A 64,186-nucleotide genomic window follows, 5' to 3' on the forward strand; every position below is an offset into this window, starting at 1 on the left:
GGAGAATGTCAGATATATAACCTTTTTGAAAGTTTTTTTTTTTTTTTTACATATTTTATTAAATAGTCCATTCTGAATAAAGTATTGGTATCGTTATAAGTAAATAAATTTCCTATTAAATGATAATAAAAGTTGAAAATCTACAGTTATCTTGTTTTTCAAACAACTGAGATGTTAGTAGGCCATTATCGAATACCGAATAATTTTTGTTAGTTAAAAAAATACTCGATATATCTGAACGTCGAATCGAAAGACAGAGGTGTTTTCCTCTATGAGAAAATTTGAATAAATTTTGCTTCATAGGAATATATGAAAGGTCAGCTACAATATGAGCACAATTAGTGCTCATCGGATTTCTACCAGTGTTGAAAAAATTGCTCTCCTGTAAAAATATTGCCGACGAGGAACCCCAGCATCCTTATAACATAAACATAAGAGTACATTTATATACAATCAGCGTGTTTTTTCAAGAAGGAAAGAACTGCGAACGATAGTATTGTTCTCCCGCCTACCCTCCACGTCAATTTTCAAAAGTTAACATATTCGATGAATTTTTTATATTTTTTATGGATAATTACACGGATTTTCATAAAACATTACGTATTTGGGAAAACAAAGAGAGATAACTTTAAAATTTTTGTAAAACTTGTGTTTATCAATATAGAAATCAACGGTACAGGGAAAATATTTTAAAACATGGCCCCCTCCCCCGTGTCACAAAAATTCCCTTTTACAGGTAATATGGACTGTTATTTCACAAATTCATACCAAAAGTTTTTGTGTGACACGGGGGGAACATATGTTTATTGACAAAAATGCTTATTTTCCACCAACTCCAAAGCGATTTTCAACTGAAATAACATTATATTTTATTGATATATTCTTGTATTTATTTGCCTAAAACAAAAAAAGATATAAGGAACATTTAATCATATCCAAGACTAATTCAAAATATGGTGATGCTTGAAACTCCGATTTCAGTGGAAGATATCGCTACCCCCCTTTTTCAAGAGCTGGAATTATGAATAATTTACTGTTTAGCGCTGGTATTAAGACAATTTATCAATTACCATTGAACTGTTCTTTGTATTAAACAAAGATTGTATGGCCAAATTGCTATTTATATTTGATTAAATTGTTTCAAAATGTAGGCGGGAATCGAGAGTTAACGTGCGTATTTCTTTTGTTTATGAACGGCCATAAAATATGAAAAATTCCGAGTTCCGTATTATTTTTTTTATGGAAGAAGCAGTTCTCGTATATGCTAACAAAACGTCTTAATTACAATTAATAGTGAGGTATTGTTGCATATAGTGTAGAATAGTTTCATTATTACAGATTATCGGAAAATTTGAAGTTTTTTTAGGATCCACATCTGATTAACAGCGTTTCTAGAATTAAAAAAAAACTTACCTTGGTTGATATATAGGGCCTCAGAGACGAATATGAAGAAAACGGATAAAACTCTCCTTTTATACAACTTCTGCTAAACCCTCTTAAATGCTATATGTCCACGTTTGAAATTGTTTTTATCAAGAAAATTAATTATACAAATATGTTTTGGTTGATAGTTCAAGGATATATCCGTGTCTTTATCATAATTGGTCGTTAATACCAAAGTCCGCATTTATTTATTTGACCATCAAAATATACATCCGGTTTATCCAACTACTGTCACCTAAGGAATAAATATTTGAACAACTATGAAGAAAAGGAAGATCAAATAACAAAGGAATTATCTGCAACTTTTTAATTTTCTCTTTGCACATAATTTTAAGGGTCATTTTTCCAGTATTACATTCAGTTTTGACATCAAATTGAACACAATGAAACTATTCTATTATCATTATGATGATGATGATGATTATTATTATTATTATTATAGTCTATTTGTCGATCCTATATAATTTGTACAAGCGCAAACAGTAATAGCAGTGCTTTTTCACTGGATTTGAGGCCGTATTCACCGGAGGGCCAGCGAGCGTGTAGCTGTATTGTTACGTCACAATGAACACCTCAATCAACGTTGTAAACAATAATTGCAATGACCGCAGCCAGTTATGTATCAGCACAGAAAAAAAACTAGTGCAGGAAAATTTGCGGACGTCTTACACATAGCAAAATTCGGAATGGAAAAACAGTGGTTACAACCCATAATCATACCTTTTTTATTTTTAACGAGAGAAGTTTGTAAATGAGAATGGTGTTGTCATGCAGCCTTCAGTGTCTTATTTAATCAAATCTTGACTATATAATAAAGCAATTATGGAATCTTATATTGTTGAATATGATTTGTTATTCACCAAAAAAATTAAAGAGTCCTTAATCGTTTATATAATAATAATAATAATGATAATAATAATTATTATTATTATTATTTTTATTATTATTTTTATTATTATTAGTAGTAGTATTATTATTCTTGTTGTTGTTGTTGTTGTTGTAGTTCTTGTTTTCTTTGTTGTTGTTGCTAAAGTTTTAGCTTTTTAATTACTTATTAATTGTATATCGTTTCTTTTTCATCCAGAGTACCCCTACTTAACTGCTTTTTAATGATGATTATTCTACAAGTTGTGTACTTTATTCTTATTAAGATATTTTAATTTTTCAAGAGTCTTTTTTTTATAAAATAAAGTTTAAATACATTATTATATGTTTAACGATAATTAATTATCGTTGCATTTTAATATTATCAAAAGTGTGAAATTGTTGTAGAAATTGTCCCAAAATAAATAAATTAACAAATGATGAATGCAGTGATATTTATACTGCTTTGAATACTGGCATGTACAATGTTTATATTAGTTTCATTTTTCAATGTCTCCACGGTTAATTAATGAAAGGACGGAATAGTTTCATTTTGAATTTTAAAAACTAGCTAGCGCGCATCATAGAATAAACCATCCGAGCAATTATATATCTGTATATACAATACAGGGTTTTGAATCCCTGATATGAACACAGGCACGCACCCTTTATTACAAACCCTGTATCAGCACCTTTATTTCACCCTTTATCACACCCTTTATTACACCTTTCCGGAACATCTCTGTACTTTTCATACGGAGTACCTCGGATCTTTTTACTATTATATTCATTTGATCACACAAGAAGCCTTATAACTGACGTCACATAAGCATTAACCAACGTCACAATGTAAACTATTTTCAAATATATAATAAAAACAGCAATACATGGCAAAATCTGCATCACACCCAATATCAACCCCCGACCAATATTAGTCTTCTGGTCTCTGGCCATCGGGCTGATATTCGAGTCTTGGGTTGATATGGGGTATGATACAGATTTTGCCATGAATTATTCTCTATTTATTTCTTAAATAAAGATTATAAAACCATTCATTTTTTTTATCAGCAAAAATATATTTATGGAGATTTAAACAAAGTACATTAGCAAAATCGTTTCTTTGATTATTTAATTAGCCTATATAAGCTTTTGTAGCAAAATAAAGATAACGAAATAATCTACTCTTTAAGAATTGAATAGAAGGAAAATGCTCGGAAAATCTTTGTCAGAGTGCTTTAAAGAACAAAAACATACACTTAAATGTCAGAGTTTCATTGAAAGTTTATGAAAAAATGTCATTTGTGACACATGACAGAATTTGTGGGGAAAATTGTCGACCTTTTATGGCTTTTATATCAAAGATAAAAACTCTGTATATTTGTTTTACAGGGAATTACAATCAAATGAGGATGTATTGCAGTGACATCAAAATGTAGGGTTTGGTCAACATTCGCTCATTTGTTATCTGACATCCTGACTGCTTAAGATATTTGAACCCCTGTCCTCTCCTGTGAAGGAAAACTATACTTTGATATTGTTATTTTTTTTTATTGTTATGTCAAAACCTTGTGTTTGAGCTTATTTTTTAAAATATATATATACTCAAAAGGTTTTTTATGAATGCTATGTCACTTTAAAAAATGCATTATTAAAAAATGTTAAAGACTACCTTTAATTATTATAATCCTTTCCTTGAAATACTAGTCTTGAATACTAGTAATATTTATCTGAGTTCAATAGGCATAAATGTAGTTGGAATCAACTGCCCATTTTTGTTGACAGTATATTTAGATAATATGTGTTATAGCTTAAAAAGAATAATTAAAAAAACATTGATGTGCTACAATGATTTGCATTAATGAGGAATTTAAACGTAATCATTGAGCGTTTTGAAAGTGAAAATAACGATTTTGCAGTGAATGTTTTTCCGATAACAGGAAAATGTGTGCTTTCAATGGCACTAAGCAATAGAAAATAACAAACCATGATCAATTCTCATAACTGCAAACAATATGAATTTTGAGAAAAGAGAAAAATACACGTTTTCCAAGAAATTTAAGGGGTTGGGAGCAGGCACCTTGAAGGAATTAATATATATTCTCCTGTGAGCCCTTTCACACCTGTTTTTATTTGGATGTTTTACTTTAGACGATTAGGACCATATAACAACGAAATTGTACGTTAAACAATTTGACTTCAGCTTTTGTTATCGTTAACATTCCTTATGTATGTAGTGATGTTGGTTATGCAGGTTGTAGTAATGTTTGCTACTAATTATAACTGTATATTTAGTATACTTCTCTAAATTTGTGCAGTTATCAAAAGCACGTTCTGAGTAAAATCTGACTGGGTCAGATAAGTTAACATTAAATAATTTCAACAATTGGTTTAAAGTTAGCGTTCGGTTATTTCTTTAGTCATTATAATTGCCTTCATAAGAAAGATAAAAAAAATCCTAGTGACGTTTTATTTTTGTCTGACCTTTTCGTAGCAAGTGTTTACTTTCCTTTCATACTAGACTACGGAATATTCCATATATCTGATAAAAAAACAAGTGCTCATGACGAGTTTGACCGGTGACAGGGATGCTTGAACTACCTTGGCACCTTATTCCACAACTGAAAATGTTTGAGGTGTGTATTTTATGTCCCGTTCACAAATTTGTATTTAATATTAGTAGAATATTTGATGAACCCTGCAACCTTTTATTAACCCCCCCCCACACACACACACACACAAACACACACACCCCTTAACTTGTGAAGCTTTATAATTCGAGATGATAATCTTGTCAAGAGAGAAGGATACAGGAAACTGAGAGTGAACCCGTAATCAAAACAAGGAAACATGGTATGAACACTGCCTGACCAAAAAAAGGTTTTGATTTTTATCAATAAACAGTAGAACTTTTAGTTTTTGAAGCATAATCTTTCGTAAATAACAGGTCTACCTACGAAAAGAACGTTTTAATTATACTTTTTTTTCCTAGTTTCGGTCTTATCAATCGGTTTTGTTGTCGTCAACAAAGTCTGTTGTGAAAGTTGATATTTATGCGCATTGATGTGTACGTTTGAATTTTTTATTCAGTGTAAATTTTTTATGAAATCCTTTGGGAATCTTCGATTTTCAGACCCTAATAGCACACACGAAACCCTGTCACTACGCGGTAGAATACACAATAAAGTACTCTAGGAACACCAAAATGTTTATTTTTTACAACATTTATTACCAAAAATTTATTAACCTGATGTAAAAAACGTAATGTAGAAAAACAACAGCTGTGCGCTTACGAGAGCTGTTCAATAAATATGTCCTGAGCTCTATGACATACAACATAGAAAACATTTGACATAAAGCTTGACTTCCTCTCATGATTAAATCTTAAATTGATTACAGTTTATGTGACCACTTTTCATCACATAGTTTCATTGTGAGAAGCTGGGAAACAATGGCTATACGAGACGCTGCATTAATAATGAATGATAAAGCGTCAGTAAACTAGAGTGAAAATAAACACTTCATTAAAGCTGCTGTAAAACTTGTTAAGAATCCCAAAGAAATATTCACTGAAATATGTGTAAAGCAGCCAATGTCTGTTTTACAGACACATGAGCAGGTGGATTTCAATGAACAAAAATGATATAATGGACATAAAAATGGGTACTGTCCTTAGCAACAAGGGCTTACAACAACCAATGTACTGTTTGCTGAAATTCAACAGATTATCACTGACGCTGTTTGATTGACTTTAAGACACGTAGCAAAATTGATAGGCATCATTTTGGGGGTACTTTACACTGTTTCACAGAAACATTTGAGAGTAAAAAAAGCTTAGTACTCAATGGTCACCCTATGAGTGATGACTTTTGTAAATTGTAGTCATCAACATTTGTCTGAAAACCAAACAAATAATGAAACTTGAATTCATTACTTGAAACCCTCAGAACAAATTAACAATAAGATGCACTTGACAAAAACAGCCAAGGTCTGAGAATTGCAAGAGCACAGAAACAGTTTTATATGCCGTTTTTTCAAATATAAGTTGTCTTTTTGTCCAAATTCTTATTCGGGAGGGGGAGGGGAGTTCAATTTCTTGAGAAGTCTAGAAAGCAAATTTTTTTGCAAAAAATCGAAAGGCTTAAGAGAGGATGGAACCAGAATCAGGAATCCACCACATTAAATTTCTTCAAGACAGCGTCTAAACTTACACGCCATGGGGATAAAGAGATATTTATTATTTTGTCACACGATATTTACCAGATCTTTCATCCTTTGACTTGTTTCATTTTCCAAACTTGAAAAAAATCCTTTCAGAAAGAAGAAACAAGTTCAGGAAACCATAGGATCTGCCAGATTCCAGTATACGATTGGCCCTATTCAAAAATGTGTTCTAAAAGTAACAAGAAATTGGATAAAAAAAAGTTTCGAACAAGTGTTTTAATCAAAAAAAAGGTATTTAAGTGAAATCATTAAGACTTTATCATTGAAAAGCGGTTTTAGTTCTATTCTGAGCACCGAAGACATTATTTTTTTAACAGACCTCGTAAAATTAATTTGTCATCTTTTCCTGCCCATTTTTATCAATGTTCATTTGGGTTACTTCTCTTTTCATTTCACAATTGCTCTTCTTTGATTAAGCACACCAGTGATGAAAGTCGCTAAATTCATAATTAAAATGTACGAGGGCCGTTCAAAAATTACGCGGACTTGTTGCACAGAAGAAATATTTGACGACATAATCGGGCAAAATTTCACAAATAATATAAAAGAGTCTTTACTTATATGGTCTTCAAATTTCATATCAAAATGTTGTAAATTGGTATTAATTTTGAGTGATTTTTCAGGACATACCATTAAGTCACGGCGCAGCAATCTTTGACGTCACAAGCATTATAAAAAATATGTGATTGAGCTTTCATTTTCTCAATATTTTCCCTTGAGTACCTGTATAGTTTGAGTTACCCTATCTACTCAACATCCAAACACCATTTCTTGTCAAGCTTAAAATCTATTAAACTAGTGAAGAATATTCTTCTTTTTTTGTTTTAAAACTAAAAACTTCTTATGAGATATAGTGTGATATTGGTGACTCTCAATCACGTTCTTTACAGTCCGGATAAAGTTAACTTTTCGTCTATAATCTTCTTCCCGTCCTCCCGCAAGGCCGTAACTACCATTGAGGCAAGTGAGGCAAATGCCTCACTAAATTTTTTAGAGTTTTCTGAAAAGTGAAAAAAATTCACATTGAACATATGAATTATATGTTTGTCTCCGTGCTAAATTAATATTTTCAACTTTTGTTTCAATTTTTGTTTTTTGTTAGAACTTATCCCTTCTAAGAATTTCTCATTCATATTGAGACACAACTACAGTCCGGCAAAAGCTTTTACTGAAGATATTAGTGTGCATATTGTGACATACATGTAGGACCTCGGTTTTTACGGTATCAACGGAAGGACTGGTTCTCTACATCCTGCAATGGGATTCGAACCCGTGATGTAAGGATCAACTCCTTAGAGCATACGCTCTAATCACTGTGCCATGTGGGCTACAATTCAAAACGTAGAACTTTCTAGGATTAAATCTTTCAATTTCTAATATACCCAGGTCTCAGGACCCCCCTCCCCCTGTAAACCCCCATGACTGGCCATCAGGTACTACCCTTGGCCCGTTTGGGACTAGGAATGCCCAGCACCTTTGCCTCACTAAAAATTTGAGCCTAGTTACGGCCTTGTCCCGTATAGCCTTTTTACAGAGGTCTGACTGTCTAAAATATCAATTTGCTATTTGTGGGCGAATGTCACGAGTAGCCTAGTTTACTACATGTTTTATTATGCATATTTTGGATCTATGTTGCCGATATCTCGAGCATTACGCATATTTTAACAAAAGTGTGGTGCGCCGTCAATTCAGGAGACGTCATTTTCACAGTCGTTTCCACGGGAATCGCATCAGAGAAAAATCACTATGTTTCTGTTAATACTTCAAATATTACGTCCGAAATCTAAATACATAATAATAGAACAATTTAAAGGTACATTTGAGAAAATTGTTGAAAAATATCGCGAATTTTAGAAAATCAATGAGTTAAATTTTTTAATCCGCGTGCTTCAATTTTTTTGTCGTGCGCCGTACCTCACCATCAACGATATCAACATACCGATAATTTTAGTAGAATTTTTTTAAAATACAGAAATTTTGCCAAAAATTTAGTGGAATCTTTAAGATACATATTTCTGTGAAATTTTATAACTATATGACGTCTGTAAGAGTAAATAATAGCACAGTCCGCATAATTTTTGAACGGCCCTCGTATAAAGTTGTTTTATGGAAAAAGGCAATGGGTTATAAACTAAATGTAAAATATCTTTTGACAATGTGTAAATGCTAATTTTAATGTTATCTTATCTTAACTTATACATTTGGTCCGTAACTCGGAATCTTTCTCTAAGGTAGGAGGACACAAAAATATGATGCTATCTAGACAATATATAGGTCGAATTTAAAGAATTGGATTCAATTAATATTGCTACAGAATCGAAATCTTGCGTTCTTAAATGAAACATACGGAGATAACAAACAGTATTCAAGATCAAAGTCCTTAAAACAACACAAAATAGGAGCAGAGCAAATACGTGCCTCCAAAAATCTGAGATGGGATCAGGTGCCATGGAAAAGTGAGCATCTCCTGCAGACAGGTCACACCCGCTGTCATGACTGGGAAATAACGGAAAATCTATCCTCAATTCAGTGTATAAATGATGGACTAACAATCAGCACGAAAAACGTCAGTCAGCATTTGACTCAATGATAAATTGTATTTGCTAACAATGTCATTGTATCGACCGTAAAACTCGACTTTAAACGAGACTGCTGATATTCTTGCTTTATAAACTGGTTTGTCAATAATTTACCTCGTTTTAGAAGATGTTCGTACGTAGAGCATGCTCTTGAGTATCAAGTAAACTGAGATATACAAACTCTGTATGCAGGTGATGAAAGTATATTGCTACATAAGTGAGGGAAGTTGACGAATAAAAAGTTAAAGTCATCACGTTTATCATAGAGCTTAGTTGTAAGATTACCATTAACGTCTTTTTCAAGTAAAATATCCAAACTTGAAACAGATGTGTCAGACTCTGTGTTATTATTTATCTCAAGTTCACCAGGATATAAAGTATCGGCATAAGAATGGATATTACCATTCTTGATTGACAATACGTCGTCTATATATCTAAATGTCGTGTTGAAGGCCACAGCAAGTGTTTTCTTCATTTCACACATAAGATTTTAGACACATTCTGCTTCATATGCATACATAATTAGGTCTGCTAATAACGGGGTGAAATTGGTACTCATGGGAATTCCAATTGATTGCTGGAAGACCTGGTCTCCAAAAACCACATAGATATTGTCAATCAGAAACTAAAGCATTTTTTGATGTCAACTTCAGAGTGCTTGTGTGTACAATCAGAAAGTGATTTAACAAAATAATTTTGCAGATGACCAATGACCGGATAAGTAAATTTAAGAGTTCCATTTTTATTGAAAAAGCAGCTGTCAATGATATCAAAAAGCTTGGACTTTAATTTATCGTGGGGAATGGTTGTGTATAAAGTTGTAAAGTCGTAAGTTTTTAATCTGTTGATTTTGGTAAAATCTTGCGATTTCTAATTGTCCAAAACGTCCTTGGTATTTTTAGGTATCTGATTTACACCACTTCTTGAATATACTGTTGCACAGTACTTTTGAAGTTTTTCCTTCACTACTGTCAACATCTTAGTGAGGAATAAAGAAAGACGCTTGGTTGAACATTTACTGTAACCCTCTCTATATCTTTGTAGTGAATCTATGAAGTTTCGGAATCCAATATATATGTAAGTTCAAATCCATTTTGGTTCTTTGGGATATTGAAAATATTCCAAACTGACATATGATTTTGAATAATTTCTTCCTTAGAAAGGGAACTATGAGTATAAGTTGGATTACCATGTAGAATTGAATCCAAGTTCTTCTAAAATACAATTTGTATATGCAGCTTTAAAAACGAAGACAATGTTGTTACCTGCTTTGTCAGCAGGGACCAGTGCGTACTGATCATCTATTTCTTTTATCACTTCTGGCTGGCTTATTGAATACAATAGTTTTCATATTGCCCCTCAATCTTTTAACATAGATCTGATACATTTAATCCATTCTGTCAAAGTGTCAACGTCTTCTTTTTCATGTCAGGGTGAAGAAGAACAAGAACACGATGAAGGATTATGTTTCAGATACTCGATAATTGGCCATGTAAAGTTTTTGCAATTAAAAAGTTTGGAAGCAATAGTCGATGTATACTTGTATGAAATACAAAGTATTGTATGGTGGAATACAAGTCTGGACCCTTTTGTGATTAAGAATATTACTTATATTAACCGAGTCAATTCCTTTATTAGCATATTGAATTTAAATGATAAACGGATTGTTTTAGTTGAATTTTCTTCAGGAAAACGTGGGGTTTAAAAAGCCTTTGATTTGCTGTAGCCATAATCACAGATTCTAGCCTATATTCTGGTGCCAAGGAATCAAAAAAGGGCTTTCCTTGATCTTTTCAAGAAGACTATTTGAAAGATTCAAAGGGACAGAGTTAAGATTTGTGCGAATATAATGTAGACCTAGTTTATTTTGTGTACATAAGGTAGTTTCACCGATATATGGCTGAAATATTGCCGATTCGGCGTAAAACATTAATCAACCAATTAATCAATAACCTAAGGTAGAAATGAATCAAAAGAGACATCCTGTACTAAAAGTTTATTGTAAGACCGATCGATGCCAATGGTTTTTTCTGTAACCTTCTGTGGCAGCACTGGATTTAATAAACAATTAAAATTATCACTTGGATTTGATATGGCTGATGTCGTGACTTTACAATGAACACAGAAAAAGTAATTCATATTGCAAGTATATGAAAAAAATATCTCCCCGTCGTCATTTTTTTCTGTTCACCTTTATTTGCATGATTTCTTCATGACTTCAAACCGAAAATGATTTTCATTATATCTGTAGAAGAATATATCAACAAAAGTTATTTTTATTTATAGTTTATTTTATCATCAAGATATAACAATTCTTTGGAAACACAGATTTTCATACGATGTTAATAATAGCCCTGAAATAAAGAAGAGAAATCTTAAATGACATTCAATAAAATAGAAGATAATGAAGATAAATGAAGCTTATGAGTTTATCAAAACAATACAATCTTGTGTTGAGTAAACACCTCTTAGACATAAAAGTTGGGATCTAATGTAGGAGTAAGCATCCCCTGTCGACCACTTATACCCGCCGTGTGTTCATTTTCATAATAAGATACACAAGCCATTCGTAGACCACTAAGTGTGAAACCAAGCTTTTGTTTCAAATACGTCAGTAAACATTTGACTTTATCATAGTTTGTATTTGCTAATAACAATGTCATTGCACCAACCAATGAATTTGTAAAAAGTTGATTTTAAACGAGATTTCTGTTACCCTTGTCTTATCATATATGATAAACGCTTATCTTACAAACATGTAGAACATAATTTTGCATTTCGAAAAAAAATGGAAATATAACTCTTTATGCATGTGATATGGCTCAGGCCCTTAAGATGCACATCTATAAATTCCGTATTTTAGTTTCAGTTTCGTTTTCCATATTTCGTAATTTCTTTTTTCTTTATATAATATTTTCGTTTTTCTTTATATACATGTAATGATTTCGTTTTTCTTTATATAATTATTTCGTTTTCTTTATTCAATAATTTCGTTTTTCTTTATTTTATAATTTTGTTTTCTTTATTTCATAATTTCGTTTTCCTTTATCTAATAATTTTGTTATCTTTATTTTTTTTTAAATTCAATAATTTCGTTTTTCTTTATTCAATAAATTCTTTTTTCTTTATTTTTGGTCTGCATTATTAGGCTTCCGTAGATATCTGTATATATGACTACATCAATAAAATTAACGATGGGAAAGTTGAATTCAACACGTTTATCATAAAATTCAAGTAAGCATGAACAATAACAAGAATGAACACATACTCCGTATTTTTTGCCACCATATCCATATCCTTTGCCGCCAAAGAAACCTCTACCAATTCCTCTGCCGCCAAAATAGCCTCTAAATTTTCCACCATAATAGCCTCTAAATCCTGGACCACCATAATAGCCTCTCCCAAATCCTATTCCACCATAATAGCCTCTTCTAAATCCTCGGCCACCAAAATTACCCCCGAATCCTCCATAGAAATTACGAAAATATCCTGGACCCCCATAGTAAGATCCTAAAAAGCCGCCTTGGTAGTATGGCTGGTAGCCATAACCATAGCTTTTGCCGTAGTACGAGCCATAGTCGTCATCACTTACGGCTAAAGAGAGCAGTGCAAGGCAACACAGCAGCTTGAACATCTATTTAAAACAGTATTTGTGAAGGAATCATTTTTCGGTTTTTGCTTAAGGGAGTAATGCATTACCACATTACTTATCTTTTTTAATGAAATGTTTAATTTTTGCTAAAGTAACAAGAAAAAACTATAATTTTATTAATTTCACTGTACTGTATTTCAGACAAAAATATTTCAGAATCGTAGAAATTTCTAACTTAAAGAGACTTGGACACAGACTTGAAGTGAATATTTTCAAAACTTTAAGTTAATACTCTAACAACATGATTTATTTGTTACTGTGGCAGTCACATCAGAATGTTATAAACCAGTTTAGATAATTTTTTTATGTGGAAATTATTAAAACTACGAATAAATGAGGGGTTTGTTTAACACTTATTCTTGCACTCTCACGAAGTAAAATTTGTCATTATTAGTTTTTTTAAAATAAAATTTTGTTTTGTATGAATGAAAAATATAAATATATTTATCCAGAAATTCCAGTAAAGATAAATAAAAGGGCAGAACCAACTCACATATATCGTAAGTCTGATCATACCAATTGAATTTTAAGAATTTATGTATGAAGAATAAATTCAATTAATTGAGGCAATAGTTTAATAAAAAAAAAAAAAGAAAGAAGGAAATTTACATTGAAAACAATGCAACTGAGTCCAGGTCCCTTTTAGACTCGTCGCTGAGAAAAGAATATACATATTATTAGATATTACTGGAACATCACTTCCTGCACAAAATGTTTTCAATCCCCATAACACTACTTCTTTTTATAAGAATTTTTTTTTATCATTTATAATCATTTTGTAGACCTGAAATTATCTTCATTTATATTATATTGGAATAAAATAATCTAAAATAAAATTAAAATGTTGCTTTTAATAAAATCTCATAAAAACAATATTGCAAAATCTAATGCATTTCCGTCCTTTTATAAAATAATATAATAAATAGTATGAAATGTTTGTACACGATTTTTTTTTTATTTCCAATAACTTAAGTTTGTAATTTCTCAAAAAGTAAACTTCGAGAATATTATAGTTCTTACCTTGGTTGATACAAAGAGTTTCAGAAATTATTATGATTGAAAGAATGGTACACGTCTTATTTATACTAAGTTTTCAAAACCTTTAAATGTTAAATTTCTATTTTAATTTTCAATGGTTTTTAAAATGGATATTGAGAAAATTGATTGTATTAACCTTTTTGTTTTGATATTTGAATGATAATTAAGATCCGTAATCTTCATATTGTAAAATTTAAGATATCCATTATCTTGTCCTTCATAAAATCCCCTTTTCTATCATACTTTTCCATATTTAAACATTAATGAAGCAATAAGATTAATGTGCAATTAGTTAAGAATGTGCCATTTTCTGATTATTAACTTACTGAGGCGATGGGTTCCGGTGTAGCAAAATCTGGTTTCGAAGAGATATTATCTCGAGAACATCTGATTAAATGGCAACTTCATTTATTATTATTATTATTATTAAAATGACTTAAATCTCAAAGGAACTTTGAACTTACAACAAAAATCAAATGTTCACCAGTTGATTGGAGTTTATATATGTAATTTTGAGTGATAATCACTTGTTTGAACTCAATTAAAAAACTTGACGACAACTCCTTGATGTAAAATTGAAATAAAACTATAAACATAATTTCATTAGATTTTGTCCTTGTCATTCAAAGTCATAAAAAAAGTTACTGATATAGTGGCTTCTTTTATATTTATTACAAAAGGAAACATTCTGAATACTAGAGGTACTGTGAGCACAGCTCACCTAATGATAGCACCACCTCTCTTTTTCTTTTAATCCAATATTGATTGTATATATCCCTTTAAATTAAATATACTTATCTTGTAATTAAGACATTCATGAAAATGATTTTTAATGATATACAGGCGTCTGCTACTAAGCTACTTACAAGTATTCATAGTAACTGTGATTTGAGTTAAAACCAGGAATATAGTGCACATTTCCAGTATATTTTAATTGGCTCAGTAATATTTTACATTTAGTTATTACAGCAGTATTTATAAAATACATTACATCTATTTATGGGATGAAGGAGATCTCTAATTCTACCATTTGGTTAAGAACCGGACCTCTCACTGAAATTTCAAACATTGTTTTGGTAAATAATTAAAATATCTCAATAATTCATTTTAAAAACCAGAGAGTTATATAAAAGCTAACATTTGTTATATTTTTGGCAAAAGTTGTTTAAATAAGGAGTAACTGGCTTTTTTTTCTCATAAACAGTGAAAAATTTGAAGAAAACAAATAGAGACGGTTTTCATAAAACAATGACAATCATAAGATTTGTCACTACTCTTTCATAAAACTATCTTCCGTATCAGCAATCTTAAAACAATTATCGAGACAAATGTCATTCTAAGTATTACAAGGAAATTCAAAATATGTTTGCATTAAGTTTAGTTTTGTTCTTTCTCTCTCTCTCTCCTTTTTTTTTTTTTTTTTTTTTTTTTTTGAAAAATTGCATATATAGTGTTTCTCAAAGTTCTTTTGCAGTTATGCTATTGGAAAAAATTAAACATATACTGCATCATTTTCAATGTGCCTGGGGAGGGGGTTTAAAAAAGCTAAATTTGAATTAATTTCTAACAAAAAATGGTTGAATAAAATAAACAGAAAATGTATTCGTGCTCAGATATTTGTAATGCTGGAAAAAATATATGTGACACTACTCACTTAATTTTCCTACTTTTTTTTTTTTTGCCTTTAATAATGATTTTGTTTTTGCCAATAAATTTATTAAAAACACGTTATTGTTCTCATTTCGTTCATTTGATTTTTTTTTTTAACATTTTATGAAGAAAAAATAACAAAATAATCAATGCTTATAGCCTAAGAAGAGAAACGAAAGAACAATTTCAAATCAGACTTTCATAGTTTCAAATGCAATGAAGAAAATGTGTCAGATATTACAACAGTATTTATACATTCCGTTAGATCTATAATGGGTACAATGAGAACTTAAACTTCTGTGAATTTGATTTTCATATGATAGACATGTTTAGTGTCCAGAAAAATCGCCTTAATATCACAAAATCAAGTAAAGGGTATAAAAATAGCAGGATGGCTTCATTTTTTACTTACATGAACGGGACCATAAAAATCATTTAAATTTTTATTTATGAAAAAATGGGTATACTTAACAATTCAATAAATCAACTACATGTTTCACTATCTCAAATTTGTTTAGACATCGTAAAAATTACATTCATTAGCAACGTTTGATCATAGAAATTATGATGTTCTTACGAGGAGGTTGAGTTCAAAAGTAAATCATTTTGAATGGAGTAATACTAGTAAATAGTATTTGGATAATACATATAAGCACTTATAAATGGCCGTATAAAGCAAGGAGTGGGAGAAATATCAATTCTGAGGGGCCACAACCAAACAAAACGACCTGAATTTAAAAAAAGATAGTACAAACACATAGTAGTACATTTTTATCTTCTAGAATTAATTTGAAGATTTAATTTGTAGATTATTGTGGTGGGATGTCACTGATAGACTACCCTAATACAGTCTAGAGGATTCATCTCTTTATCATTGTGGTGGGATGTCACTGATAGAGTAACATGATACAGTCTAGAGGATTCCTCAGTCTCTTTATTATTGTGGAGGGGTGTCACTGATAGACTACACTGATACAGTGTAGAGAATTCCTCTCTTTATTATTGTGGTGGGGTGTTACTGATAGAATACCCTGATACAGTCTAGAGAATTCCTCTCTTTATTATTGTGGTGGGATGTCACTGATAGACTACCTTTATACAATCTAAAGGATTCCTTTCTTTATTATTGTGGTGGGATGTCACTGATAGTATACCCTGATACAGTCTAGAGGATTCCTTTCTTTATTATTGTGGTGGGATGTCACTGATAGAATATCCTGATACAGTCTATAGAATATCTCTCATTATTATTGTTTTGGGGTGTCACTGATAGACTACAGTGATACAGTCTAGATTAGTGATCTATTTATCATTGTGATTGGATGTCACTGATAGACTGCCCTGATACAGTCTAGAGGATTCCTCTCTTTACTATTGTGGTGGAGTGTCACTGATAGACTACCCTGATACAGTCTAGAGGATTCCTCTCTTTATTATTGTGGTGGGATGTCACTGATAGACTATCCCGATACAATCTAGAGGATTCCCCTCTTTATATACACACTCACCCCTTTAAGATATCATTCTGTTTTTATTCAAAAGATAATCTGTCACAATATTTACTTCAGGCATCTAGTTGTCCTTAGATGTCGTTAAATCATATCGTAAGATATGACGGTTCTGTTGAACAGCTATGGTGCAACTTTAAGGTAAAGTTCTCTCTTAAGTCAGGTCATTTAAAACGATCCTCTGTATTCAAAATCAAAGGTCCATAAGAGATAATTTAATTTGAAGCAGAGAAAAAAAAGGACTTCTAAAACATCACAGGTGGGATCAGGTGCCATGGAGGAGTGATCATGCCCTGCCGATCGGTCACACCCGCCGTTTGCTCCTCGTCATGATAAAAAATTAATGGAAAATTCCGTCGAAAATTCAGTTTGTAAATAATGGCTTAACATTTAACAGGTCGGAGAGAATACTCGAAATCGGGTATTATCCGTGAAATCGCGTATAATACTCGATATTAGGGTATCGTTGAATCCGCGAAATCGGGTATAGGATGTGTAATCACCTAATAAAACTTAAACAATGGGATGGCGCATGTTGCCGAGTTAACTTTCATCTAGATACACATGTTTTCTAAAGGTATCACTAGCCAGGTAAGAATTTGGGCGTCAAGATTAATGCGCTCGGGACAACAAATACCCGTGGAGCTCAGTATATTTCATGATCTGCACACAAAAAGGCGTTCGATTTGCTTTACATTTTTCCTTATGTTGAAAGTATATGCATCTTCCTAATGTTCATTCCCAACACAACAGAATTGTAAAGTATCAGAATTTGGGAATTTATGATAATTCCACATCAACACGACAAACATGAACAATTTGTAAATAAATCAAATTATACGGAAACACATTTCACACACCAGATATGATGCCATGTATAAACAAGGGATTGTCTATCGTATCTAATTATGCGTCATTAATTGCTTTCACATTCATCTTGTGCATAAAATCAAATTTATTTATGAATGTATAAATAATGTAATGATAAAAATGTCTAAAATTTCGGCTAAAAGAACCCTCTTTCTCTTTTTTTGAAAATCTTTTCTTTTTTATTTATCATTCAAACATATTTGCAGAATATGTATTCAACATTTTAGCAGAGACAGTGATAGTTTCAGGAATACAGCTTATGAGAGAACATAACTGTTGATCGTTTAACGCTAAGTCATAAATATTTTACCATGATTTCTTGGCGACTTCAAAGGGGGGGGGGGGGGCTAAAGGCTTCTTGACCACCTCTGACAAAACAACCTCGACTGTGTTCTACATGTGTCCAAGAGACCTCTCTTTGAATGTCACGGTCGGTTAAACTCGGTCATATATTTTTAATCGTAGGGAAGATTTATTCATCAAATAAAAATCGTATACATTGTAGGTAAACAAAAAGCAACCTGTTATTTTCTAAAACAATATAAGACTACAAATAACTAGAATTCATGTTTATTTTTTAAACACATTTTTTCATTATAGATGAGTATTAGGAAAAGTTATTGCCATGAGTAATACGTATCACAGATAAAATAACTACCGGTAAAAGAAAACTGTGTCATATTGTCTAGAACCAATCAGATAGTGCGTTGTATTAGCATATTATAATGAGGTATAAGATAGCGATATAAAAAAATATAGAGGTAAAGAGGTAAAATTTACCCTGTCTATCAAATAGTATAATAAAGAAAGGAAGTGGCTACGATTTTTATGAAATTTTAATGTCCGATGAGGAATTATATTCCCAAAAAGTAAAACAAGAGTTTCCAAGGCAATTGAACACTCCATTATTTCAGTTTGTTCATTAACATGTTCATAAACGTAAAAACTATAAGAAATGTGAAAACTTGACTATGTAATTCATATTGCAATATGACTGTACCTCGATCTATATTGAGAAATTCAGTGTATTTTAACTTCATGAAAAGATGTACACATTTGACTTTTATTTATACCCCCCCCCCCCAAAAAAAAAGAAAATCCTGTCCATATGAATTTTCACACAAATGCATAAAATAAAGGTAAAATAGTATATTTTGTATCGATTAAAATGCAACCAAAAAATTTACGGTGTCTTTGAATAAAAAATTCATGCTAAATTGACATAAAAAAAGGTACTCACCTTCTATTAGCTATTTTCAAACTGTTTTCCCGTGGGTATTTATTTCATCTTATTTCATTTTATTCTTTATAATAACGTTGGTATTCTATTATTGCAGAGATATACAATTATGACTCGCTTATACTGTACTCTCTAACAGTTAGGAGTAATTTATATTTCACGTGAAAGGGACGCCATACATTTTTCAGTAAAAATACATAACACGGCGTTTGTCGTTTAATTTCTTTAAAATTTCACGTTTTGTGAATAGTGCACAAATTAGAAAATTAATTATATGGAATACTTTAATGGGAAATAAAGACAAACGAAGTGTAGTTATTTGTTTTTAGAAATTATATTGAAAAATAATAACGCCATTGTGTCCTCTTTGTTACCCCAGCATTGTTTGTCGTGTGATTTTAAACTTATTTGACAACCTTATGAATTAGATTTAATAAAAATAAATCCACAAGATACTGATGTACAAGTAACAGTTACTGGCATAATGCGCCGTTGCTTTATTCTTTAGTTTTTATAGAAAGTTGCACGGAATACCCGATTTCGCGGATTCAACGATACCCTAATATCGAGTATTATACGCGATTTCACGGATAATACCCGATTTCGAGTATTCTCTCCGACCTGTTTAATACGAAAAACGCCAGTCAGCATATCACTTAATGATAGACTGTATTTGCTTTGCTGACAAGATCGCCGGATCGACCATGGGACGTACGGAATTGTAAATTTAAACGAGACTGCTAATATATACATGTTTCATGTGTTGATTTGTTTGTCAATAACTAACCTTGTTCAAGAAATTATCTTTACATAAAGCATTCTCTTGCGTATCGAATCAACTGCGAGATATACCCGGTAAATCCCGTATGCAGGTGATAAAGGTATGCAGAAAGATGTTTGTTGCCAAGACAAAAAAGAGGTACTGTGAGCATTGAGCTTGCTAAATGATACCCCGCCTCCCACATGAATATAATGGCAGTCTCCATGTTTTGCTGTGGGAAATCCAAAACATGTGTTGGATCAATAAGTAACATAGGAGGTGCACAATGGCAATTTGTAATAAAGATTCTTTGAAAATGTCATACCACTAATTGGAATTTAATGAGACTTTCACAGATTCTTTGTTACTTAGTGCCATTATGCACCTTCTGTTTACTTTTTGATCGGACACATTTTTCGGCTTGCCCAGAGCAAAACATGGACTTTGCCATTATAATCATATGGGAGGCGGGGAATTTCATTATTTTATTAAGCTCAGTGTTTACAGTACCTCTAATTTGTATATTGAATTTGACTACGGGATGTTCTGGCTGGTGTGGCGGGTCAACAAGGGGCATTTTTTTTAATTCCTATTCTGCATCTAATCCTCCCTCTGGAATTTTCTATTGAATTGGAAACAATATGGTTACAATTTTAATATTTTTTTAATGCTAATGACACGGTTTTATTATCTGGTAATCCAGAGGATGTGCAAAAACAAAAACCTGTTACTATTTTTTTAATAATTGTATTGTGATTATGAGAAGTTTTCAGTAAATACAGACATTCCATGGAGCGTATTTTTTATTTTGTAAGAACTTCGTTTACAGTTGTTATTTTGTAAATTCTATGGTCATCATGATTAAAAATGTTAGCAAGTATAACCATTATTTGAATTCAAAGTTCAAGTTGACTCTTTAAAATACAGCATGACCTCGGTTTATTAGTAAATTTCAATTTCATGTTTGAGAATCTATTAATCACAAAGATATAATTATACATGTATTTAATCAATAAAAAACATTCTTTGGTTTCTGTATTTTTGGTTTAATACTTCAAATTAAAAATTATTTTTAAAGGGATCTTACAGTTTTGCAATATAGTTGATCAGCCTTGATTTGCAGAATTAAAAGTATATGCAAGAACTTAATACTTTTGATGCCAAAGTACTTTAAAAGTGCGTTTGTCCTATAATAATGGGTCAATATAATTTTTTTTCTTATCTGTGGATATTGTTTGAAAAGATATCGTGAATATAAGTTAACAAGAGTTATACTTCTTTACCGTTCAACAATTATTATTTATAATGCAATCATTTTTCATGAATTATGTTATAAAAGCAGAAAATATAAATTTGTATTTGACAATGAGTGTTAATAGTAAAGTTATGAAAAAATTCAATTCTTCTAATGGTCATTTTGTAATAATTTTTATGAAAGCTTTCCGGTCCGTTGTTTTTCTTTAGTAAAATGTCTTAATTTTATGAAACCTTTTAATTTGCGATTTCTTTTTTGCTTTAAACAGATTTAACTCCACCTTTTCATTTTCAAATTTTGACCACAACAAGGTACCAACGGCTGGTCTAAAGCACTTCATCGGAAAAAAATAATTTATGCGACAAATCAAAATAGTATTTTTCAAATTAGACAACTCCTTGAAAGAATTTTTCTTGAAAAAAAAGTATGTTGTTCTAAGAGCAATATTTTTTATACCCCCTTGATATGTGGGAAGGTATATAGAAATCAATATGTCCGCCCGTCTGTCTGTACGTCCGTCCGTCTGTTATGTTTAGGGGTACCCATCTCTTATCCGCAACACCTCTTATACTACTGAATGAAATTCAAGGAGATTTTCACAGATTTTTTCGTACATACTGCCATTGTGTACCTCCTATTTACATTTTTATCGGAAACATAATTCGGGTTTTCCGAAGAAAAAGTGGACACTACCACTTTTTCTGTAACATTGAAGGGTAGCCCCTTCTTCTCCGCAAAATCTCCTATAATACTGAATAAAATTTAATAATACTTTCAAAGATCTATATTACATAATGCCATTGTGACCTCCTATTTTACTTTTAGATTTGACACTTAATTCTGGTCTCTCAAAGCAAAACATAGAGTTTGCCTTTATTATCATATGTGAGGCTGGGATATCATTTAATGCTCACAGTACCTTGTTATTTTTTAATGTTTACCTTTCTTACAACTATATAAGTAGAAACTTTATCTGTAACTCCTTTCGTTATGACTTTGAAAGACAAGGACAAATTCCAATAAAATTATCTTAAAAATTAAATTTCGAGTTATCCTCGACTCGTTATCAACGCAGGCGAACTTGTAATATTATTTGATAAATAAGTCAAGTATAATACGATGAAAACACTGAAGGCATCTCTTTTGTTATACTGTTAACTCATTAACTTGTCACTATCGTCTTTAATGAGTAAAATATTCAATGAATGGAAACTCCATTTTGTTTTTATTTTCGAGTTTAATCGGTTATATCGAGTCAGTATGTGAACGATGTAACAAGTGTTTATAAAGAAGAAATCGTCTTGTTGAACAATATTCCTGAAGTATCCCCTTCACTTCTATTAATATATTAGTGAGAAGTAAGGAAAGAGGCTTGGTAAAGCTTTTACTGGAACCTGCTATCTTTGTAAGGGTTTTTCTGATGTTTCAGAACCCAATATTGATATGGTTATTTAAAATCATTTTGGTTGTTAGGAATATTAAAAATAATCAAATTTGAAATATGATTTCGAAGAATTTCCTCTTTAAAAATGGGGCTATAGGTGTAAATTGAATTACTACTAGAAGAACAAAATCCAAGTTCCTCTGAAATACAATTTAAATAAAACAATAACACTGTTTTGAAAAACAATCAATTCACATTTCTTTTTTAAGATTTGACATTTAATAACACAACCAAGAAATAGATGTACAAACAATAATTTTTAGTTATATAACTTGTAAATTATGACATTGTCGGCGAGCAATAGGAGTTTAGATTAGGTGCTGGAGACACAGATCTTCATACGTTGTGTATCATGTACTGCACACGTCCTCAAACATCCAGAGAGCAGCATTTGGTTGACAGAGATACATCCCAATTTGCAGTCCTCAAACATTTTCCTTGATTCTGCTTGGCACTCTGTCACGGGGTCACCAATACTTATTTTGATGAGAATAAATAAAGTACACCACATCGTCAATGATACCATGTACGAAACCATTCTGCAACCAAAAATTTTTTTTTTCTCTTATCAACCACAAAACAAAAAATTTCCATATAGCATGTTGCTTACTGTGGGCTTCGAGAATTTTAATTTATTTGAGGCATCAAACAAATTTAATTATTCGTGTGCACAATACGCGACGGACAACCGGATCTTTGTTATAACCCCCTCCCCGCTTGGAAAGTGGGAGGGTATGTAAAGATCGGGATGTCCGTCCGTCTGTCGATCTGTCCGTCTTTAGGTCCGTCTGTTACGCTTTGGGGTACCCGTCTATTATCCGTCGCTCCTCTTATACCACTGAATGAAATTTAGAGACTTTCACAGATTCTTTGTTACATAGTGCCATTGTGCACCTCCTATTTTACTTTTTTATCTGACACTTACTTCGGGTTTTCTCGTGGCAATACATGGACACTGCTATTCTTTCTATGAGATTGAAGGGTACCAATCTCTTATCCGCAACTCCTCCTTTACCATTGAATAAAATTTAATGACACTTTCACAGATTCTTTAGTACATAATGCCAATGTGCACCTTTTGTTTTACTTTTTGATCTGACACTTATTTCGGGTCTCCCAGAGCAAAACATGAACTTTGCCATTATAATGATGTGGGAGGAGGTGAGCTCATTGCTCACAGTACCTCTAGTTTTGTATATACATGTTTACATGAGATCTGTTAACTTTTTTAACATTAGTTGTATTGTTTAAATCACCTAATAGATTTTTTTGTCAAAATCTTTTTTATGGTATTTCATTTTTATGCTGTAAAATAAGTTTTCCCAATTATATTATGTGAATTTTAACGACTTTCGTATAAATATTAAGAATAATCTTTTAATACACGTGAATGTATTTTTTTTTTGGCCAAATAAAAATGGACATTTTTCTTTCGTTATCAACATGTATCAGTAATTCACCCTTAAAATTACGTTTTCATCTCTGGAAACTAATTGTAAACTTCACACATAGTTCCGAGGGCCTAATTGCCTTCCATTTTCCAAAAAGGTAATGACAAGGCTATGTGACAGTCATTACAAAATCACTTGTCATTTACACAGATCACGAGACATTTTGTTATTATGAACAAAAGTCCATTTAATAGGTAATTAAAAATATTTTTTTTGATTTGTTGTCAATTAAAAAACTTTTTTCTTGAGCATAGTTTTTTGTGTATTTTTTTTTCGAGACAGCCCAATATTTACACGAAAGAAGATGGAAGAAATCCATACGGACAATCCTTACCGATATTTCCATGAGGCTTTCTTATTATTATTATCATTTTTTTGAAACTGTAAAATAATAAATTTATCATGAACTTACTTCATAATGTCAGTAGTTTTCCAGAATCGTCTGACCAAATCTAAAGGCTGAAATAAAATTCATGAACGTAAATATGTCATTGATAGATGAATCTTCGTTATAACAATCAGCCCACATACACAAAATGACCAATTACTAGAGATTAACTTGCTCTTAATGTTTATATCGTGTATTTAATATTTCTAGCGATAGATGAAGAGACAGCTGTTTTGTCAACATCAATATAAATACACTGAAATCCTAGATATTCATATTTTAATAACCTTGTTGATCATATAAGCAAAAACAAATATCAAATGCTAACCGTTGTTTCATCTAAAAACGGTTATTATAGATGCTTTATACATTGTACATTTCAGAAATACTTCGTTAGCATATCTTCATGAAATCCTTAATTCGAATGAAATAAGAGGTAAGACATATTCTGATCAGAATAAATTTTAAAAGTTTTTATAGGTAATATTTATTGAATTGTTTTCGTCATATTCTTTTCCATCAGACGCTTTTGTCTTTATCATGCAGTTTTTAAAACTTACTGAGACTAAATTAAACGTAAGCAAAAAATGACGTGGATACAGGAAAACAGAATAAACTATTAGATTTTTAAAAAGAACAAGTTGTTCACGAATACTTTGAAACGCATTGTTGTCTGGATCGCTTGTCATCAACTCGGATATCAAAATCAAAATTTAATTTATGAAGGTAAATAATGGATCGAGCTTTTTAAGAGCCCTCAGGAAATTTTCTTCATTGTAAGTCTTACTTCTTATACTTTTTAAAGACATATAAAATACTATATACGAGGGTTGTCCGTAAAGTTCGTGGACAAGCTAAGAATTAAATAAAAGTTGCGTCATTGATATTTATTATTAGCATATTTCTAATCCTTTACTAAATGTGAATTGAAAAATGTAAAATCTTATTCAATTTCAAATATTTATTTTGAATTATGGCTTCATAATTAGACTTGGAATGGAGACCCGGAGCACCGCAAAATTTTAATTAAAAAATTATGTATCACTTTATAAATTTCATTTGTATTTATAAAATTCTGCGAAATTCTGGATGACTTTTACATTATGAGGTTGACAGAAGCTATCATGCAAAATATGCAAAATTTGAACGTTTAAAGTTGTAAAATGGCTGAGCAATCAAAGTAAGAACTTATTAAGACGGATCGGAATTGTTCCAAAATGGGACGTTTTCGGAATAGGTGGAGCAGTATGTAGTGATAAAATTCTGCGTAGACATCGGATAAACACCTACAGAGACCAGTGCATTTTGTAAACAATCGGGAAAACATAGTAAAAGAAGCCGTACATTAGTATTTAAGTGGCATATAATATTTTCGGACGGAAGGAACAGTTTATAGGATTACATGCGTGAAGGAAAACCATCATTCCGAGATTGCAGTGCTGTAAAAATGACTTTCATAACGTGACTTTACCGTATTTCCGCAAATAAAATTGTTTTACGTGGACAGAGGTTAGATGATTACAGGCTATGAGACAGGCATTGTTAAATATTATTTTACGTGTGAAACCTGAACATTTTGTGCACATATTTATGAGTGGTTAAAGCGACATAAGAAATGTATTGAGTTAAACGGTGACTATGTTGAGAAAAGTTACATGTACTCGTTATGCTTTTGACGTCGGGTAACGTCAAGATTTTTCATTTTAATGCTCCGGGTATGAGTGCGTGTCTTTTTTAATCTAATAAAAATATAACTATTTGTGCTTTGTTTTTGTTGAAAACTTGCATGTTAATAAAATGAAACAAGAAGTTAATGAAAATAATAGTTTCATATATTTTATCAATGTTTGTCAGTAATTATCAATGTTGTCCACGAACTTTACGGACAACCCTTGTATATATAATACATTATATTTAATGAATTTTAGACATATTAAATATATTTTTCATTCAGATGATTCTTGTGATTTTGTTTTGGAAAATAGTGGCCAAATCTTTACTTAACACATTTTTAAAATTAATTTTAAAAAAGACTGTTATACATAACATATATATGTACACTATATCTTATTGGTATAAAAAATATTAGCTTTTGTTCTATAAACATAAAAAACACATTAAAAAATCGGAATATATTAAAAAAAACCGCAAAATCTGCATGCTCATGATAGGATGAATTTGATTTTAAAACAACTTGATTCCTTTCAATCATATGAATGTCGTTGATATCGACATAAAGCAATAATCTTTAATATCAGCTGACCATCGTGAAATGATGAATTTTAAATATAATTCATTATATGTCCCTGTGAGCTTTAGATAAAAGATACTACAGAGTTTGACACATCTGTTTCATAGTTGGACGGTCCGTGATAAACGTGATGACTTGAATTTTTCAATCGTCAATTTCCTTTACATGTATTTACGCAGCAATATACCTTCATCACCTGCATACGAGTTTATATCTCTCATTTGATTCGATACGCAAGAGCATGCTCTACGTATGTACAATTTCTAAAACGAGGTAAATTACGGACAGACAAGTTGATGAAACAAGAATATCAGCAATCTCGTTTAAACTTATCATTTCGTAAGTTCTATGGTCGATGCAATGACTTTGTTGGCAAATACATTCTATCAATGAATCAAATGCTGACTGCCGATTTCCATAGTAATTGTTAGACAATTATTTACACAGTAAATTGACGACGGAATTTTTCGTTACCGGTCGGCAGGGATGACCGGTACCCCATGGCACCTGATCCCATCTCTGATGCTTTGGAGGTCCTTGTTTGATTTGCTCCCGTTTTGTATTGTTTTATGGACTTTTGAGCTTGAATATTGTTATCTCCATATATTTTTCTTTCAAACAATCTTCAATTGTACGTTAAAACAATTCATTAGGAACGTTTCTTATAAATTATTTTGCAAATTCATATTTTCATACCTTTTCCCTAACTATGATTCAAGAGTCAACTACTTAAATCAGTAAAGTACATGATGTAACTATTCTAAGGTCAACTTTTGTTACATGTCATCGGTGCACTGTTTCTCGAGACCTGTTCCATTTTCTCCGGTGTAATATATCAAACTTTAATACGTTAACATCCATTTATATTCAAATAGTAGTACATCAGGATGGATGTTTTCTTTTTTTAGAATATTCATGAACATCTAAACTTCCTGAAAAAGCAATGATATAGAGAGTTTTAATTTATACGCACAAATCTTATTTTGCTTATGTATATTTTTCTCTTTTAGGTTATGAAATATGGACACAACAAATAGTATTCAAGTCCAAGTCCATGAAATAAAATGTACAAATCGGGAAAAGAGAAACATTCCAAAGGCTGGAGAAGTAAGTATCTCCTCCTGTCGTCCGCCATGACCGGGTTATCCCTTTCTTTGCTTATATAAATTTTCTCTTTAGATCATGAAATATGGACACAAAGAATAGTATTCAAATATTATAGTCCATTTAAACTGTACAACTCGGGAGTATAGAAACATCATCAGAGGCTGGAGAAGTTAGCATCTCCTGTCGACCGCTTACACCTGCCGTCTGCTCTTTGCCATGACCGGGTTGTCAGAATAATCCATAAAAATTTCAGTCTGTAATTAATGGCCTTATGTCATTGAGATGGAAGGGGATATTTTTCATTTATTAAACATTAATGCAATGAAATGTAAATGATAAATAATTGTAAATTGAAAACTTTTTTTTCTTGAAAGTAAGGAATTATATTGCATGTACACTGTAATTAAAAATCTTACCAAGTAAACAGTCATTAATTTCAATTACATTGAGATTTCTTATAAATTAGAGTCAATTACCATTACACAATCTCCATTTAACGTGGCTGAATAAAAACCCATAATTTATGATTATATAATCAACACAGGGGTTTAAGAAACCAGGGGCGTAGCCAGGGTACTTTTGATGTGGACGCCTGAATAGGTGGGGGTTTGGGGCCGCCTTAAGGTGGTGAATTTTCGACGATTTCGATGTGCATATTTTACCTAATGATGGCATTTTTCTCAATCTGACACTTTTTTAGTTTGTTATGCAGCCACATTTGAGGTCTGTTCTTTCCTTGTACAAAATGCGGACAAGCACTAAAAAAATGAGAAAAAATATGTCCAATAGCGTTGTTTGACGAACCCACTAAAACAATTTTAGACTTTTGAAGCTCGACAAAATACGTATGGTAACATATGGTAGTTGGTTAGAGTGGTTGACTGGTTTAGACAGACCTATGTACATTGTATACATTTTAAAATGAATGGTCTTAAATATTCACATATCTGGTATCTTTAATTTTTTGCAACAATTATGAAAACATGCAAAATATACTATTGGTTCTAAGGTTGTGTTACGGAGGTCAATACTTGAACAGGCCTTACTATTATTATTTCAAAGGTTAAACTGAATTTTTCCAATGTCTTGATTATTTATGTTCATAAATGAAGCTAATTAATGAATTTAATTTGAAGTCTCGCCGGTTAAAATTTGGAGGGGGAGGGTATTACAGAAATTAAGCATTACAGTTGGAAGTTAATTTCCAATAATAGACATTGAAATTTTTGGCATTAAATAAAATTATCGTTTGCTTTGATGGAGCCGACTGGGGTTTTATTGTGTGAAATCTACAACAGAGTTTTAAGAATGTGATTACACTTGGGAAAAAAAACTCAGCAATATTCGAAAGTAAACCAAAATCTGGGAAAATCTTTTGATTTTAGTGATGTGTACTATCGTATTTTCCCCTTAAACTAATTCTGTAAATTGATTTTCATTTCTTTTTTATCGTTAATTCTAAATTTTCTAAGAATTTTTTTTATTTTTAAAATTATTTACTAATATTTTTTTTGCAAAACTGATGAGTATGCTGCACAGTATTACGCCTGTCTCGCTCTCCTCTCTCTCTCTCTCTCTCTCTTTGTTTCTTTTCTGTTTTTTCTTCTTTTTCGGAAAATGATGTGGACGTTTGTGCGTACAAACGTACGCCTGGCTACGCGCCTGGAAACCTACATTGATTATATGGGTATTTTTTTTCAAATTGAGGGAAATTTTAAATCCCATTGCGTTTCTGTGGGGTTTTTTCATAGGGTAATATAAAGTAAATGTTACTCCATGGGAATTTTGATTTTATCATTTAATATTTCAATAACTAACATATAATGTTGTATTTTTTATTTCAAAAATAAATTTCAGAGGAAAATACCACCATAAAAATCCGAAGAAGATAGTTTTAATTAAGCTTTCATTTAAAAGTTACGCAAGTTCGGAAAAATGTCCATTCCGCAGTTGTCCGTTCTTTTGTTATTATTATTACCCTTCTCTGAAAAATTCAGAAAAGATATTTCGATTCTTTTGTCGACTCGATATATATAATCCCACCTCCGATGTTTTGGAGGTCCGTGTTTGCTCTGCTCCTATTTTGTATTGTTTTATGGACTTTTGATCTGGAATACTGTTCGTTATTTCCATATGTTTCATACAAGTGAGCTTGAATTAACAGAAACCTCAGAGTCTATGACATCTGATTCTTGTTTGGATGTTTAACAGACTATGAACGATTTGGGTCAACTATACGTTACAACTAGATTATATGACAAACGAGACGATTCCAGCTTTTCCATAGTCAACTTTCCTGACTTACGTATTATGCTCTTGCCTGTATATAGTGTAGATGTCTCCCAACTTATTCTGTACCCGGGAGATTGCTCTGAGAACAATTAATTTTTATACCGAAGCAGGCTTATCACACAGAAGCTGATTTCAATGACCTCGTTAAAGTCAGCTTTTTCGTCACCTCTATGGTCGTTATAATGACCTTGTTGGCAACAACCTATCATTGTTCGTATTTTGGCTGATGTGTTGCATACCAATTGTTAGTCCTTTTAATCAATACTGAATTTCTACTACATTTTGTTCCATCCTAATGTTCAATATCCAGAAATCGGCGGGTGTGACCAGGGGATGCTAACTCCTACAGACACTTGATCTCAATATGTAAATTCCTGGGGTCCGTGTTTATGCTTATGTTTGTGGATTTGTATTCTTTGTATTTTTTTAGATAGATCACTTTCTTTATCTTCACTTTCGTCTTAGACTGGTTTTTCAGAAACAATGTCTCTGTCTGTCTTTGTCGGTAAGTATTAGAGATGTCGACGAATTTTCGATTGCTTGACTGTGGGTCGATTAAACTGACCTGACTATCGACTAACGTTTTGATTTAAAGCTCTCGGCCTTTCAAGCCTTCACTGTAGGAAAATGAGAGATCTTGTTTTCATGCCTGTCTTTATGCGCTCTCAATCAATACAATGACACTGCTGAATTTCCTTACGTTCGGTAAGTCTCACTGTACTGGTCAGTTTGTGGCGGACCCGAATTCACGACTAAAGACACGTTAAGTTCCAAGACAGTACACTTGTCAGAAACCTTTAAGGTTATAAGCACTGAAAATGGTTTGTTGTCATGAACATACATGTAAGGTTAGCGCTTAACTTTTAAGGTTTCTGACAGCGGTACTCTCTAGGAAGTTAACGTGTTCCTGGTCGTAGACTTAAAATAAATATTATTTTATTTGTTTCCAATAACATGTTTTCAAACTTGATATAAAATTACAGAAGGAAGCTACAGATCTGTACCAAAAACGAAGATAATTTTCTTTTTTCTCTGTATATTTAATTGAAAATCATACATAATTTAATAGCTGGCAAACGTTCAATTTTTGTCCAATTTTATTTATTTTTTTATTTCAGTACTTAAACCAAACAATGTTAAATTATCTTCTCCTAAATATCATAAACATATTTAGTTTTTAGAAAAAGATAGTTTATCATTCACATCAGATCTAAAATTCAAGATCAATGTTGACTAATTCATTGTGCGTGTTTGACTTAAATTTTCATGTTGCTCTTAAATTGCAATTTAAAAAAAAACCCGATGCTGATGAGATGTAAACTGTTATTTTATCAAACAAAAAAATTTCTTTGATTATCAAGAAATTTGTTGTAAAACCTGTCGAGAAATATCTTGCCAGTGATTTTACAGAATGTTGTTTTCAATAATATATATAGTGAGAAAAAATAATATTTTCACTTTTAGAACACATATGTATCTGTATATCTAGGGATCTTACCGCTTTGTGTTTTTGTCTGTATTCATATTATTGTTTATCTATCATAGCAGAATTACTCTCTGAAAAACGGTGAATATAACAAACCGTAATCAATTCTCAATCTTTTTTTTTTCAGAAGTAAAATAGAAATTTCAGATGTACGATCGGATGCTTAGGAGCTCGAGTAGTAAGCATCTTCTGTGAAACAGCCACTCCCGCCATGGGTCCTATGTATTGATTAGGTAGACAGAATTCTCTATAGTCATACTATTTAAAAATAATTGATAAAACACTGTATGTCAGTCAAAATATGACAAAATAATACCTTGTACCCCAGTCTCAGGAACATGTGCATTAGGTACATAAAATACAAAACAATTGCTATTTGATAACTCATTTATTTACAAAGAAGGCAGGGTTTAACAAAAATGGTACGAAATCCAGCAGGAAGCTTAATAGTAACTCTGGAAATAAAAAAAATCACTCATTTAAAGAAAAAAAATCAAATTAAGCGATAAGCTTAATATCTGTGTATTTTTTTTTTTAGTTTGAATGTGCAATTTACAATCGATATAATTCTTTATCTGTATTTATAAGTAAAAAAATTTCAAAGAAAGAAATAGAATTTCAAAAATAATTTTTAAAAAAAAAGGCTTACTTTTCCACCGTATCCGTAACCTCCACGTCTCCCGTATCCGTAACTTCCAAGTCCCCCATATCCGTAACCTCCACGTCCACCAAATCCACCGAATCCACCGAATCGGAATCCTCGTCCGCCAAAGAGGCCACGTCCGCCAAAGCCGCCAAATCCGCGTCCGTAACCTCCGTAGCCGTAACCTCCGAAATCCCTGTAACCTCCGTAATGGGAGAGACCACCTCTGTAGTATCCACCGCGCCTGCCATATCTACCGTAACCATAGTCAGCAACTGCTAGGGCCAGGACGGCAAACAGACAGAGGAGCTTGTACATTCTAAAAGTTAATATTGAGGTTATAATCCCTTTTGATAACAAACATTTTACTTGGAAATTGAATGAATCATTTTAGATTTGAATTTTTTTAATATATATACTTGTACGTATCGGTTATTTTCTTTTAATTGTTTAATATATACCCGAGTCGCAATTGATAAACAGATAGATATATTAAAGCAACATGAGCTTCAACTTTGATGTCGAAATTATCTGTTTGCAAAATTGTAATTTACTATTTCAAGGACATAGAAAAAGAACATTTATAAATTTGTGTTTCTCATACTAGTATTTATAATAGAAGAACTATTTACAAGCTCTTAATGATGCAAAATTACATTATTGTCATCATGTACAATATTGCTTTCATTAATAATAATAAATATTTGATTGCGCAGAGGTCTCTCTTTCAAAACAATTCATTACTTTATTTTAGTCTAATTGATCACTAAGGTTTAGATAACTTAGAAATTTAGCATAATCATTATGATACATTTTAATCGCAAATAAATTCTCAAAACTCATATTTCTTTAAAAGAAAAACATGTTGAATCTTATAGAGTCTGAAATAATTAATTTTTTCAGCCTTAATTGATCACTAAGGTTTAAATTACTTACAAATTTATCATAATGATACATTTTAATCGCAAATAAAGTTCTCAAAAAACTCATATTTCTTTAAAAGAAAAACATGTTGAATCTTATAGAGTCTGAAATACTTAATTTTTTCAGCCTTAAAAATATTCGTGGAGCCATTTTTTAAACGTTTCTTAAAAAGTTAATTTACTTACTTGGAAGGTGGTTTTGAATTCTGGTAGGAATGTGTTGAGATCTACAAGTAACCCTCTATTTATACCCATCCCCATTTCTATAAACTACTCTGAATATGAATAGCACTCAATCATTTAATGACATCATTGCCGAATCATGGTTCCTTCTGTTCATAAATTTATTCAAGAAAAAGCGATCAATTGGACAAATGGGATGGAAAGGGGACATTTATCTTGAAAAGCAAAACTTTCTGGTTAATTATTGATTGACAGATCATAACCGACTACATGTATCATCATAATCAACACTGTATCTTTAGGATGAACTTTGCATTTCCTGATAAAGTTGTGGTTAGCTGAAAAGAATATATTTAATTATTTTTATTCATTAATATGATAATCTGAAATAAATGCCTAAACTCTCTCTCTCTCTCTCTCTCTCTCTCTCTCTCTCTCTCTCTCTCTCTCTCTCTCTCTCTCTCTCTCTCTCTCTCTCAGTACGCATTCTACATGTGTATATAGTTCTTTTCAAGTAATTAGATGTGGTTTTAAACAGTTACTGTAGTATATCCTGAAAATGGCATTTTCTTTCATAAAAGTGTCCTTTGACAAATTTTTTTTTTCACAGTGAAAATAAATCTCTTTCTTTTGACGAAAATATAACGTAATAAATGAGAGTGAAGAAAAACACTGTAAATTTGTAATCTCTTTAGTATGATGGTCTACAATGGCTCAGTTGAATAGCTACAGCGTAAGCCCCTAATTCACGAGAAGCCAACTGCTAGTACTAGGTAAAAGGGGAAAAACTAGAGAAAACATAAAACCAGAAAATTTAATGTTTTATAATTGGGTGTAGAATTGAGACATGATGGCAGAAAGATGAAGAAAAGAACTTTATGAAGATCAAATATATATCGTTTTATATCGTTTTAGCGTTTACATGACTCATACCAATTTTAAACCCATTCTAACAGCCGATTTGTCTAATAGTTTATAACAAATCATTACAGTGGACACACTCAAACGCTCACAATTTTATTTTTAATTCGAAATCTGTGAGCTGACAATCTGTAACGTTGAAGAGCCGGAACCCGGGATATTTACAAGAACGTGTAGGTGCTGACCTGTTGGAATATTCCACTCTGTAATTAAGAAATAACAAACATTTTATTGATGTCGGCAATGACTTTCCCGGACCTTGGTGTAAGCTTGCATTCTGATGACAACTCATCAGGAAATAAATAAAAAATGAATTATATTATAAATCCGAGATTTGAATACAAATTAAAACTTAAATTTTTAAGAAATTATTCATTGATTTTCCAAACCACTCATTGCTTTAATTTTTTTTAGGTGTATAGATTTTAGTCATCAAAATTACAAATTCGATTTTTAATTGGAAATTCGCGAATCCGGCATTACTCAAAAAGAAACGCAGTAAGATTTAATACATGAAAATAAATCTATGGTGCGTAAATCAATGATTATGTATTAAAATGAGGATACCAGCTTTGAAAATTGTAATTTATGATATCATGCCTATCAGTTAATCTTTGTTGAAATAATTTAAAAATAAAAGCTAATAGAAATCTGAAGCAACATTAGAAATAGTCTAAAATGATTTAAAATCTCGTAAAATTGGTGTTTTTCGGAGATTTTAATAAATTATATTTCCAGTGATTAATTTTTTCCATTAATTTTATCTTCTTATTAAATATTTATCAAACTGAGAATATATCGTTAGGTCAAGTGTTGACTGAATTTTTTCATATAGGATTAAACGTTCTTTTTTCAGAATTTATCGATGTGTAAACTCTGCCTTTTTGCTCACAAACTGAATAAAAGTGCGAAGCACTTTTATGTAAAGTTTGTGAGTAAAAAGGCAGAGTTTACACATCGATAAATTCTTCAAGCGGAGGATATAAAAAAGAACGATTTTTAATTCTTATAATTCCAATTACGAAGTTTTTAAATTATTAAAATTATTTCCCTTTGAGGCCGCCATACAATCCGTTATTTTGTACGGCGTAGGAATACTTTAATGCCACCGATGCCACAAAGAAACGTGTACAAGATGAATATCGATAAAATCCAACTTAAATTGTCAAAACAATCAATAAATAAACTTATAAAAATTCATTGAATGTTGTTTAAGTCAACAAATATCGTAAATACGCGTATTCTCCAGAATAATTCGTCCTTGACCATGGCCATGTTGACGTCATGACGAAAGTTGAAGACCGACGACGTCCTCGATTTGCTCTGGTTCGTTCAAAGATTTAGGGAGAATATGGGATGTGTAGGATGTAAACATATGAATTTGATGCCAGAAAGGCAAGAGTCTGAGGTACGTTTCTTTTCCCTATCACAACGATACCAACTGAGCTGATATGGAACGTCGAGAAAATGACAGCATGATCAGCGAGTTTTTAAAATTCACACTCGTGATGCGACAGTGACATAAACATAATATTCCCGTCTGTCAGTCCTTTTTTATTCATTCGATCATTCATTTATTTTTTATTTCAAGTTTCTTATAGCTAAAACGGACTAGAAGTATCTGTTTTCATTGTTTTTACAACAGTCAAGAAAGTAGTTCTGATTGAAGAATTCATCGATGTGTAAACTTTTTCTTGAATTTGTTTTCGTCCAATCAGAACACAGGGAATCGATAAATAAAATTAAGATTGGAATTATTCCAAAGTATCCTTTGTTTTCAAACTGATTTTTTATTTTCGTTTTCCCGTTCCTGACATAGAGCACACGGCGAGTCTGGCCGGAGGATGCCTTTCCATGTCTATTTCGTCTTGTCTCCCGATCCCCTCACTGATGTTTTAGAGGTCCGTGATTGCTCTGCTCCCATTCTGCATTGTTTCAAGGGACTTTTGAATTTGATGACCGTCCGTTCGTTTTATCTTCCTATTTCATGTTTATTTCAGTTCTACCAATCAACAATACTGAGAATGCAGATGAAACGTGACGTAGATCATCACGTAATTAACGCTGGTGAGACTTTTTAATAATATTATTATTATTATTATTATAAAATTTGTATAGCGTTAAATATAATTAAAATTACTCTAAAGTGCTTAAACATTAAAAATAAAAATATACAATAATAATTGATAATATCTGCAAACTATCAGACTTGTACAATAACGTTATCTTTAACATAAAGCAGGTATCTGAAGTTTTCTGGTTTATAGAGAGGATTTCCCTTATATAGTGTTATATTCTTCAATGTAACATTTCACTGGGCAGAACTTTGTTTTAAAAGAAAAAAAAAGTTTTGTCCAGAATTGTATATTTGCGTCATTGTAAACACTGTAATTAAGATGAAGTGACAAAACCCTTGAATTTCTGTACTTTATTAAATGTGTGGTATGAACATTTTTTAGAATGTTGAATGGATAAATGCATCAGTCAAATAAACTTTTAAAGTTTAATATGTTTAAAAGTGTGTAAAAGTTGGTTTAACAATTAACTTAGTATTAAACCGCCAGTCAGCATTTGTGTTAATGATAGATTGAATGTGATTACAAAATCGTTGTGTCAAAAATGGAACTTAGAAAACGACGATTTTTAACGATTTTATTAATTTTCTTGTTCCATCAACTTGTTTTTCGGTAGCTTGTCTTGTTTGAAAATTATTCGTATGTAGAGCATATTTTTGCATTTCAAATCAACTGAGAGGCAATAAGTCTTTATGCATGTGAAAAAAGTATATTTCTACATAAGTAAGGAAAGTTGACGATTGAAAGTTACTATTGTGACTAAACTTTGGCGATATATCTATAAGTCGGAAGGCGACAGCAACTTTCTTTCTTCTCGTTTATAAAATTTTGAATATCAAGTTCTGTTTCGTTTGAATATAAAATTAGGTCTGCTTTTTACCGGTTGCATTTCGTACCCATGGAAATTCCGATAGATTTTAAGGAAACCTGGGACCCATTTTACAAAAAAAAAATATGACTAAGATTAAATGAAGGATACGGAGATAACGAACAGTATTCAATCTCAAAGTCCATAAAACAATACAAAATAAAAGCAGAGCAAACACGGACCCCGAAACATCAGAGGTGGGATCAGGTGCCAATATAAATCCTGCGTATAACTTTCTAATTTTCATTTAATTTGATGTGTTTTTTATCTTTTTAAAAGGAATGTAAAAAAGTAACAATAGAAATTTCAAACATTTATTCTGCAAAACTGTACAATCTACTTAAGCTTTTAATCTTAGTCGTAAGTTTTCTGTAAAACGTGCGCCTGGTTTAAAAACTACATAGATGTTGTAAAACAGAAACTCAAGAATTTTGTCTCATAAACATCAGGGTAAGTTGCATGTAAAATCGGTGTGTTTTTAAACAAAAAATTTTTGTAGATGATCAATGACAAGGTCAGGAAATTAATTAGTTCCATTTGTATTGCAACAACAGCTGTCAATGATGTAAAAAAAAACTTGATATTAATTTAAAGTGGGGATGCTTGTATAAATTGTTAAAAATATTTCTTGTAGAAAAAAATGCTTTCATTATTCGATCATTAAGTTTCAATAATGAATATTTTCAATGTAAAAATATCTGTCGAAAAAAATGTCATTTTATCTAAGGAAGACGTTAGAGTATTTCACTTTTTTAAAAAATCAAACTGTATTTTACTCCCTATATTATCAACAGTATACACGTCCTTTTTACTTGACATGGATTCTTGTTTGACAAACACCGAACACATCATTTGTTTATACTTGTCGACCTCTCAGTGGAATCTTTAGAGCATTAAGCATATCATTATCTTACAGGGATGACAAGTATACGTCTTTCTTAATCACATTTATATTTAGCTTTACTTAAACAATCCTTTTGTCAAATAATTTGTCATATCAATCTTCCCGAAAGCATTTACAGATCTAGAGTTTTTAGAAGACGTTCTAAAGCTATTAAAATAATGATAAAAAAGATTTTTTAAAAATGATTTAAGAATTTTATTTTGCATTCAAATTTTGACAAAGTCTGCCATTAACAACATTTTTTGCATTATGATTGAATGATTCCTAGACCTGTATGGTTGAGATCCGTTATTGAAGAAGAACAATCTATTAATTTTACCAGTACCTGCCCTTTTATTTCAACATATTTTTTCGTCATCGGACTTAGATATACTTCCATAAAAGCTTCCAAATTGATACAATTAATTAAAATTAATTATACCTGCACCCGACTTCCACTCAATTTAGCATGACAAAGGATGGGTTTTAATGGAGGGGGTAGTCCTACTTTTTTAACGTAAATTTTTATGGTTAATTTATTTTGAAAATATTGAATTAAACTCTTACCCCTCCAACGTTTTGATGCAATACAGAAAAAATCCTAATGAATCCCCCTTCAATATGTACGCCAAGTCTCTAATAAATCTTTCTACATCGTAGTCATATTGTGTACAATATACTAGTATATTCACATCGTCTTTCTTGCTTGGTGAACATTATACTCCGCAAGTGGCTAAATCGTCACATCATCATTAAATTATTTTATGTGTTTTTCTGTTCTTATAAAAACAAATTAACTATTTGCTACTTTCTATGAATACTTCAGAATTTACTGTAAATGTATACTCTTTGTACAAATGAAAACAACAAGCCAGCTTTTTTTTTTAACTTCTTTATATTTGAAGAAATTTTCTCCGACAACTTCAATAATAGCTCTGAAAGAAAAAATAGAAAATAGTACAATTTCCTGAAACTAATTAGCACTTCATCAGAAAAAAAATAGAATAAAAAATATCAGGCTTGCTCAAAACATGTTTTGTAAAATATACAGTGCAGTTCTGACCCGTTTGCCTTATAAACAAACTAATTAACCTTATCAATGATTTGATATTTACCCTGCCATATCCTTTATTGTAGTAGTTTCCATAGAGACCTCTTCCATATAATCTGTTTCCATAGAAACCTCTTCCGTAAAGGTTGTTTCCATAGAGACCCATTCCATAGAGGTTGTTTCCATAGAGACCCATTCCATAAAGGTTGTTTCCATAGAGACCGCTTCCATACAGGTTGTTTCCATAGAGACCGTTGCCATACAGGTTGTTCCCATAGAGACCATTTCCGTAGAAAGGGCTGCCTATGTAGCCACCATAACCGTAACCACCGTAGTTCAGGCCGAGGGCCAGGGATAAGATGGCTAGACAGCACAACAGACGGAACATGCTGTATTGGTGAAAAAAAAAGTAAGTGAACTTCTAAAAAAGGTTTCCATGCACATTTCATCTAGATTTAAAGAAATACTATTCATTTGTATATCATTACCTTAAAGAGAAATTGTTTTATAGGATAATTTTAAAATTTCAAAATAAGAAACCTAAGATAGAAATTTATTTTCTTTCAATTGTTGAAATTCATGTTTTTGATAAATTTTCTAATTCTAAAAATTTAAAAACTCATTTGTATTTTAAAATTACAGCTTTTAAGCATATCCTTTTATATAATCCTTTACATATCCTTAAAATATTAAAATAACAATTTAACGAAAATCAGAAATGTGATTTTTGATCACAAGTTGAAAGAGAATTCTGAATCCTGTAATATAAGTACATCTAACTTGACAGGAAGGAGCAATGGTATCTTCCAAAGCAATAACGTAATGATATTTTGGAGGTTTATCTTTTCTTACCTACTGTTTACAGTAATATTTTCTATGCATTTTCGCAAGAAGTAATTCCTTTTCGTATTTAGATTTTTTTATTAATTTGTAGAAACTAGTTAAATTCAAAAAGTTTACCAGGCAAAATGACATTGTTGATGTGTTATATATCTTTTTCTAAACTTAAAGTACTTCTATAGATGTAAGGAACATTCTTCATCGTAAAGGACAGTGATAAGATAGTTATCGCCTTTAGAGCTCTTTATTTCCAAAGTTTTATTTCCAAATGGTATTTAATATTTTTGCTTTACTTTTCATTATAATGGTAGTATCTACTCTGATTTCCTTATTTTATAGATATGCTTTTATCCCACATTTCCTTGAAGGTGATTTTAAAAAAAATCCCATCGATGTGCATGTAAGATAAACTAATTATGTATCCAAGGGATAGCAATGATATACAGCCCTACAATCTTTAATTCTGAACACAATTTAGACCTTTTACCCGTTATGATATACATAATATGGGTGTATAAAGTATTTTATAAAAATCCTAAAATATGAAAAACGCCGATCTAACCCTTTTCTCCCTACCACTAACAAAAAGTCTGTATAAATAAAATATGCTCCAGAATGTCAGACACATGTTTTCTTTTTCTTTTTATCATTTTTCAAAGTTTTTTGTATGTGATTTTCTTTCCCGGGGAAGAGTGCCTTGAGAAACTTAAAACATCATGCTTACATCACAACATTTCAAATACATTAAATTTAGGTATGGACAAACCTTCCCTGAAGAACTTCTCAAAACCAGTGCTAAACGGGTAAAATACTGTTTATTTTTTTACGTCGAGTCAGCAATATTTCAGCCATATTTCGACTGGCATTCAAATTTGAGAAATTTTGGCAAGTTTCAAAACATTGAAAAAAAAAATGTTTTTCCTTGAAATTGTTTTCTTTTATATGTGGGTTTTTTAGTGATGCTTTTCTTCTTTGAAATAGTCTTTATATGACAGTTAAATGCAGGAAAGTTAACAATGTGAAAAAAAAACTTTGCTGAAATGTGTTTAATGTTATTTTCCTTCATCTCTTCAATAAATTCAAGTGTAAAAAGACACAAACTTACCATGAGCGAAAACGGTTTTTTTAAAGAAAGAAAAAAATTCTTACCTTGGTTGATTTGGTTGTCGTAGAGAAATCGCTTAATAGGAATGGTTTGGTACTCTTCTATTTATACTGTTTTTTAACATCAAATTTAAGTTTTCATCAATCAAATTAAAAAATAACGTCATTTCTACGTTAGAAAAATTTAATCAAGATTGACCAATATCTCAACTGTATGACAAAGAAACAGAGTAAACAAGAAAACATTTATTGCTTTTTGAGGTCAAGAATTAGTAGTAAGGAGTACATCATTACGACTTAGATTAGTTAGAGACCTTAATCAGGGTGATAAACGCTTTGTGGTCAGGGTTCTTTGTCATTTTTTCCACAGTACAAGGGTTAAGTTATATATATGTCTTACAAAGATTAATGAAATGGTTTTGTTAATTTCGGGAAATAAATTCTTGCTTTTATTAATAACCCTTTAAGGGTTCACAGAGTTGATAAAGAAAATATCTATTGAACGAGTACAGCTTGGCAATGATTTAATTATACAAATTTTCTTTTAATCTCTAGAACTGATAGAAGCATGCAAAAACTTATTTTATCCAAAAAAAAAATTAATGCACGAAAAAGGGACCACTTTTTTATTTCACCATATTTCAAGTTAAAGACTGCATCTTATATTTCCTACAAATATATATCGACTCTTGCTTTCAAACTTTTTAATTACAAGAAAACTTTACAGGGCCTTGATATCGAGTACCTGAAACATAATCCTTCATCGTGGTTACGTTCTTCTTCACCCTATAACTATCGTTATTACAGGTGACAAAAAATATAGTTAATAATGCGGACCTTAGATCACTTATTTTAAAAGGTCTTAAATATAGGAGACCCCGATCCTTCATCTGGCGTCGGAATTTCATATATATTATAATAGTGATAATCCAACTCGAAGTTCCTTTTCTAAGGAAGAAATTATTCAAAATCTTATGTCAGTTTAGAATATTTTTAGTACCCAAAACAATCAAAATGAATTTGAATCACAATATCTATGCTGAATACCGAAACTTCATAAAAATCATACAAAGATACATAGCGGGTTTCATTTAATGTTCAACCAAGCCTCTGTCTTTACTCCTAACTAAGATATAAACAGTAGTGATGGAGAAATTTCAAGAGTTCTGTACAACGATATATTCGAGAAGATGTGTAAATCAAATGAGTATACTTAAAAATTCCAAGATTCTTTTAGAAATTTTGAAATCACAAGATTTTACCAAAATCAACAGTTTAAAAAAATACGACTTTTCAACTTAATACACAACAATTCCCACAATAAATTAAAGTCCAAGCTTTTTGATATTAATAACAGATGCTTTATCAATAAAAATGGAACTAATAAATTTAATTACGTTGTCACTGGTCATTTGGAAAATTATTTTGTTAAAAAATATTCTGATTGTACACACAAGTACTCTGAAGTTGACATCAAATAGGCGCTTGAGTTTCTAATTGACAATATCTATGTGGTGTTTGAAGACCATGCCTTCCAAAACTCTATTGGAATTCCCCGTTTTTAGCAGACCTTTTTTGTATTCTTATGAAGCAGAATTTGTCCAAAATCTGATACGTGATATAAGATAAGAACATGCTCTTCTTATGTACAATTTCTAAAACGAAGAAAATTACTGACAAACAAGTTGATGAAGCAAGAAGATCAGCAGTCTCGATTGAAGTCATCATTTCGTAAATTCTGTGGTCGATACAATGACCTTTTCAGCAAATACAAGTTATTATTGAGTCAAATGCTGACTGATTTATTTCATGCAGTGTAAAATGGGCATTAATACTTAACATTTGATGAAATGTCATGTTGGTTGAAAACTATATAAAAGTATTATTTTTTGCATATTTCAAATTGCTTGGTTATTTTATAACAATGTGTTACAATCTTTTATATGAAAATTTCTCTATATTTATTGTGCTGTGGTTATTTTATATGAAGAATAAACTCTCTATTATATGACCACATTTTTAATGAAGCATTTAATTTTATAATGTACCTATTTTTTTTAAACGGTGGACTACATAAATATATATGCTGTGGTTATTTTATATGAAGAGAGTATTGTATGATTATAGGTCACATCAATACACATGTATATCAAAACATAAAGGGCGCAGTATATAAACCACTCAAAGGACAAAATCAGGTCAGATTCATTAAGATTGGTTATTTTATATGAAGATGGTGCTCTGTTATGTTATGCTGTGGTTATTTTATATGAGAAAGATGATGCTCTATTATATTATGTTGTGGTTATATTATATGAACATGGTCATATGTAATTACTCCACACATGAAAAATGCTAGAAATTTGACCCCCTCTTTTTTTTCAATAAAACCTTATATGTGTGTATGGTGTATTTTGTGTACTTTCAAATGCAAATATGAATTTTTTTTTTAATCCTTGCCTGACATATATTTGATTGTAGCATCGTAATAAAACACAATTAATGTAAAGTATTATATAGGCTATATATATGTATTTAACGCAAAATTGAATATTTATTCATTGAGAAGCATAAATTTATGATTATATTATTGGGTGTTTTTTATCATTTAAACGTTTTGTTTCGAAAATGGCATGATATGTTTCTAATAACTATAAACTTTAAAAATTTCACAAATCCAAAAACATCGCACAGAAGCAAAAAAAATCTACTTTAAAAAATGATTAAATAACGCCCTTCATACGTCTACCAATTTGAACTTGTCGTATAAAATATGCAGTAAACATAAAAGGTCTTGATATTTAGCACTGAAAGTGAAAGCAATGGAAGTGACGATTTATAACTATGTACATGTAGAATGTAGAGGCGTCCGGGAATGATAGAGACAACACATCCCTCTAGATTTCCCAAAAAAGGCAACTGTCGAACCTATATACAGTAATAAGGCATTTTTAAAACGTGCTAATCTTAATGATCGTTTTTATTCTGTATGTTTTCGAGTGTATTTAGACACACCTAGGAAAAACAATAATACACAAAATACATCAACCTGAAACCAAGTGCATAATGGAAAAAAGGAGAAATTAGCAATAGTGTATACAAATGATTTTAATTACATTAATTACTAGTACAAGTATTTGTTTTACTTTCAACATTTCGAGATAATAGCTGTTAAACTCAGTATTAAACTTAATCTTCAAAAATATGAGGAATATTTTGACATTAAATATATATATTTTTTTAAAAACCACCTTCACATAAAAAAAAAACACCTTCACATGAAATAACCACAGCATAATATAATAAAGCACCACCTCCATATTAAAAAACCACAGCATAATATAATAAAGCACCACCTCCATATTAAAAAACCACAGCATAATATAATAAAGCACCACCTCCATATAAAAGAGTACCATCTTCATATAAAATAACCACAGCATAATATAAAAGAGCACCATCTTCATATAAAATAACCACAGCATAATATAATAGAGCACCATCTTCATATAAAAGAGCACCATCTTCATATAAAATAACCACAGCATAATATGAAATAGCCACATAAGGCAGCTATGGCGTTCCATACTTAACATTTGATGAAATGTCATGTTGGTTGAAAACTATATAAAAGTATTATTTTTTGCATATTTCAAATTGCTTGACAAAAAAAAAAATCCACGATTTTGAAACAATGTGTTACAATTTGCTTAAAAGTAAAATTTCTCTAATATTTTTTACCGTGCAATCATCGAATCAGACATGTAATGAAGAATAAACTCAATATGACCACATTTTTAATAAAGCATTTAATCAAGACTATATAACTGTACCTATTTTTTTTTTAAACGGGGGGCTACATAGATACTTATAATGGGACAGTTTTGAATGAAAGAGGATATTGTATGATTATTGGTCACATCAATATATAAAAACGTAAAGGGCGCAGTATGTAAACCTCTCAAACGACAAAATCAGGTCAGGTTCATTAAGATTGGTTCCGCCCTTCTTTCATCAACTGATACCGATGATTGTAATCATAATCCCTGTAAAATTTGTTAGGCGTCCTGGATTGAGAACAGTAAGCAAATTGTCTACTTTTCTTTACAGGGATTTTTTGTAAGCATCAGTGGTTTTTGGATCTTCTAAATTAAAAAGAAAATGTATGGACAGACCTTACTCTTTCGTGTGCTAAAGCAATTTAGATAAATATACAAGAAAGACTTTTATTTTTTCTTAATAAGTGTACATATGAACTGACAAAGAATAAAATTAAATTAAAGAGAGTATAAATGATGTGTAAGTGCTGAAAAGTTGGGTTTTTTTTAACTTGTTAAGTTTTAGAGCTATTTCAAATACATCTGTAATAAAACGAACGTCCATATACCATGAAGTAGTAAGTATTCATCCAAGTATATATAGTTCTTCATAAGCAATTAAACAGTAAACACAGATGGGAATATATATAGGATCTTCCATGAAATGACTTTCGTCCAACGAATTGTATGGGTTTCGTTTTATCCCCGAAGAACACACGATGAGTTATAAAATCATGTCAACCACAAATCATGGGAGATTCTTTTTATCCAATGTTTTACAACCCTTTCAATGCTTTGCATTGTTTTCATGTATTTTATTCCGGTCCTTCGGATGAGACCGTAAAAACAATATTGAGCATTTTTTTTCAGTGCATACATTTGAGTCATAGATATAGATTATATACCATCTAATCTTAAACTTCTAGGCTTTTTAAATGTTTTGAACGGAGCAGATCTGAAACGCGGCATTTTTTGGTCAATACCGTACTTGTTCTTTAATTATAATTTTATATTACTGATTTTTAAAACGGTTTTTCAGCTAATAGGATTAACGTTCTTATCGTGTGTTTTTGACTTTTTGTAATGGAAGCTCTTGAAGAAGGGGTAATTAAATGTTATAAAAGAAAAAGTAATAAATATATGCTCTTGAAATTTAAAATAAAAAAATTTTTTATTAATATTTTGTATAAATCCTTTGTATTCCATCATGATAATTTTGTAATATTCTATAAAAAAAAAAAAAGGTTGTATAAATCCTTTGTATTCCATCATAATAATTTTGTAGTATTCTATAAAAAAGGGAAAAAATCGTTATTTTTTTGGCATATTGAGATGCCCCCCTCTGGAAACAAGACGTTTGAGTATTACTTATCATTTATTACAGTTTGAGCAAAAATTCTATTGTAGTATTTGTATAATTTGCTTTGAATTGCGAAAAATTGGCACTTTGTATATAATCCTATATTAAAGGTACCTGTATTTTAAGACGGTCCCTTAAAAGTACCGGATTAAAAAAACTAAGAATTTCCCCAAACTTGGTATGTACACTGAAGTCAATGTGAGTTGTATATGGTATAACAATAAAGAGTTTATTTATTGTAGTTTTCACACAATAAAACCCCAGTCGGTTCCCTTAAGTAACTGCAACTATTCTTTTTTTATTAAAAGAATTTTTTTGTAATATAAACTTTAGCTTTGCATTGTATATTTTGAATATTTAGCTGTAGTTTGAAGCAGATGGGGTTGTATACCATACATTTAATATATATTTTATTAACAAATTGAAATTTTTCACACTGGTTAAAGATATAGATTGATTGATTGTATATTGTTTAACATCTCATTCGATAATTTTTCACTCATATAGAGACGTCACCGTATGCCAGTGAAGGCTTCAAATTTATACCTACTAGCATAATCGGCACTCAGGGCTTTTGAGCAGGGAGGGTTCTTTATCGTGCCAACGCCTACCCGTGACACAGGAACTACGTTTTCTAGGGTCATATCCGAAAGACCCGTGAATTTCACTGCCGAGCTCTTGGCAAAGGAACAGTCACTACCGGATTTGACGCTCTACCACTAAGCTACCGTGACCGGTAAAAGATATAGAGTGGTCTAAGATAATTTGGAGGACTATATTTATTACGCATACACTGAAACCTCTTCCTGTACTTCTGATAGATAAAATGCAGTTCAGCGATGTTTGTAATTAATGTAAAAGGCTCAAATAATGTTCTTTAAAGTAGATCACATGTTTCTTTAAATGTCTGTATCATGGGGTTCGTACAGCGAGGTATTCTGTGTATCTGAGAAGGTTATTGTGGTCATGAAGCTAAGATTTTTGTTAACAAATCAACAACAAAGTAAACAATAATGAGGAAATCTTTTATTAACATTTCCGAATATCTTATTTCTTTCTTCGATATTTATAACTTTAACTGATTAGCTAAATGATTTTTAAGACGATGATAAAATATCCAATTTACGGATAATATTAAATCATTATTTTTTAAATGCTTTTTAGAGCAACTTTATAGAGACATTGATATTTAATTATTTGTGACAATGTTTATGTCATGTTTGAAATACTAGCAGTAGTCTCTTCATAAAGATAATTTATTTCCTGGTTGTTGACCTTGACTTTCCCAGGTGTTACGGTACACTTGTTCTAAAAGGGAAATTTTACCTATATAATCACTTAATCAATAATAAATTATTCATTATTATGAAGCACTTTAAAAATTTGAATACAACTTGTACTAAAAAGGAATTAAAAACTACGTCTTATTATGTAGATTGAACGAAACGCTTTTTCGTTTGAAATAAGTTATACAGAATTTACAAAAAATAACTTATTTTAGCACAGCATTTGACTTGTGGATACTTGAAACATTATACATGAATTCGGAATCTCAAAAGAATACTATTTTTTTTAAATCGCAAAAAATACCGGTACTTCAAAATCCATTCAAATCCAGGGAGCATTTAAGGCTAAGCAAAGAGCAGACAATGTTCAATAATTTGTTATATATATAATACGGATGTGGTATTTGTCTTGCAGATATACAGTGTCAAGGAAATTTGAATCCTTATCATATCACAAGAAGATGAGGCAGCATCCTATCACTCAATGTCATTATATCAGACAAGAGCTGGTCTACTTTTTCGACAAGGTCCTATATTATTACACTTTTTCTTGTCTTTTGACAGCTATAACAGGTTTTAATCAAATACAAAAATTAATCAGATTAGGTCATATTTTGGCGTTATTTAATTCTTAACAACAACCAAAATGAATTTGAAATGCCATATCTAAATTGGATTCAAAAACTTCATAAAAATCCTACAAACAAATATACATAGCGGGTTCAAGTAAATGTTTTTTACTCCTCACTAAGATATTAACAGCAACGATGGAGAAACTTCAAGAGTATTGTGCAACAATGTATTTGAGATGTGGCGTAAATCAGATGGTAACACTTAAAATTTCCAAGGAACTTTTAGAAATTTGAAAATCAAAATATTTTACCAAAATCAACAGCTTAAAATATTACGGCTGTTCAACTTTATTCACAACAATCCCCACAATGAATTAAAATTCAGGCTTTTTTATATCAATGACAGCTGCTTTTTCAATACAGTTGGAACTCGTAAATTTAATTACGTTGTCACTGGCCATTTGGAAAATTATTTTGATAAAAACTATTCTTGATTGTCCACACAAGTACTCTGACGTTGACATTTAAAAGATGCTTGAGTTTCTAATCGACAATATCTAAACGGTTTTTTGGAGACCAGGTCTTCCAACAATGTATTGGAATTCACATGGGAACCAATTGCACCCCATTATTAGCAGACCTTTTTTCGTATTCATATGAAGCAGAATTTGTCCAAATGTTATACGTGAAAAGAAAAAAAAAAACACTTGCGACGACGTATTGTCAATTAACAATGGTTATTTCCATTCTTATGTCAATACTATATATCCCGGTGAACTTGGGATAAAAGTTACCACAGAGTCTAACAAATCTATTTCATATTTGGATATTTTACATAAAAAAAACGTCAATAGTAATCTAGCAACCAAGCTCTATGATAAACGTGATCACTTTAACTTTTTCAATCGTCAACTTCCCTTACTTATGCAGCAATATAGCTTCAGCATCTGCTTGCACACGGGGTTTATATTTCTCAGTTGATTCGAGTTTTTTCAGCTTTCTCAGTTGCAAGAGCATGCTCTACGTATGTATAATTTCTAAAACGAGGTAAATTATTGGCAAACAAGTTGATGAAACAAGAATACCAGCAGTCTCATTTAAAGTCATCATCTAGTTTTATATTCAATACAATGACCTTGTCAACAAATACAATTTATCTTGAGTCAAATGCTGACTGACGTTTTTCATACGAATTGTTAGGGCCATTATATACACACTGAATTGACGATAGATTTTTCCGTTACTTCCCGATCATGACAAAGAGCACACGGCGGGTGTGACCGGTCGGCAGGGGATGGTCACTCCTCCGTGGCAACTGATCCCACCTCTGATAAGATAAGATAATATTTATTTAAAGTCGGGTATATCAACAAAGAACATTAGCTCTGAAGAGCTATTTTCCGACTACATGATATTTTGGAGGTCCGTGTTTGCTCCACTCCTATTTTGTATTGTTTGATTTAAAATAAGGTTCGGTATCTCCATATTATATTTTATTTCAGTAGTATTTTTTTTTTTGGTTTTTCATTGTGATATGTTTCACTGTGCGACTGTGCTTTCACAAGATCAGCAACTTTTAAACGCCTTCCTCTTACCATGACTTTACTAACGTTTTTGAAAGTTTTTGATTGCCTTTAACATGTGTAATCTGTTATCTTACAGATCTTTTCGTCTGATGCAGAGTCCATATCATTAATATTTTCTGGAATTTCTAGATCACAACATATACTAGTGCTATGTGCACTCTACGACGAAATTTTTTGCCCTTTTTCAATGCCCTGTGCCTATCTTCTGAAGTTGATTTCTTTTCAAGGAAGCTATTTAGAATATAAAAGGACGAACACATCTAATTTTGGACGTTTAGAATTTTTCCGTTTTTGCGCAGTATTACAGGGGACAGGACTACAAACTTTATTAAGTGTATCAATTGTGAACAGCAAATTTTTTACCTGCTCCGAGATCAGCTTTTTTTCACTTTAAAATTTTTAATAAGTTTTGAATAAATCATAATATTGGAATTTTTTTATAATGTTTCATTAATATTTATTGTTGAAAAATTGCTACCAGATTTCTAGATACGAAATGATGTTTAATACGTAAAAGTTATGAAAGGAGACCATGAACTTTCCGAACAAACCTCGTAATTTAGGGAAATTAATGATTGAAATTTGACGCCATCATAAATTTTGCTGTTGTGTTGCCATTAACGTATTTTATTCGTATAGTATTCCACAATGTAAATATAAGAGAGTCACACTACAATTTTAGCCATGTTTATTTTTTGTAATCCCTTTCCTTTTTGCGTGCACGTAAAGAAAACAAGAAAAAAAAAGAATTATGTACTAAAACATGGAAGGTGAAGAAAATTAATTTTAAAAAATAATAATCTACAAATTAATCATTAAACATTTGATTTTCATCATGTATTATTTCTAATCATTCAGTTTCTTTCTTTTTATTCAATTGCTTTTGAATCCAAACTGAATAAATCAATAAGTTTGAAAATTAAAAAAGTTCTACTTGTGTGGTATAATATCAGAACAAAATGAATTTTATAATCATTTAACTTGTCTTCTTTAAAAAAAAAAAATAGGCGCAGTGAACGCCTACAGAGCATTCATAATTCTCAGTTTTATTAACAACACAATCTTTGAATCATTTGCCTTCTTTTGAAATTTTTTTAATTCAATATCAAGATATGTTAATCTATTTGTTCTTACGTTTTTCACACAAATGAAGATCAAGACTAACTTCATGCATTTTTTATTTTTACAAAAGAATTATTTATATTGCACAGTTTGTTCACCGATGAGGTATCTAATAATAATCCTGAAATAGAAAAAGAAAATGGTTTTAGATCATCCATTTGTACTCTTAGATTAATTTTTTTTCGCTCGCCTTTTACAATTTTTCTCTGAATATATTTAAAATACAATTAAAATAATTTGTTACTTTAAGACTATTTTCTCGCTCTCTCTTTTTTTACAATTTTTTTCCACATCATAATTCCATTAGAATTTCCATTTCTTTTCTTCTAAATATAAGCTACCTTTTCATCAGAATTTGATGTATATTTAAAATTAACAATATTAAAAAAGTGAGTTTACCCTGTCGAAATCATCGTAGATATAGCCTGGGTAGAATCCCCTTCCGAACAGTCCCCTGCCATACAGGCTGTTACCAAAGAGACGGTTTCTGTACAGTCCGTTTCCAATCAAGCCATTACCGAAATAATTGCCACCATAGTAGGGGTAACCATACCCCCGGCCGTATCCGTAACTCAGGTAGTTAAAGCCAAGGGCTAAAGAGAGGACAGCGAGGCAACACAGCAATCGAAACATTCTGTATGAAAATAATTTTATAAATAATTACATATGTATATATTCATTTAAATTGAAACAAAATGATAAAATCTTAATGTTTATTTTATGTACTCAAAATAAAAACCGATAGAATTATGGAGATAATTATCAATTTTCTTGTTATGGTAAGTGTAAAGGATATTTTTATGAAAGACTACTAAAAAAGTGAATACAACAGGGTTTTTTTTTTCATTTCCATCTTTGTATTATATCTCATTTGGAAAAAATTCATATTTTCGCTTATCAAAAAGAAACATTTTTAGTATATTATTCAAAGAAACTTTGTGGCTGATAATTTTGCAGAGAAGTAATTTTCTTACCTTGATTAATACAGTGGTCTTGGCAAACCAGTGCTTTGCGATACTATGGGTACTCGGCTTTATATAGTTTTGTCCCCCAGAATTTACCACAGATCATTTTAAAAAATACATTTTAATCAATCAAACAATGTCACCATTCTGATACAAATATTTTGTTCTAAAACTTGACCAGCAAAACATCTTCGATGATGAATTAATTGAAACAACATTTATTGCATTTAAAAACACGAAATAAATACAACAGTACCTTTGACCTGTCTCAATCATTAAAGTACTGATCAGACTTATGTAAGCCTTGTGGTCAGATTTCTTTGTCACTGGCCCCAGTATACTTCTGATAAAGTTTTAAAACTGTCATAAAAAACAAATTGCTTCTCCTCCATTATTTAAGAAAAATCTATTGTGTAACTTGGTTTTCTCTTAATTTTTTAATTGCGTAGCAGGAAAAGGAGCAAGAAGGCCGATGACACTGTGTCATTGAACTAATACTTTTAATGAACTACAAAATTCATCTCTGATTCCTTAAATTGCAACTGGAACACAATATACTTGTTTTATTGTTTTCCAACGTTTTGAAGAAAAATCTCTTATATATGTGCATTTAACCACTAATTAAATTTATAATGTACATGCATTTTTTCTACACACTTACCATTTACATGAAATTGTCAAATTAGCATACGAAACACCCTCCAGAATTGTTTTTGTGGCGACTAGGGTTTGTTGATATAACCTGCCGACTGGTACCGAATAACTTTTAATTAAACCATAATCAATGATAAAACAAAAACAGGAAGAAATGATCAAAATAAGTTTTACAATTAAATAATTGAACGCCGTATATTTTGAAATTATGAATCATTTAATGCATGCACAATGGCATGAGGTCTAGAGGAGTCACTGATAGGCTCAAAAGCACTAATAAATATTTATCAAAAAAATTCAGTCCATTGAATTGGTATGGTCGTGATTTTGCTGATTTTTGACGATTTGGCAAGCAAAGACATTGTTCAAATTTATGGAGATTATCAAATATAAAAAAAACCTTTCTGCAGATTATCAAATATAATTAATTTCGAAGAATTAATTAATTTTTTTTTTTTTACATTTTTGGGATTAAGAAAAGAATGTTAAACAAATATGTGGTGGAAAAAATAATATATATTTTAAATTTTACACTCCGTTAAAACTTATTTTCAGTTTTCTGAATCCATTGTTATATTTACCTCTATGAGGAACAAACGATGGATGTCCATAAAGTTCCGGAGACAAAAACTATAATTTTTTAACCCCCTCCCCCGCTTGAAAAGTGGGGGGATATAATGATCAGGGTGTTCGTCCTTCTGTTACGTTTTGGTTACCCATTTCTTATCCAGAACTCCTCTTTTACAACTGAATGACTTTTAATGAGATTTTCCCAGGATCTTTATTACATGCTGACATTGCGCACCTCCTATTTTAATTTTTTGATTGGACACGTATTTCGGGTTTCCCAGAGCAATTTCATGGACACTGCCATTCTATCTATAATATTGAAGGGTACCCTTTTCTCATCCGCAACTCCTCTATGCCATTGAATAAAATTTGATGTGATATTTTCACAGATTCTTGATTACATAATGCCATTGTGCTTCAGACATCAATTGTCTCGATAAACGTTAACAGTTCGCAAATTTGACTGGTTGATACGGTGCAGAACTTAGTTTTTTTTTTTTTTTTTTAATATTTTTAACGTTTTTCAACCATGTTATGAAATATTATTTTTATGATTGAATACCGCTTGATTTGAATATTTGACGTGGATTTCTCTGTGAATTTTTGAAATATATTTTGCGGTTTTTATGTCCTACTTTCAGGAAAGATGACAGCCGCTTTACTTTGATACTAGTATATATCTAATATTTACTAAGTTTAGGTTTTCTTTCCGAAGAAACATGCATACATCTTCATCAAAATATTTATTTTCTAAGTTTATGGCATTTCACCTGTCTGCCGTGCATGTGCACTATCTGTAATCTTTGAAAATTAATTAGTACAAAAAAACTATCTGTTCTATTCTGACTTTCACTTCATAAAAGATATTTTGTTAAACAAGAAAATATAAAGACCAGATAAAACGTCAATGTCCAGGAACTTTTAGGACAATCCTCACAAATGTATATATTATACATTTAACACAACGAGGACAATAAATTAAAGTACATAATGCTTTCATTTAAAATAAATGAAAATCAGAACGCATGAATGTACAGACCTTTATGATTCGCTGAATATTATTTTTTTTAAAGTGACTAGAAATTGATAAGTCTATCAGAAGCATAATGTTAATATTTTTTTATTAATAAATGTTCCATTTAAAAATAAATTCATTATCTTAATTTATTACTTTTTTCTCACTTATTTGAGGTGATATTTGATATATATAGATCTGTCTAGATTTAAAAAATCTTAAATTTATTTACCGAAAATATGGTTGGAGTTCATTGCTTGAAATTTATTGGTATGCCACTTCTTATTTTGAAAGTATAATAGTTAATAAAATTGCAATAATCTTTATTTTTTAAAAAATGCATTTATTTTAAACCTTGCTTCCTCTAAAAACCTGCTAGGTCTTGTGGAAAATAGGAAAATATTGTTCATTAAAATGTGATCAAAAGTTTAGCGAGTTCGGAAGCTGAAGCCACATGAAACACGAATGAAAAACAGCAAATTAGTTTGTAAATGTCTATTTTCAAAAAAACTTTTAGAAAAAAACAAAGAATACAGCTTAAATGAACATCATAAATTTTAATCACTTGAACTATTAGCAAAGAGCGACAACGCGTATCAATTTCAAGATTCATGAGAGTTATTCCAATTTAAGTTGCCTTCAACAATTTAAAGAAAGTAGAAAACGATCATACATCGATTAAAGCTCGCAGTGACTAACTTATTTTTGTAAAAATGTTTTCTTCAGTTTTTTTAAAATCAATTTATTTATAATATTTCAAATTTTTTTTAGCAACAAATTAAAATTTTATACATTGTATTTCTTTCTTCTTTTCAAAAATCCTTCTTTTAACCTTAGGTGAGACAGGGAAAGAGCGCAAGGGAATGGGAGGAAGCTGGAGAATGTATAACTGTTGATAAGAGGAGAGGAGACACGAAAACTCAAAAGGTTGTGGAGAAGGAGAACATAAAGGATTCGATTCGAAAATAAAAAATAATTCCTGAACCAAAAAGTGGAGATACACACCATCAACTGAATACTCCGAATGAATTCTAATAGTATTTTTTCGCATGGGGAATTGTCAAACAATGGAAAACGAGCTGCAAAATGCATGAATGGTGGTTAGAAAATATATGAAATTTAAAATTTTGACGTAAGTCTGTTCTCATTTTAAGGTCTTGAAGCCTGGTTTCATGAAAACCACATAGTTAATGTCAGTAAGAAGCCCAAGCAACTTTTTATATATCAGTTGAGAACAGACTTACGTCAAAAATTTAATTTTTGATATCTTGTGTTTTATTCAATGTATTAGTTATAAATTTGCAATTTTGTTTAATACTAGTATTTTAAGTCAGACATGTGAGGAAAATTTTGATTAATTATCAAAATTATTTCATAAGTTACATTTGTTTGAAATTTTGGCCGAGGCCTCAGTCTGTTCTCAGTTTATGGCCCTCAGGCCAGGTCTTTGAACAATCTGGCAGAATTCGCGTGATTCCAAATCGCGCCCCATTATTAGCAGAGCTTTTTCGTATTCATATGAAGCCGAATTGAGATCTTAAGATCTTAATACATGATTAGAAGAAAAACTTGTTGCTTTGGCCTTCATCTGGAAATTTGAATATAAATTATCGATAAAGTTTATAATTAACAATTGTACACTGTATTGTCATTCGAATGTTGACATGATAGACCGGTATCCCATTGACCTTGAAATAAAAGTACTAGAGATTCAAATAAATATATGTTGAGAAATGCATCTCTTGAGTTCTTTATAGACACATCATTGCATTTAAATAAGTAATGTAATTCATCCCCAATGTCATTGCTGTTACATAATTTACAAATTCTGTTTTCTCTAGGGATGTTAAACCATGTACCGGTCTCAGTTGGTAATTCTGTATTCCCACTTCTAAATAAACAATATTTCTTAGATTGTTTTGGAGGCAAATTCAACAAAAAGTCTTCAAAGATTAATGATTTTTTTTAAATTCTATATTTCAAACCTTTAGTGGAAGTTTGCACATCACTAAACCATGATTGTTTAAACTGATCTAAAAGAGTGGTAAATACTATATTTTTGAGCCAAGAATATGTTAATTGAATTTTCATATCAAACAAAAGTCAATCCACATTCATTTAAAATTTTCTGAACAAAATCACACCATGGATTCTTATATAATTTCAATGCACATAAAAGTTTTGCTGACAATTTAGAACTCTGAACATTAATGAGTTTACCCCAAAATGAGATCATGCTAACTTTGATATCAATTAATAAAGGGTGTCTTCCAAGTTCTCCATATACCATAATATTTGGCGTTGATGTTTTCAAGCTCAGAATATGTTTACAAAATTTTAGGTGTAATTTCTCTATTAGTTTAGTATTGTGAAAACCCCACATTTCGCATCAATATAAAAGAATTGGTTTGACTGGTCGGCAAGGAATGCTTAGGCCTACTCCTACTTATGCAGCAGCACCAGATCCCACCTCTGATGTTTTAGAGGTCCTTGTTTGCCCTGTTCCTGATTTATATTGTTTAAGCTCAGACTTATGAGTTTGTATACTATTTATTGAAAATAGAAATTAAGGGCCAACTAATATCCAAATTGCTTGACAAAAGAGATGACCTTCAGTTTCTTCATTGCCAGTTTTCCTCATTTCTGTAGTAAATTCCACCATCAATTAATTATGGTGTTTATGTCTTCGAACTTATCTGCTACTCAAGAACTTGTTCTGAGTACGATCAATTTTTAAAACAAGGCATGCTATTCACTAATAAGTTGAAGTCACAGGGATTTCAACAACCTCATTTATTTTACAGCATTTCGTAAATTCTATGGTCGTTAAAATGATCTTGTTAACAAATATCACCTATTATTGGGTCGCGTTCCGGTTTATTTTTAAGGTCACTGTTTTATACCAAATTTGATTATGGGAGGTTTTGTCTCCCGAATCAATAGAAACTGAATTGAACATATTTGATTGACAAAGAGTGAAAAGGATTAGACACAAGTTCAAAAACTTAGAGTTTTACTTATGCAGCAATATTCCTTCATCACATGCATATGGAGTCTATATATCTCAGTTGATTCGATATGCAAGAACATGCCCAATTTCTTAAACGAGGATAATTATTGACAAACAAGTTGATGAAACAAGAATATCAACATTCTCGTTTAAAACCATTATTTCGTAAGTTCTATGGTCGATACAACGACCTTGTCAGTAAATACAATTTATCATTGAGTCAAATGCTGGCTGACGTTTTTCATACTTATTGTAAGTCCATTATTTATACACTGAATTGACGACGGATTTTTCCGTAATTTCCCGATCATGACAAAGAGCACACGGCGTGTGTGATCGGTCGGCAGGGGATGCTCACTCTTCCATGGCACCTGATCCTACCTCTGATGTTTTGGAGATATGTGTTTGCTCTGCTCCTATTTTGTGTTGATTTATGGACTTTGAAATTGAATACTGTTCGTTATCTCCATTTCTTTCATAGTCTTCTATTAATACAACAATTTTTAAAATTGCCAAAAAAAAAATACATGCATTCATATGGTCTACTACATAGCAAGAAAATAAGATCTTCTTTGAATGTACAAATGTTACTCGCATATCTTTATCAATTATAGCTATTTTTATACCGATCACTGATAATGTTTCTACCCTTTCCAAGTTGCAATTTACTTACAAGATTTTTTTTTTTTATTTGTAAACATTTGTTTGCTTCATATCTGTCGAATAATTTTTTCAATTACTAAAAATAGAAATAAGATAGAATGCTTTAACTTCTATCATTTTAGAATTTTGAAAGGCGCTTGTTATCACTACTGATGTGATAATTCAAAAAGGAGTGTAGTATTTTATAACAAAGAAATAATATACGAAACAAATATTTCTTTAACAGCTCATTTATTCAAAATCACTTGCCCACTGGAATGCCATCTGTTGAAAATTCAAGGAATTTTACTGTGACCTGAAAAAATAAATAAAAATGAAATTGCATTAATTAAATAAACAAATGCAGAAGATCTGCAAAGTGGTGTCGATCTTTATTTTTTCATTTAACCATAAATCCATCTAAATTACCTATAAAGCTTAATATTTCTTAGCGATAGGCACTCTTCCAACTATTGGTAATCCTGATGATTCACTTTGTTCAAATGGAGTGCCTCCAAAACCGTATCTTGGTAACTCCGGTTGTATATCATTTACTCCTGTGGTTCCAAACTGCGAGAAAGACGAACCGGCTGACTGGTACGCTCTGGGGATTTTTCTAATGCTTTGAAAAGACCGGTCCATCCCAACTGGGATATTTGTTCCACGGGTTCGTCCAAAACTAACTAAATCATCACCATGTATAATTTCACTTTGACGGATGCCAAAGTTATCAAAAATTCCATTCACTGGTGTTGGTAGGTTTGCATTTCTTCCAAATATCTGACGTGGGCCAAATTTAGCTTGATTGTCGTCTGCTGCATACTTTATTTCAAAGGAGTTTCCCTGAGATGGAAATTCAGGAAATTGTTTTATTCCTTTACTGAAAATGTCTGAACCAAAACCTCTGATTTGGGAGTTTCTCCTTCGTATCTTGAAATCTTGATCATCTCTAATTTCGGGATATTCAATTCCAGAGAAATCAGTGCCTTCGTTTGAAAAGCGTCTTGGGATAAAAGAACTAGATGTATAAGGAAATTTTGGTTGTTCGCCTATATTTAATGTGTTCCATTTCCCATCTCCGACTGAGCGGAAATTACCGTTTGAAAATGAGGGGCTGAATGGTTCTGAGGGAATTGGTCGGGGTGCCCATGGAATGTTCTTTAAGTTAGTTGTTCTACGGTAGGCATTTTTAATCGTAGTACCTGTATAAATTTCAGGTCTGTGTGTTGACCTAAAGGATATTCCTCTGCCTTGTTCAGCATTAAAGGAATTGCCTCTCTCAAACTTCCCCTCAAAATCGCCTGATCTTCCAAAGCGACTTTCTTCAAAGCTGGCTTCTCCGGTCAGTAGTGGTGGCAGATCAGTTCCGTACGCCCTGCCGCCCACGATAAATTCACTCACCCCTCCAGTCAGTAAATCCAGTGCTGGAGAACCGCGTGATTTTCCACGTGCTTTTCCGTATCCTGGGTACTTTTGACAAGACACGAAAACAAACAACAACAGGAGGACGGTTAACCTTAACATCTGTAAAATCAATAAAATTCTGAAGATTATATTTGGAAAAGACATAATTATCTACTTTAAAAACAACTACAGTATTCTTTATATCTGTACAACGAAGCTTGTGAGCGTGTTAGTCAGAGGCGTGTAGGGTGCTTGAGCAATGGAAGTTTAATTTACTTGCATATGGCGTCGTGCAGTCTTGCTGATTTTAAAATTGTTTATCGAACTTTCTTCGTTATTTTTGTATTTCAATCACAAAAAAATTAAATTAAACATTTTTCCAACAATCTGTGGAGTTCATTTAGATATTTTGCTAGAGAAAGACTTAATGGTAACCCAACAACAATTAAAGCTATATGATAAACTTGATGACTTTCCTTACTTTTTTAGCAATATACCCTTATCAACTGCATATTGCAAAAAAAAAAGATCATGACAACGAGCACACGGCGGGTGTGACTGGTCGGCAGGGGATGTTCGCCTCTACATGGCACCTGATTCAACCACTGATATTTTGGAGGATCGTGTAGCTCCGGTCCTGACTTGTATTGTTTAAATGACAATGAGCGTGTATACTGTTTGTTATGTCTATATTCCATTTTGTATTTGATATGCATAAAAATATTTTTCCTGAACAGTTTTAAGCATGAGGAAAGTAAAAAAAAAGTTAAATGTTTCTCTGTACTTATAAATGAATGCTTCATAAGTAGATCGATTTTCTACTTAGAAATTGAAGTAATTCACTTAATCACACAAAAAAAACCCAAATTTTTTAATAAATAATCAACTTATTATGAACTCGGGTAATTATATATAGCATTTAAATTATAACAAAAAGATATCAAGTGCAATTTACTTATAAGAAACTTACCTTTATTTCTGCATAAGGCTAGACTTAAAGACGACCGAATGTGCAATTTGAGGTAATTTTATATTCTTTTATACTTTTTTGAATTAACAATATTAATCACAAATAAGATTAATGCTTTGAAGAGTGCAGACCATGCTAATTTCTAGAGCCACTCTGATATTGACAAATACAACTTCCGGTCAAATGGGATACTGTGTCACCATTTTAAAAAATCAAAAGCCAATTATATTTGGCAACTAAATCATTTTAGGTTGGAATTGCACTGAAAGTTTATTATAAAGAAGAATAAATGCACGCAACTTAAGTGGAGGATTCATTGAAATTCATTTTTAAGTGAACTGAGAAGACAGATGAGTTTAGTTACATAAAATTTATGAATGAGTGTTAAAGATGTTGGAATGGACGATCTCGTTATTCAAACACACCAATTCTGTTTAAAAGATTTACAAAATAAATTTAAATTACTTGAATTAATTGTGCAATAGATCTAGACTAAACAGTAAAATGGGAGAATATATGAATGAGATTAATATAGTAGATGATTCTGAAAGAGGATTATATATATGTACATGTAACTATATGTACATAAAATAATTGAAGAAAACGCTTCACCTGCCAGTAACCTAACTGTTGAATTAGATACATGTACTTTTGAACGTTATATTGACTGTATTTAATTGAATATTTTTCTGTTATTCATGACACGTACATACACATATTTCACAATTACATCTATTTCTTATTCAAAGACGCTTTGAACAGCATATTGGGTTCGAGGGCAAAATGCGATTTGTCTAGCCCAAAGAAGCAAACTGTTTACCTGAGACAGTTAGATTGAAGGCAAACAGAATGTTTCGAGGGATCGACAAAACGCATTTTTGCTCAAGGATACAGTCAGTAAAATTTTTATTATACCTTCCGCTTGAAAAGCATGAGGGTATATAGTGATCGGGATGTCTTTCCGTCCGTCTGTCTGCACTTCCGTCCGTCCGTTACGCTTTAGGGTACTTATTTCTTATCCGCAACTCCTCTTATACTACTGATTGAAATTTGATGAAACTTTAACAGAATTTTTGTTACATATTGCCATTGCGCACCCCCTATTTTACTTTTTGATCGGACAGACATTTGGGAGTCCCATAGCAAAAATTGACACTGCCACTCTTTCTATAATATTGAAGGGTACTCATTTTTTATAAACAAATCCTCCTATACCACTGAATAAAATTTAATGATACTTTTACAGACACTTTATTACATAATGTCATGTTCATCTCCTATTTATTTTCTAATCTGGTATTTATTGCATCTCCCAGAGCAAAATATGGACTTTGTGATTATAATCATACTGGCGGGGGTTTCATTTAATGAGTTCTGTGCTCAAAGTAGTTGTTATACCTCTCATTTTTATTTTGACATATCATGATGTAAATTTCGTTTACCCGCAATGTGGCTGAAACACGATTCATTCCTAAAAGTTCTGTCGAATTTCATAGCTGACCCCGCACCCCTGTGACGTAAGCAGTCCAACATTTCATCGACAGGTCCAACATCTCATTCTGTTAGGTTTAACATTGAGTTTTTTATGACTGCTTATAAGCCATTGGAAATGTTATACTTTTTAAAATATAGAATATTATTATAAAGGATACAATTTTATAAGGTATTACAATGAAATTCTTGTATCCAATGAGTAGCTGAAACGTTTGAACTATCACACTTTTGATGTAGCATGAAACCTGTGTTCTAATGATGATATGTAATGTGTTTAGAATTAGGCTCAATCTTACACATTGATTTCATTAAAATGTACATGTATGAGCTAGGGTAGTCGATATTAATTAAAATATTCACTTACATTTTGATTGGCTGAAAGAATTGAATTCTTAAAATAAGAGTTCTTGGGGTGTTATTTTCTTATTATTGGAATCTTCTTTGGCAATAGGCAAAGAATAAAAAGTACATTTCACCTTTGAAATAGACGAAAAATGATTTGAACCATATCACCTGAACATTCTCAGTATATTTAAACTTCCTATTGATCTTAATATTCAAACAAAGACATCCATCTAAATGTTGTGGTTTAGTGACAGATTGGCCAGTTTTTTGATTGAATATGCTTTTTTTAAAAACGTCACATTTTGTGTGCTTTAATTGATATGCATTTGGAAATATCAAATACTCTTAAACATGTAAAATGCTGCAATTGTTTTTCTTTTACTTTTATAGCTGATCTAAATATCCAGTGAAAGTTTACAAAAGTACCTGTGTGCTAACTAACAACTAGGGGGTACTGTGAGCACTGAGTTCACTGAATTATACCTACGCCTCCAGTGTGATTAAAATGTGATTATAATAAGTCCATATTTTGCTCTGGGAGACCCGAAATATTGTCAGACAAAAAAGTAAGACAGGAGGGCATAATGGCATTATATAATAAAGAACTTGTGAAAGTACCATTAGATTTTATTCAGTAGTATAGGAGGAGTTGTGGATAAGAGATGGGCACCCTTCAATATTATAGAAAGAATGGTAGTGTCAATTAATGTTTTGCTATGGTAAACCCAAAATACACAGTATGTGTCAGATCAAAAAGTAAAATAGGAGATGCACAATGGCATTATGTAACAAAGATTCTGTGAAAGTTTCATTAAATCCCCCGTTTGAAAAGTGGGAGGATATATAGTGATCGGAATGTCCGTCAGTCCGTCTGTACGTCCGTTACGCTTAATTTGGGGTACCCATCTCTTATCCACAACTCCTCTTATACCACTGAATGAAATTCAATGAGACTATCACAGATTCTTATTACATAATGTCATTGTGCACCTTTTATTTTACTTATTGATCTGATACATATATCGGGTCTCTCAGAGCAAAACATGGACTTAGACATTATAATCACAGTGGAGGTGGGGGTATCATTTAGTGACCTCAGTGCTCACAGTACCTCTAGTTTAATGTCATTCCATGGTATAAGAAGAGTTGCAGACAAAGAATGGGTACCCCAAAGCCTAATGGACGGATGGACGGACATGTCGATCACTATATACCCTTTCACTTTTCAAGCCTGGGTATGATAAGTATATTACCTCGATTTGACCTTAGTAAGTACTTTATTACTCTAAATTTAACATGTTTATTTTGAAACTTTACTTTAAAACTGTACACGTATGTTTTATGAGATTTAGGGTCTTTTATTTTAAATACAGTCGTTTGGCCAGTTCCGAATTTTGACCAGTTCCGAATAATTATTAATTTAAGAGCTGATAATTAATAAATTCAAAGGTGTAAAAATAAATTGATACCTATCGTAAGAACTCATATTTATGAGTGTTTGAATTATATAAAGTTTGGTTCCATTATCGTACTTGAAACAGTCGACATACTTTTACAATGCAACAAATCTGAATTGAGTCTGCAGAAAAATCTCTGTAGAGACATCAATATTTCACATAAAACAACATTCTAGTATCAAAAGTAAGTTTGATATGTATTCCAACAAATACTAAAAACTTGTTTAAAATAAATATTTAGAACACCGGAAGATATTGGAATATTTTCATGTTGTCATTTTACTAGTTCCGAATACCCATTATAAACACTATTATAAATTAATTTTTCGTTGCTTTATTCATAATAAACGTGACTTATTATACCCCCGGTTGACAAGCAGGGGGAAAGGGAAATATAGTGATGGGATATTTGTTCATCCACCAGTTGGTACGCCCGCCTGTCTGTCTGTCTGTACATCCATCCGTCTGATACGCTTTGGGGTACCCATTTCTTATCCGCACCTCCTCTACCACTGAATGAAATTTAATGAGGCTTCACAGAATTTAATGAGGCTTTCACAGAATCTTTGTTAAATAGTGCCAAAGTGCACCTTTTATCTTATTTTTTGACCCGACACATAATTTGGGCTCCGTTAGCAAAACATGGATTCTGCCATTCCTTTTGATATTGAAGGGTACATGTTAAATCTATCTCTTATCCTCAATTCCTCCTAAACCAATGAATAAGATTTAGTGATACTTTCACAGATTCTTTATTACACAACGCTATTGTGACCTCTCATTTTACTTTTTGATCTGGCACTTATTTCGGGTCTCACAGAGAAAGTACATGGACCTTGTCATAATAATCATTTAAGAGGCGTGGGGCGTCATTAAAGTGACTCACAGTACCTCTTGTTTCTCTTTATCCTTTGGAAATACAAATA

At 31.4% G+C, this 64,186-nt stretch overlaps 4 protein-coding genes across 4 annotated transcripts; all 4 read right to left on the bottom strand.

The window, feature by feature from the left end:
• Positions 1 to 11,377: 11,377 nt before the first annotated feature.
• LOC134242037 (keratin-associated protein 19-2-like) lies at positions 11,378 to 13,849 on the bottom strand. The gene is made up of 3 exons (XM_062724043.1): positions 13,780 to 13,849; positions 12,376 to 12,741; positions 11,378 to 11,461 (listed from the first exon to the last, which is right to left on the bottom strand). Exons 2-3 carry the CDS (start codon positions 12,739 to 12,741, stop codon positions 11,450 to 11,452), a joined length of 378 nt encoding a protein of 125 aa, XP_062580027.1. The 5' UTR covers positions 13,780 to 13,849; the 3' UTR covers positions 11,378 to 11,449.
• An 18,023-nt stretch (positions 13,850 to 31,872) lies between these two features.
• LOC134242038 (neuropeptide-like protein 31) lies at positions 31,873 to 32,461 on the bottom strand. The gene is made up of 2 exons (XM_062724044.1): positions 32,149 to 32,461; positions 31,873 to 31,954 (listed from the first exon to the last, which is right to left on the bottom strand). The coding sequence occupies exons 1-2, from the start codon at positions 32,458 to 32,460 to the stop codon at positions 31,943 to 31,945; spliced, it is 324 nt and encodes a 107-aa protein (XP_062580028.1). The 5' UTR covers position 32,461; the 3' UTR covers positions 31,873 to 31,942.
• Positions 32,462 to 38,803: 6,342 nt separating this feature from the next.
• On the bottom strand, positions 38,804 to 41,108 carry LOC134242039 (uncharacterized). The gene is made up of 3 exons (XM_062724046.1): positions 41,036 to 41,108; positions 39,111 to 39,435; positions 38,804 to 38,930 (listed from the first exon to the last, which is right to left on the bottom strand). Exons 2-3 carry the CDS (start codon positions 39,432 to 39,434, stop codon positions 38,919 to 38,921), a joined length of 336 nt encoding a protein of 111 aa, XP_062580030.1. The 5' UTR covers position 39,435; positions 41,036 to 41,108; the 3' UTR covers positions 38,804 to 38,918.
• Positions 41,109 to 57,834: 16,726 nt separating this feature from the next.
• On the bottom strand, positions 57,835 to 59,116 carry LOC134242040 (uncharacterized). The gene is made up of 2 exons (XM_062724047.1): positions 58,020 to 59,116; positions 57,835 to 57,906 (listed from the first exon to the last, which is right to left on the bottom strand). Exon 1 carries the CDS (start codon positions 59,112 to 59,114, stop codon positions 58,029 to 58,031), a length of 1,086 nt encoding a protein of 361 aa, XP_062580031.1. The 5' UTR covers positions 59,115 to 59,116; the 3' UTR covers positions 57,835 to 57,906; positions 58,020 to 58,028.
• Between the last annotated feature and the right edge of the window lie 5,070 nt (positions 59,117 to 64,186).

Source organism: Saccostrea cucullata, unplaced genomic scaffold, assembly GCF_032062105.1.
Source record: "Saccostrea cucullata isolate Sc308-1 unplaced genomic scaffold, CSIRO_AGI_Scuc_v1 ctg2749, whole genome shotgun sequence".
Taxonomy (NCBI): domain Eukaryota; kingdom Metazoa; phylum Mollusca; class Bivalvia; order Ostreida; family Ostreidae; genus Saccostrea; species Saccostrea cuccullata.

Excerpts from the sequence above, each read along its gene's own strand:
- LOC134242037 (XM_062724043.1), bottom strand. The coding sequence starts at position 12,741 with ATGTTCAAGCTGCTGTGTTGCCTTGCACTGCTCTCTTTAGCCGTAAGT.
- LOC134242038 (XM_062724044.1), bottom strand. The coding sequence starts at position 32,460 with ATGTACAAGCTCCTCTGTCTGTTTGCCGTCCTGGCCCTAGCAGTTGCT.
- LOC134242039 (XM_062724046.1), bottom strand. The coding sequence starts at position 39,434 with ATGTTCCGTCTGTTGTGCTGTCTAGCCATCTTATCCCTGGCCCTCGGC.
- LOC134242040 (XM_062724047.1), bottom strand. The coding sequence starts at position 59,114 with ATGTTAAGGTTAACCGTCCTCCTGTTGTTGTTTGTTTTCGTGTCTTGT.